The sequence below is a fragment of the Ruditapes philippinarum genome, unplaced genomic scaffold (genome assembly GCF_026571515.1).
Source record: "Ruditapes philippinarum isolate M1 unplaced genomic scaffold, ASM2657151v2 ctg3787_1_1_1_1, whole genome shotgun sequence".
NCBI classification, from domain to species: Eukaryota; Metazoa; Mollusca; class Bivalvia; order Venerida; family Veneridae; genus Ruditapes; species Ruditapes philippinarum.
The window spans coordinates 7,401-79,489 of record NW_026861830.1 but is presented as its reverse complement, the minus strand read 5'-3'; the positions used below and the strand labels follow the sequence as shown (position 1 = coordinate 79,489).

Genomic DNA, 72,089 nt, shown 5'->3' with positions numbered 1-72,089 from the left:
TTCTTTGACCAAGAAAAGACGTCAGAAAATTAACAAATGACACAACTAAATAATTATGTAGCTGCAGTTTGCATCGAGCAATAATAAGCTGTATGGCTAGAACCCTGTTAAGTGTACTGTCCAGTTAGCTCAATATGTACAGCAATGGACTGTGAATCTGCCGACCCAGGTTCAATTTCCAGACGGTGCACATCATTTTCATTGTGATTGATCATGACATCCTTTCTATGGTTATTCACACTGTACCTCTGCTCTGACATGTACAGAGAGTTATCAGTTCCTTGTGCAATCAAAGGAAATTAGTAATGGTGAACTGCTTGACGGCCTACCCAGGAATAATGTGGTGGCTGATATGTGCTCTGGTGAATCTAAAGTGTATTTCTGCCATGGTCTGGAGGTTAAACTAACAGCACCATCACTCTATTAAGGTATCTGTCTGTTTGTAAACCCAGACAGTAATTTTACACAATTGACATGCTTTGTGCTAAACATAATGTAACATTTTGTTTCAATAACCTTTGAAAAAATATAGACTTTCCTCATTATAAACACCTTTTGCTAAGAGAGATAGAAATGTTACAATATAACAAAAGACAGCCCCAAAATCTTGAGAAAAGTTGATACATGTATGTAACAAAAAATCAACACCCAAAGTTAATAAGGGTTGAGCGTAATGGTTACATGTCATGCAATAACACTCGGATTACACTGTTCAAGTGATGTCCTTTTGTCATTTATTCTTCAATCCCATAACAACATAATGGCATGCATTTTCTACCTTTACAAATGTATTTACAAATTGGGGGTACCACCCCATGAAGATCAAAGTATTAGAGAATGCACAAAGTTAAATACCTGTCAGTTTGTATTACTAAAAGAGGATATAATTCAATGAAAAAGGTTGGGTCTAGACTTAAAGAAGACAGACAACTTTTTTTTATATAGGAATGACTCACAAAATGATAGATTAAATAATGTATTGAAAATAAATGATGACATAGTTATATTATTCTTATATTTTTTGTAATTTTATATTCAAATTAAATAGAAGTAAATCTGATTTGACAGAGTAAAATGCAACATGACCATAACTTATTCTAAAAAAATATGCCAGCTTCTTTGAAGATACATGTCTTACATTATCAGAGGCTGAAGAGAAAATGTTACTTGGGACACATTAGTATTGTATAAAAGATGCAAGAAGAAGGTTTGAACATTTGATAATACTAACAAAAGGCTAAATATATGGCCAAATGCTGGATGACTGTATGCCGGGAGGCACAGTATTACAGGAAATACTCCCTAATATAGGTGTGTATAAAACTGTCTTGTATAATATAAATGAGTGTTCAATGAATGCCCTCATCTTGAATGGATGTCACAGCTTTCAGCCAAGTTCATTATATCTAGCAACAGGCCAATATTTACCTGTAGTCTAATTAATGATTAAAGTACAATCATAAACCTCAGAATATAACCCTCGCCTAGCGGCTCGGGTTATATTTACAAACAGCCGTTTATATAGGGCCATATAACCTGTCAACAATTTTTATAACTTATAATATAAATGAGTGTTCAATGAATGCCCTCATCTTGAATGGATGTCACAGCTTTCAGCCAAGTTCATTATATCTAGCAACAGGCCAATATTTACCTGTAGTCTAATTAATGATTCAGATATTTTTGCACTGAATATTTCATGTAGGTACATTGTGTATATTAGCATAAAGAAAGAATCAAAAGAACAACAAACTTGCTAATCAATGCATTATAATAAAACTGACAGCATAGCCATGTAATCTGTTATTCATTTAGAATAGATTAATTAGGTTTAATTTCACTTTAATCATCTAACCTAACAAGGTCATGTGAACAACTGAGATGCTATCAATTACTTTGATATCTATATAAATTGTGGTGATAAATTGATTAAGTAAATATTCAATTATGATAATATATCACCTAATTTTCATATTGTAAAATGATAGCATGAATCTGAAGTGTTTTGTATGTAAATATAACTTAGCCCTAATTTTCCCACTTAATTTATAATGATCAAGCTTGTCCTATTTGAGTAAAAATTTATTTGCTTTGTACTTTTTCACCATTTTTTCATTCAAGATTGTGTAAAAAAACAACACAATAAAATATCACTCTCGAGTGTGAGCTTTTTTCTTTCAATTGCCTAAAAAACAAATGAGCCATGTCATGACAAACCAAAATAGTGCGTTTGCGGCCAGCATGGATCCAGACCAGCCTACGCATCCGCACAGTCTGATCAGGATCCATGCTGTTCGCTATCAGTTTCTTTACTTGTAATAGGGTCTGTAAGCAAACAGCATGGATCCTGATCAGACTGCGCGGATGTGCAGGCTGGTCTGGATCCATGCTGTTCGCAAACCCATTAAGTTGGTTTTGTAATGGCACGGCTCAAATATGATCAGACCAATTGGGCCAATTTATTAATGTATAAAATTTATATCAACAAATAAAACATTGATTTGATTTTTATATTTTATGATCTGAGAATAGAATATTCTCAAACACCAAAAAAGTCATTTCCGTCCCTCCCATGGTGATCGAATCTGATAAAAAAAGAAAATGGTCTGCTTCATAAATTGCTTGGTCAGTTACTGTCCACTCTTTGATGAGATCTCTCTAATTTACTGCCCGCTGTAGTTTATTTTTAATTCAAAACTGTCAAAGAAAATCTTTACATTTCACATAAAAATGACAACATTTAGTGAGAAGATGCAAATAAACATGAATTTGATGAGAAGAATGAAAATTTATATCAACTTACAAATTACTATGCATACTATAGTTGTAAGATCAGTTACTACAACAAGACAAAAAAAGCCACCCAGTGACAGAGTAAGATTCGCTCGGCTTGCCCGCCATAATACTGTCAACGATCCTAAACGCTCTCAAGGGAGATTTATAGACATAATTTGTAATTAAGAATACAAAATGTCATCTAATTTATATAAAATTGTGTACAAAATGACTCAAAATTTGAGTCAATTTACAAAATGTATAACTTTTGATCTCATACATTAACATGTCCACAAATTTGAGAAGGATCTCTCTAGTATATATCTGTTATCAAAATAAAAATCTTTAATTAAAAGAATAAAATTTAAGGCGAGTCAAATATTTGTTTCTGCTTTCATTTCAAGATAAATGCATATGAGCAATTGGATCTTTTAGTCTGTCTGTTGTACTCTCTTATTCATATTGATAAAAACAGCATGACTTAATATTTATATTCTCTATCAAAGTGATTTTTATATGGAATAAAATAGTTAATGTTCTGCAGAAAGTTTTATGGTCACAGTTGTACATGAACATTTATTTCTTGGCCTAATATACCAAACAGCTGTTACATCTTCAAGTCATTGTATGGTTATCTTAAAATGGTTGTCAATGAATATTCCTCTCAGTTAATACATAATTAACCATACAGCTTGATAAAAAAGGGCTACAGCATATGTTACTATATAGTCAATGTAATTAAAGATTAACTCATATGTTCATATAAGGTGTTTTGGGAAATTAAGACATTGAGCCTATGACACTAAAAATCTGTAGTAACTACATTATGTTCATTTACTGAAGTTATCATATTTTATTTTGTCAAAGCTACAACAATACTTATGAATTCATTCTATTTTATTTATACAAAATTTATGTTAGTTTGATTGTGTAGGAAGCTATAAGCTTATAGACACACTCTCGAACCTGTTCCTGGGATCAACCAATACTAAGCAATAAGTGTAGTTTCTTGCTCATAGAAACAACAGCTTGCCCCTGACAAGGTTTGAACCCGAACAGCTAGAGATCCATAATATTTACATGCTAATTCCAAATTATTGTATTAAGATTGCTGCATGGTGCTTTTTTTTTTAATTGTTCTTAACAAATATTTGTTTACATTCTTTAAAATGCATGATTACCTACATTTGAGTTAAAATGATTCCTTTGCAAGAAACACTGGTTGTCTGTTCAAGCTAATGAAATACCTCAATGATGAGTGACTGTATGTAATCTAAAACCTTCATTAAGTTTGAATCAACCTAATAAAATATGTCTGTTAATGACCAAACAAGCAAGATAAGAACTTTGAAACAATTCAGTAGCTTCAGTTTAAACAATTCAATATCTACAGATATATCTATGTCAGACAGATAAAGGGACATCTGTGTATTGTAGGGTAAAAATATAACAATATGAAGCACCCCGCACCTGTCATATACCTGTGTATTGCTAGATTTAAGACAATTAAAATCAATTAGGCTTGAGTGACTTGATGATAGATAACTACTTAATGTTTGACATCACACAATTAACCTGTACATTATGTATCTATATCAGTCAAAATAATGTAAAACCCATGTTACAAGTTACTCACTCAAAAACTATCCACTAAGTTGAACCTTTGGGGTTAAAAAACAAGTAAAATTGTGATATGGAAAAAAAATCATAGATTTGTTAATACAGAAATGGAAAAAATATGTATAGGAAATCTGGTTTAGATGTCACAATTTATAATTGAGTTTATCTCCTGAAAATAGATTTTTTTCTAAAATTTGACAATTTTGAATCCCTCTTAATGCCCCAGTAAAGGTAGCTATACTTCAAAAAAATCAGCAATTTAACAATGTGATTTGCATTTCTCTGAAAATGCCTTTAGTATAAAACTTAGATATGCCATATCTAGATTGTTTTGCTCATAACACCATTCTCTTATGTTTGCTGTTTAAATCCTAATGTTTTTGGATATTTTGGATATATAAATAATTATGAAAAAGTTGATCAGTTAAAATAGTATAGGAATTGACAGACCCATTGTCGGATACCCACGGCCGAACCATTAACATTTATCAGCATGTTATGTGACATGTTAATCAATTGTGGGTATCCGACGATGTGACAGACCAAGCTGTAATGCTGTTTGGAAATTTGGTACCAATATTCCAACAGCTAAAATATCTTACCTTGAATGCAAGAAGTTCATCAAATGTGAATCCCTCATTATGGATTATTTTCATCTGTTTGACCAAGGTGCTCTTCCCACTTTCTGCTGCACCTGTAAATATACCATACAATATGTCACTTGAACAAGACTTTGGGATGCAAATAGAAATGGTGTTAACAGGTTTGACTTTAGGCTACTGGGTTGCTTAATTTTGTTACTTTGATAAACTGTCTGCAGGTTCAATTCCATCAAAACAAAATAAGCAGTTTAAGGTCTGAACAATTAAATAAAAAAAGCATCAGCAAAAACAAATCCTGTTATTTTTCCAACATATAGCATTAAAAATGCAATATTCAATTCTAGCTTTTAATTTGATTTGATTCATTACCAAACTTAAGGTATAAATTTTGATAAACCTGCCTACAAACATATTAGTGTACACAAATTTGGGGATTGCCCTTTTAAAACATACATGACTGTAAACCTAATTGCTTTCATGGAGACTTTGATTACACCTACATAATTTGTATAACATAATGTGAACAAATCTACCACAGGGAAACCCAAATCATAATCTAGGTTTTATCATGTAAGGTTGGTATATTAGTTTGAGATAGGACTCTATATGGGGCCTGTCATCATTTTATATACTTTCTATGTACTTCACAACATGTTTTCAAAGATGAAGAATGATCTGTGGTTCCCTCCAACAGCTTCTGTAATCTTGTTATATCAAAGTAACAGTAATCTCTATTGTAACACTTTATTATCTACCCCATCCTCATTATAAATCCACATCTTAATCCTGCTCTTCAACCATATCAGCACCAGTTCTATCTTTATGACAACAGCATAGAGCTACTGGTTACAGTCTGAGCATTTATATATAGTCTAACCATGAGCATTTATATATAGTCTAACCATATAACTTGTTACTGTTAGCTCAGCTCAAATTCAGTAGGTCTCTGCAGAAACTTACAAGTCTCTGAAACTCTCGGTCTACTTAAATAGTTAGTCATTCTTTTAATTAAGAATTGCATGTTTAAAATCTCTAAAATCCATTTTTATTCAAGATAACATAACTATGATTAATCACTTTGGATAATCTTAATACTATAATATGCAGCAATAAGTTTACTCCAGAATTATTATTTTGGGGTTTTCTCCCAGCTAATCCAGGGGTACAAACAAACTTTTACAGCTACAGCTTCAGAAAATAAGCGCAACTGGTTGACTATGCTGTTGTGACCGGTAGTGCACCATTGAGTTATAACGGTAAAAGTTTGCTTGTACCAGGGGTAGGGTGGGGTATAAACTTGGAAAAACAGTTAAAGCTGATACAAATAATGTGTGATTGTGCTTTCCTTACAAAGGTTGTGGTATATATTGCTTAGTTTGGATTGATTTTATAACACAGCACTAGATACAAGACAAGTTGCAAAATAAATGCAGTGAAAACATATTATGCATGCTCATGGCTTTTTATTCAGCATAAATGATGCATGCTTAAAGGTAAATTTGTATATAAAATAAATAAATAGCCCTAGATGGCTACTCAAATATTTCATGATCTGATACATTTTATCTGCAAGGAATCTTTACAACATATTAAATATTCCAAAACATATATGAGCCGCATCATGACAAAACCAACATAGTGCGTTTGCTACCAGCATGGATCCAGACCAGCCTGCGCATCCCCGCAGTCTGATCAGGATCCATGCTGTTCGCTATCAGTTTCTCTACTTGTAATAAAGTTGGTAAGCGAACAGCATGGATCCTGATCAGACTGCGCAGATGCATCTGGATCCATGCTGGTCGCAAACACACTATGTTGGTTTTGTCGTGATGCGGCTCATATCTTCATGTTTTCCTGATTAAGTATTTTGATATTGCTATGGCTTTTATCAATTTATCAAATTTGTTGATCTATCCATACATATATTTTGAATTTTCTTTGCTGTCAAATTATTACATTTAAAAATGTAGCATTTCCCCTAGCTATCAAATATTTTCACAATGTCTCTGATGACAAGTCTAAGTGTGAACACCTGGACAGTTTTTTTTTGAGTATATTTAAGTCCTAGAATTGAAACGCTACATGTTACATACCTTTGGCACTGCAAAAAAAGATGGATTTTTCTACCAATACTTTTTTCATTGATTGGCTCACCGTATGTGACAAACAATAATCATTCTAATCATATTCTTCATGTAACAGAACAGAATAATGTTTCATCACTATTAATAAAATTCTTCTTTGTTTACAATTTACACTTCAGCGTATGTTTAAACAAGTTATCTATCTTTAACTTTTTTTCATATAAAGTTTTATCTAGCGTACCTAGGGCACAAGTAAATAACGCACATTTGATCATAGTACATTATCCATGAATTGTGTACTTTCGCTGCGGGACTACTGTTTAAACAGTGTGCTTTCAAGATAAATAGGCCTCGTTTTAGTCAACTGCATAAAGTAAAGCAGGAAATGAAAACATTAAAATTGAGATCATCAACTTTTCTTCCCTTTCAAATGTCAAAAAATTGATTATTTCACTTTACCTGCAATTCTAAATTGAGTTTTAATTGCCCTTTTGAAATAAATAAACTGATATTAATTTATATTTCATAAGAAGCCCTGCCAAGTTGAGTAACTACAGTATATCCTAGGATTTCTTATAACTTTATCTTACTTTTATTAAAGTTCTTGCATTATAACTTAAACAGGGAGGATAGATTACATCTATTGTATCCTTCCCCCACCCCTACAGTAGGCATAAAACTTGCAATTTAATAAACAGTGCAGCTGTAATTTTTGAACACTGAAAAAAAACATTGACAAAATTTTTCCCAGAGGTAAAAAAACTAATTTCTCAGATTGTAAAATAACCACATACTGGCAAAATGCATGTATTATATTTCAGTATTTTTGATTTTTTTAATCAGATAAAACAGAAATTAAAACTGACATATGACATGACCAATGGAGAAAAACAATTCTTTTAACAAGTTTCGATTTTGCTTTATAATATATTGACATTTATTAACTTTCTTATTTTATTAAGTGCCAGTTCTGTATTCTTATGCTGTTAAGGTATTGGAACAATTTAATTGTATCAATAGTAAAAATTGGACCCTAACACTATTACTTGAACCTTTAACAAGTTGTTATAATTATATCATTCTTATAATCAAATATCATAATTACATGATTTATAGTCTTCTTTGACCTTTGCCAAAATAAAACCTTAAAAAGACTTTCATCTAGCTTTCAATCTGGACAAACCATTTATCATTTTTGATGAAAATTTAAAAAATATGTACTGATATAAATTAATAGTGAACAGTGGAGACCATGTTCTTGTCTGCACAGCTTGCAATTAGGTTACCGGTAATTCAGTCTAAGGATTCATATACTAATACTGTTACTTCAAAATTACTTTTAGTCTGTTTATCACTCAGATCTTCCGAGGATACTGGTCATTTGAAATTTGTAATATACAAAATTTTATAAATGAAAAACAATAAATTTATAATATTTTGTCAAATGAAGTCTGGAAATTATGCAAATCAATTATATTTTTCCCCTTAAGACGGAAACAGACAGAATATTTTTGTTTTCCCGTTAAGAATATTGCCAAATGTTTACTCTCTAAAATCTGACACATTTTACTATTACAGATTATGTAAATCCCCTTTAATTGTTTACTTTATTAGTTTGCATTGCTGCAGTCTTGTTTGCACAGCATGTTTAAACTTGTAATGCATTTCCTTCCCTGCTTATTTTTAACATTTGTGTTAATCATTTATCTTTGAAAGTTCTATTAACAGATCAAGACTAAATTTTTCCTTTCTTATCTCCATAATTCTATTTACTTTAACACAGCTATGGTCACCCATTACTTATTGACTTATAGGCTTAAGTGGTCTTAAACATATTCTTTTCAATTATCCAAAAATGATATCATGGGAATTTTTAATTGATCTGGCATGTTATTGTAATCAGATTAAGTTAATGTTATTTACTATAATATCAGTCAAACCATGTAAATCTGACAGTCAAAATAATCCTATACCTTCTAGACCAAATAAATCCTGGAAATGTATCAGTGCTGATATATATAAATAATTATGCTCTTATAAGGTAAAAGTAATCGTGATCTTTCAAAATAGAATAATTTTTGATAATATTGTAGTACAACAATTATACTGAAAGTCATAAAAATGACTCATTTTGCCTCTTAGTAATGCAGTTAAGTAAATGTAAAATGGACAAAACTATACAAAAACATGATGCTTTGAATTTAGACTGTACATTGTTGAATGAGAAGGAAACACAATATTATTCAAAAAAACCCTGCTGTTAGCAACTGAATTTTCCATGCCTGCAACCAGAGAGACTGATGTCATAGTTAATCATCAGTGTTACTCTTCAGAGATGTACATGCAATCAAATAAAATGTTACGCTTTGGAATTAAAATCACAGCAGTGTTCAGTAGACACTTCATTTTCCTCTTACTCTTTTAATTGTAAAAATTAAGACACCAGGAGTGAATATAGAGTTACAGAGAAGATCAATTTAAGTGGCAGCGTGATTGTTGGACAAGTAATTTAAAGATTGCTGACCATGTGGGTTCAAATCAGACAGGAGCATGGCATTGCTTCATTGAGCATATTATTGCTTTTAATTTAGTACTAGTTGGTTCTGGGATTCACAGAATCAAGAGTCTATAAGCTAAAACATGTAGCTTCCTATATACACAACTGAACCCGCGTCATGACAAAACCAACATAATGGGTTTGCGACCAGCATGGATCTGATCAGGATCCATGCTGTTCGCTAACCAACTCTATTACAAGTAAAGAAACTGATAGCGAACAGCATGGATCCTGATCAGACTGCGCGGATGCGCAGGCTGGTCTGGATCCATGCTGGTCGCAAACCCATTATGTTGGTTTTGTCATGACGCGGCTGATATTGACTTGAGACCAATTTAAGCCAGTCATGGTAATGTGAGGTACCAATAAAGGACAATTTACACCTCTCTGATATGTCTACAGAGATCAAGCTGTACAAAGTTTATGAACATGATGACAGTATAATAAACCACCTGGTCATTTGTCCAGCTTGACCCGTGGTCACTTTGATCTTAAGTCACCAGAATGACCCTGAACACAATACAAGGAAATGTAACACTAATTATATAAACACTTCATACACTAATTTGCATGACCGTCTTTTTAATGAATTTGACTTTTCATCTCTCATTCTTATTCAGCCTGTATAAAAGTAATTTGGACACAGAAAAGGGAAAAACCACAATCCTAATGGCTCAACAAATGATTTGAAGTGGTCATAAAACAGTTTCAATTTCAATCCTCCTTTAAGATGTTTATATTACGGACACATTTCATGCATAAAATGTGTAATGAAGTGAAAAAATACATTTGTGATTTCCCTTTGAACTTATACACCATAAAATTGTAATAGATAATCACCCACCAGCCCAGATGAAATAATCAGATTCTAATTTAACACATTTTTTCAATTTTCTTCTTTCATTCCTAAATTAGATTGACAGAACTGTAATAGCGAGTCACGTATTTTTAAATCCAACTGTCCTGCTTTATAATAAAAAAAATCCTTTATAATAGAGTGAGTTTGAGAGATTTCAATATTCAGAGCTGCAAACTATTACAATAGTGCCCCAGTCAATTGTAATATATCCCCCTAGCCAAGCAAATTGTGCACCATATAGAAGATTATAATTGCTCGTTGCAGACATATATGTTATATCAGTTTGTAAAATCAGTAAGTCTTGCAGTACAAATATTGAGACTATGTAACCCCCTTGCCCCCACTCCAGGTACTGCCATGATTTAGTTTTGGCAACAAAATGGCAGGAGATGTATGTCCAACTCCTTGTGCATCTGACTGTCCCTACGTGCTAAGCCTTTTCTGGAGGTTTTAATGCTTTCCTAAAGTCAGAGTCTGATAATTCAACAGGGGTGCAAATTGGTCATGACTAGTCATGAAAAATTATTAGATATGATTTAATTCTCAGGTCTGGCTCTGATCATATTCATGGCAGTGGTAAGTCATTATTGATAGCACAAGGCTTAAGGTAAAAAAATCTATCTGTTTATAAAGTGCAAATCTATAAATCTGTTTATTTAGTTACATATTTTAATCAGACAGTCAAAAAAGTGTATTAAATCATGAAAACACTCATTTAAAACAGTTTTGCTCCATTGATGTTTATATATTTGAAATAATTATGTCTATCTCCCCATATTAATGTATTCTTCGTATCACATAGTCTGCGTTTTTCAGTTAAATTCAATGTACCGTACTTCATAATATATGGATAAGTTCACATCATTTTTCTTTATTTATTACCCATATTGTAAGTAAATTGTAAAACATTTTCATACTGATAATAGGTAACTTTCATACTCTATAATATATCCTGTTTTAAGTTTTTTGAAAGGATTGTGCACTTAATGTATGTTTCAGTTTTCTCAGAATTCAAAATATTAGTAAATTTTTATATTTATAATCATGCTTACTTCAAGTTTTAAACATACTTTATAATAGGTGTGAATTATAATTATTATTAAGGACTGTAGCAAGTATATTGAATACTTACTCACATATTGAAAACTAACTCACTTTTAGGCATAATCAAACGAAGCCAGTACAACATTTTCATTCTTTACATTTTTCTGTTTATCTCTATTTTAGGATTTTCATGTAACTAAATGTGTCTTGTAATTAATTTATATTCACATTTCATAAACAAATTGTAAAATTGTATAACCTAAGGGGGTTTATATGTAATTATAGATGTACATGATACATGTGTATCCAGTTGTCAATAACTTATTGGTATACTGACAGTTCGGACAACAAAACTGACATGCAAGATCAAAAGTTCTCACCTACACAGACAACTTATGTAATCATCATGATGATAAATGCAATATTACCTGCATAATTAATTCACTACCTCAATGAATCACTAAACTTTCATTAATAAATGATCAAGATTTGTTGTTTCTTTTCATACCTCAAATATATTTATAAACATATTCAAGCTTTATATTTCTTAAACACAAGTAATATTTCTTGAATGCAAAGTTTTCTATTTTTGTAAAAAAAAATTAAAAAGGAAATAAAAATTTCTATTTTTTGTAACAAAAAAAAAGAAAATATTGGTGTACTTAGTACATGGATCTTAAGCTGAGGCCAACCTCTTAACATTTTCAAGGATCCACCAAATCAATGATTAAATTGTTTGACATTGCTTTTAGATTCCCACAGAAGATTCTTTATTCATATTGATTAAAATCTAAGAGTCAAATATATCCATTTTCATAACCAGACAAGTAAAGAAATTAATTGAGAGAAAAACAAAATATAAAATACAAGCAGAAGACAACATATTTGTTGGGGATTTATATCTAATAGAAGAAGTCAGAAGATCATGATGCTAATCTTTTAATCTATGAGATCAGGTGATAATCCCTTTATAAAATATTTATACAATTAATTGTCACATCCAACAAGTCTGTAGTATATAGTCAAACATGTAAGGTCATGCAGACTTATAAGAAAAACTTATATTTGATTTAAGACAACATAGCAGTAGTGCAAAATTAAAACTTTATCCTTGCGCCCTCTAAATATCTAAAATCTACTTGTCCATCTTTCAGTCTGTACAAAATCATTCATCATTTTTGGGGAAATTTTCAAAACAAGTACTGACTTATATCAGTAATTAAACAGTGCAGACTGTGATCAGATGGCACTGCTTTAAGTCAGCTATCTTGGTCTGCACTGGTTGTATGGGTAGAGCAGATTAAATCAAAGAAGATTTTTTTTAAAATAATTTTGCAAATGTGTAGCCAATAAAGGGTTTATATTTAACATTACTTTATCTATTTTCAATTTTTAATTTTCACTCTGGTCATCAGATATAGTAGTTTGCATTAAACAAAGTTTTATTATAAATGTCCTCTTAGATGATTGATAAAGGTAGCAAATTGAATCACCTGTTACTGGTCATGTCCCAGAAATCATTTTAAATATGGCACTAATAAGAATTAAGGGTGGGCCGATTAGTTGGATGATGTTGTAATATGTACATGTATCAAGTCTTTATATCAGTTAGGAACTCACATCACTTGCGGCTATGATAAAGCAGGTACTGTCATAATATTACATTTTCTGAAACCAATCACAAATATCATAATTTGACTAATGTATATAATTTAATTAAAATTCCCATGTATTTTGTCATTTTTATAACAAATGTAAAACCAAAATCAATCAGATTATTAATGATAACATAAATTGAGATTGTGTATTTAAAGACAGGATCAGAAACATTTTCATTTTGTATTTTAGCAGAGTATGCAAAATATTTATCTATTCAAAACACTAATTAACACATTACTTACAACAGACTAGAATAATTGTCATTTTACTGATTAGTCAATAAATAACTAGTTAAAATATTTTTGTTAATACTTTCAATTTTCCTATTCAAATTCAATAAGAAATATAAATAGCATATAGGTAATAAAACATTTTTCACATGCCAGCAAAGTTCATCACATGTTTATAATAATAGACTTAAGTGAATTTAATATATTGAAATAATTCCCTCTAAGTATTCATTTAAATTGTGTAAATTGTAATTTCTGTATGTTTATTCATCTGCTTATATTTCATACAAAACATTGAAATGTTGAAATAGTTTATTTTTAGAAAAATGTTTTCTGACATCATAATACTGACATATACTCAAATAATAGTTTTAATTAAATTTACTCTATTTAGAACAGAACAGAACATATCTTTTATTCACCCAGGTACAAGAAGATATAATATCGTACAACATGGGGTTTTAAAAAAAAACACCACGATAATTTATTACTAATAACTGTTAAAGCTTGATTATTGCATAAATATCTATCTATAATTTAAGGCTTTGTTTTAAGGCTTGAAAAATCTTACTTTTTTCGCCATTTATACTTATCTAATGTATACTCATTTTTACAAAACTGACATTCAAAATAAAGGTCATATTTTAATTAAAGTATTCACCTTAATAGATACAATGTATATTTATTTATTGACAACATATACAATCTTGAGTTGATCATAATTATTAAAATATACAATCTTGAGTTGATCATAATTAGTTCTTCACATGTAGCAATCAGAAGTAAGTTGAAAGTCTTTGATGAGGAAAATAGGATGAGCTGTCTCAGTTCAAAGAAATGTATTTCTAAAGATTTAAAACACATCCATGTTACTAATGTACTGGCCGTCTCAAGTTCAGTTTCGGTTGTTGATCCCCACCATTATCATTGATCTAAACATTTAGTTTTTAAAAAGAAATGTACAATCCCATAAATGTCTTATAATTATTTTCATAGCATTTCATACATTATAACTTCCTGAAAATAAGTTTAAGGAAGGTTTCAGGTTCCAACTGATATCAAAAAATAATGTCCAACAAAGAAAGCACCTGTGGTCTTCCTCCATGGGTCAGTATTTAAAAACCTCAGAAATTGCACTGTGAATCGGATGACCCAGGTTCAATTCCCGGACAGCGCAGGTCACTTTTGTTCTGATTGATGAAATATTTTCTACGGTCATTCGCACTGTACCTCTGTACTCGCATGTACAGAAGTTTCAGTTCCTTGTGGAAATGAAGGCATTAAACTGCTTGACATCCTGCCCAGGAACAATGCGGTGGCTGAACTGTGCTCTGGTTAATTCAATGTGGCTTACTGCAGTGATCTGGAGTGAAAACTACCAACACCACCACCATGTGAGTTTAACAATGCTGACATAAAACTTAGCTAAAAACAACTGAATGATACAGGTGATGATGATTTTCTTTTGCATGTAACCAATGTAACTGTTTCTATGTGCCAGCTAAACCCTGATTTTTTAAATACTGGTACTGATAGCCCTTAAATTATAAGACAATTCCATTGAATTTAGCAGGATACTGCAGTTTTAAAATGTAATATAATACATTTCAGTTTTTGAAAAAAAAGGACAATCCCTCATATCATATATTTTCATCACATTCCATACATTTTAATGGTCATACCATGTGCCTGTGGCTGAGGTGATCATAGAAAATACACCTTTAGTGTTGTAAGATGATTATCATAGCTCATTTCTATTTTGATAATTATGCTTCATGTCACTATGAAGCTTGTCAATAAATAGGACCTAACACATGCATTAACAAACCTTGTTGTTAAATCTGGACCCTCTAGGTATGGAGATTTGATACACATTTGTCCTGTTTATCTTCTCAATGAATACATCTTTTGTATATTTCAATTATATTCTATGTAACATTATACATATGTACTGAGTGATGATGAATCAAAGCAAATAAATCCAGACTTAATTGAGATTTCTTTTCTTTCTTTTGTTTAACAAAAAAAGTAACATTATTTCATAAGTGGATGCTGTATATAATTACTGCTTTACAGATAAAATTAAAACTTTTCTCACAATATTAATTAATGTCATGTTAACATTAAAATGTATTATAATTATAACTCTTCATCAAACTTCATCACAATTAGTGAGTGACATCTCTAAATTATGTGCCAATAGATCAACGTTTAATGTCTGGAAAAAAACTTTTTATACACATATTACTATTATTTGTTCAATGTTGAGGCTTACCTAAAAGCAGAATTTTTATAGTGTTCCCTTCCTCTTTAGCCCATGTCTGGATCCGTCTATCTATTTCAGCACTCCGGGCTCGAGCCTTCAGTTCCTCTTGATCTAAACTCAGACAAGTGCCCATAACTTATTAATTTCCTACATGTTCCCAATTAAAATCCAACACACAAATTGACAGACAAATTTCTCCTATCTTTACAAGACTGAAAAAAAGCAAATCGTTGTCACTAGGTCGATTTGACAAGTAAATCTTTTACATCCGATTATTGATTTTCTCTTGTAAAACTAAAATAGGATATTTATATCTTATGCCAAGGCACTTTATAAATCAAATCACTACAAATTACCTATTCACTCATTACACAAATTATAGTATATAAAATATATGTATGTATATATTTCATTTAACTATAAATGCAAATGCATTTTCACATTTATTGTTTACTCACAATTATGTAAATTAAGACAACTTCCGTAAACATTTACGTTTCACTTTTACACGTAAGTTACCATAATTGTGTACTGAGGTCAACTCACCTGAGACGGCCTGTCCCAAAGTAACCAATCGGAGCGTGAGAAAATTTCACGGTGGGCGGAGTATAATGGTGAATTGACATGTGACCTTTTTGTGACAGTCAACCGTGCAAGGGAGACAACCTGTACTCTTAGTCCGAGAAGATGTGAAAAATGAAAGTAATGGACTCCAAGCATTAAAGAGTGATAATTATGCCACTTGAAAAGGATGAGAGCCTCCACCAGTGATTTAACATTGTGGAATAAATCAGACATGGAACTACTGTAATGAAATGTAATGATGCTGAGATGCTGACTTTGCAGAACTATACTATGCACATGGTGAACGGGTATTTTAAATATTGCTGACCTTACAATCTGATAGTGATATTGTATTATTTATTGTATTTAGAATCAAGACCGGTTTTTTATTAACTCGGTTTCTGAAAAATGATCACTTAGTCTTTTGCTGATTTTCTAACTGATAAACTCAAATTAATCAGTTAATTAGATACCTGCTAAATTATCTCCCTTGGGTGTGTTGATAGATGGCGCAATGTGTGTATTGTCTATCCAATCAATTCGAGCGACCTTCGGGTCATACACATTGGCGGCATTTACAAGATCTTTTGGTGGGAATACACAACGCGCCAGGATTACAGCCACAAAGAAGTGTAGAAAAAATTTCTGGACAAGGTCTTTCCACTCAAGTGCTGAAGAAATGTTGGGGTCCAATCAACTGAAGAAACTTAGATCTAAAGGTAAGTCATGAAAAATATAATGATTTTGTTGATTTTATTGTTAAATCAGAAAAAAATTTTGGTCATGTCAATGGCTTTTAACTTTTATGGATTTGAAAGTTCTTGAATTATCAAGGCAGATTCACTAAGTCTTTTGTAAGTGTAACATACTAAGTAATAATTTATTTTGCTATATAGATCTAGATCAAGTTCTTTTTATTCAGATGAATAGATAGATCTAGTTGTTTTGTGGATATTGTCTGCATTCTGGCCAATCTGGGTCAATGTTTGAAAAAGCAATTTCATTATCCACAGGCGGCCATGATTCGCTATGTTGAATGAATTTGGCAGGTCTATACATTTAATAATAAGTTCGATGTTTAGAAAGAAATATCTAATTGTTTTCTTTCTGACTGAACATCTCCCTTAATTGGGAAGAGGCCTTAACCTCTTGATATGGGGGGAAATAACTAGAGTGGTTGGACCAATGCTCGGCGCATACCAATGCTCGGCGTAAAAATATTTTTTTTAGAATATCTGAAAATGTCTCTAGTTATCTCCGATTTAGGTCACTGGTGCTTTTATTTACATCTTTCACCATTTTATCCTAGTCTGGCTGGTGTGGGTTCACTGCTGGTAAAGTCACGTGACAATGCTAATAGCAGACGAACAACCGTATGTAATCCCCAACATATAAATTATTAAAATCTTTTAACACTATAGTTTTGGGGCTGTAAAATTTAAACTAAAAGTTGGGTACTTGTAAATGTATGAACCTAATTTAATTATTACAATTTATTCAATATGTTTTCTTCATACGATAAAAAAGAGATTTTATTCGAAAAACAATCCTGCATCATGTTGTATTGTACGCCGAGCTATGGTACAATTTCACGCAAACCACTCTTGTTTATCCGGACTATCTGTAGCTCCAGCCATGCACATCATTATGTGATTAGCGAATTTTACACAATGGCTATTTAAAACAATATCATCGGTCTTGAAAATGGACATATAACATTGAGGTTTGTTGATTTGAATTTGCCATATCAAATATTAGTGATTATTCTAGCGCGGAATGACAGGGCGCTCCGCCCTGCCCCTTTTTAGGTCCGCCCTTTTGCCTCTAAACACCGCCCGTATACTGAAATGCGCCCCGCTGCCCTCTTTTACCTGTACCCAATCAATATGTATAAGATAGATCTACATAAAAAACCTGTCAATCACTTATCTATAAGATAAGATTATGATGTTGACACGTTCCAATATACAAACCTGGTGCCCCACGGCGATAACAATTGACTGACCGATGTGAAGTGGGCCGTGTGAAGCGGCCCCGTGTGAAGTGGTTTCGATCAAATTAGCTATGTTTGCAACAGTTTGAAATGATTTGTAAGGAACATTACCGACTGATTGATAATCCGTGGTCATTAACTGATTAAAATGGCAATGATTTACGGACACAATCGAATTGTAATGCATTCGCTTATTTGTTTGTATGTCGGTAAAAATTCGTATAATGTACAACTTACAAGTACAGGTAATTACAATTAATTATTTACACATATTAATCTCTATAATTGCGTAAAGAATCTTTAAAGTCATAAGGATGGGTGTTATGGTTTCATTAATTAGTTGTTCATTTGAGAAACAAAATGCCGTCTGCGAAAAGGAAATTTGCAGAAATTGAAAAAGAGCGTGCGAAAATTCGCAAAACAAACCACAGTATTTCCTCTTTTTTGGAGCTAAAGAAAGGTACGATAAAAGTTATTTACATTTGCTAAGAATCGATTTTAAATGTGTTTCTCCCTTGCAATTCAACATTTATATAAAAGGAGGTGAATGAAATAATTTGTGTACGAAGCCACTACACTAGCAGTACGGCCCTGGACTGAAGTACGGTCCTGTACTGCCGTACTGCAAGCCGTTCGTTACATAGACTGTTTAGACTAATCGTACGGTAATTTTACAGAAAATAAACAAAGACAATTATGAGTAAGCGAATATTTGTCTCTAGCTGTAAGACATTTTAATGAATTGAATGAATTATTAATCTACAGATTAACCGTTTTTCTGCGGTTGAAAGTCGGGAGATTTTTTTATGAAATAGTACAGTAACAACTACAGTTAGAATCTATTAGTCACCTGTAAAATCATATGTGAAAAATAATTATAAATTGCAAGATAATGACAATTTGTAATCAATTTCAATCAATTCGAAATTAGATTTACTTTATAAAGATAAAATCGTTGGTTTTTCTTTGAACATCTCTGTACAGAGTACAGTACATGATAATTTTTTTTAGCTAAATGTGACTGTTATTGTGAAATATAAAAGATGACTGAAGTAATTTCAATAACTTGAAATTGTTTTATAACCCAAATTTAATTAGAAAATTAACCAGTCTTTCAATATTATTACAGAGTGACCTAAAGTAACGAACCAATTATCACTGCTCAAAGCACAGATTCAAATAATGAAACAAATTCCAAGTTATGAAAGTTTTTAACATGAAACCTTAAAATTTACATAAAATGTGACACTGTAAATGTAGCCCTGCAATAAAGTCATTGATACAAATATATACAGACAGTACAATTCTTTCATTCAAATATAATTTCCATGAGCTTTAAATCTATAAAAATAGGACAGAGGACAGTCATGAGAAAATCACTTTTTTGCCAGGGTGGCATACAGAACTATTCACCTTCTTGAGGTACATGCAGCTATTATTTCAGTCACAAACAGTTCTTAGTTTATCTGTCTTGGTTTTAAGCTGTGCCACTTTTTAACAGTTCTCTAGGTATTTATCATTTCTGTGAATCATAAGAAGCTGATGCACACTATTGACACTATCACCATAAATATAGAAAATAAACAACACACTAAACCAAGTAACCAGAAAGTGTTGAGATAAAGGGAGGTAATAAATCTACTGATAAGATATGAGTTATCTGACCATGATTATCATAACGGTCATAAACTATCTGTATTGACACATTTTCCACCCTGCCTCTTTTTGATGCCTCCCTGCCCCTTTTTCAAGTCTAGAATAATCACTAAATATAGTATTTTTACGCCGAGCGATGGTCCGCCCACTCTACTACAGATGCTAACTTGGGAAGTTATAAAGTTATGAAGATTTATATTCAGTTTTTTGGGAAAACTGCATGACTTTAAAGAACATCCCAAATAAAAACACTAAAGAGGGATTGGATTTTTTTTTTCGAATCAGATGTAACTGCTATTATTGACAGAATTTCAAGTTCCAGTGCAATGACTGAAACATCTTTGAACTTTAAATTTCACATTTCAGTGCTCAATGAAGAAAATATCCAGATTCCACTGAAGCCTGGAAGTAAATATACAGTAAGTACATTTACTCCATTGGTATGACATTGTACATGTTATTGTTTTGTTGAGTCTTATTTGGTATACAGTTACAGGCCTCTTTTTTTCTATTACATGATATAACCACAAAGCATCAACTTCACATGTATATTTTAAAAGATTATGGTTGTTACTTTATTATGTACAAAAAAACACATGAACTATTTATTTAATGTTTGCATTCTTTCAACCATTATTGAGATAAATCAATTTTAAAATACTTCTTCCTAAAAAATGTATACCTAAATGTTACACATTTTTCTCATATTTTTATTCAGGTCTCTATTGAGGGTAATATAGGATGTGGCAAAACCACTCTACTAGAGTATTTCAAGTCTTCCAAAGTTGTTGAGGTATAGTAACACTGCCATTGATATCGTCAGAAGTTATGCAGTCTATATAAAGACCAGTCTGCACGGCTCTGTGGTTTGGCCTGATACTGTCTCCAGCTAGTTTTCAGAATTTTTAGTATGAAAACCATTTAAGTTAGGAAAAGAAATATGTACATTCAATGATTAAATGCATGAATGGCCTAAGGTTGCATAAAATCAGGAGCTACAAGGTGCTGTTGGCAATGGACACATGGTTCTGAAACACAAGTCTATTTTAACATCAATATGTTATCTTCTGTTTCAACATGGATCTATGATTGTTTATCAGTAAATAGATTCAAAGACCATGATGAAGTGCTGTATTTAAAAAAAGATGTTTTAAAGGTTCTTATAACTTCCTTAGATTTTTAAATCTGACAGCTTAATTAATCTATTATTCTTTCATTAGAGTGATAATTAAATTGTACGGCATGTTTCAGGCAATAAAAGAGCCAGTAAGTCAATGGACAAATGTACAGGGACATAATGCATTGGTAAGAGTAAATTTGTGTTTATTTTTTGTTTGTTGATTAATAGTGAAGATACCTGTGCACAGGATAGTATTTTGATTTGCAGAGAACAGCCATGATTAGATGATTGAATTAAATGTTTATTTACATGGGTGCAAGTTTTCCGGCATGTGCCGGAAGTTCCGGTTTTTCACGTGCCGGAGGGATCATTTTTGCAAATCACGTAAATCCGTTGAGATATTTGGAGGGGTATGGTGCGGGTCTACTCTTTCAAACTGAGAAGTACCACCGATTAGAAGTTCATAATCGAGAACGCTATGTAACAAACGGATGCTCACGGTTGTTCTCGAAGCCTCAATAGTAAACTTTCGCGGAAACTGCCGATAGTTTCCGAAGATATACGAGATGTTTACGAAAACATGTATTATTAATCCCGGCATGCAATTTTATCCGTGAATTTATTACAACGATTTAGATTGGCGCGCTAATTATAATCATCCAATGAAAAAGCGGCTTCGTTACCGATTCGGCTACAGAGTAATATGTAAACAGAAAGTAATTGTACAATTTGTTAGTCAAAATGAAGTTTCTACACGAAGGATTTAATACAAAAGATATCGAGAAGACCTCAAAAAATAAATGGAGATGGGAATGGTTGTCTGTATGTGATCGAAACGGGATAACTACGGAAACTGGCTGGAAAAGCCAGACGTGACGTTCCCGGCGTAGCTCAAGTATGGATCCAGCGGGGAAAAAAGAATTAAATGTACGCAGACGATCCAAACCATATGAAAAACAAACTTACTGTGAAACATAACCAGGCTTGTTTTAATTATCTTTTTTTGAAAACAATTTATTGTTTGTATGGAATCAGGGTCAGCTCAGCCCTAATTAAAACGTAAACTCGGTACAAATCAACTCAATTTTCAATTTATTATACCCCCGCACAACAAAGTTGTAAGGGGGGTATACTGGAATCAGCTTGTCCGTCCGGCCGTCCGTCCGGCCGTCCGTCCGGCCGTCGGTTTTTTCTTGTCCGCCCAATAACTTAAGATTCCTTTGACCCTTAGTCTTCATATTTGGCATGGAGGTTAGTCATGATAAGTAGATGACCCCTATTGATTTGAGGTCACTAGGTCAAAGGTCAAGGTCACAGGGGCCTTGACTTCAAAAAGCTTGTCCGCCAATAACTTAAGATTCCTTTGACCCTTAGTCTTCATATTTGGCATGAAGGTTAGTCATGATTAGTAGATGACCCCTATTGATTTTGAGGTCACTAGGTCAAAGGTCAAGGTCACAGGGGCCTTGACTTCAAAAAAGCTTGTCCGCCCAATAACTTAAGATTCCTTTGACCTACAGTCGTCATATTTGGCATGGAGGTTAGTCATGATAAGTAGATGACCCCTATTGATTTTGAGGTCACTAGGTCAAAGGTCAAGGTCACAGGGGCCTTGACTTCAAAAAAGCTTGTCCGCCCAATAACTTAAGATTCCTTTGACCCTTAGTCTTCATATTTGGCATGGAGGTTAGTCATGATTAGTAGATGACCCCTATTGATTTTGAGGTCACTAGGTCAAAGGTCAAGGTCACAGGGGCCTTGACTTCAAAAAGCTTGTCCGCCCAATAACTTAAGATTCCTTTGACCTACAGTCGTCATATTTGGCATGGAGGTTAGTCATGATAAGTAGATGACCCCTATTGATTTTGAGGTCACTAGGTCAAAGGTCAAGGTCACAGGGGCCTTGACTTCAAAAAGCTTGTCCGCCCAATAACTTAAGATTCCTTTGACCTACAGTCGTCATATTTGGCATGGAGGTTAGTCATGATAAGTAGATGACCCCTATTGATTTTGAGGTCACTAGGTCAAAGGTCAAGGTCACAGGGGCCTTGACTTAAAAAAGCTTGTCTGCCCAATAACTTAAGATTCCTTTGACCCTTAGTCTTCATATTTGGCATGGAGGTTAGTCATGATTAGTAGATGACCCCCATTGATTTTGAGGTCACTAGGTCAAAGGTCAAGGTCACAGGGGCCTTGACTTAAAAAAGCTTGTCCGCCCAATAACTTAAGATTCCTTTGACCCTTAGTCTTTATATTTGGCATGGAGGTTAGTCATGATTAGTAGATGACCCCTATTGATTTTGAGGTCACCAGGTCAAAGGTCAAGGTCACAGGGGCCTTGACTTCAAAAAGCTTGTCCGCCCAATAACTTAAGATTCCTTTGACCTACAGTCGCCATATTTGGCATGGAGGTTAGTCATGATCAGTAGATGACCTCTATTGATTTTGAGGTCACCAGGTCAAAGGTCAAGGTCACAGGGACTTTGACTTCAAAAACGTTATCTGCCCAATAACTTTAGATTCCTTTGACCCACAGTCTTCATATTTGACATGGATGTTGATCATGATTAGTAGATGACCCCTTTTGATTTTGAGGTCACTGGATCAAAGGTCAAGGTCATAGGGACTTTGACTTCAAAAAGTTTGTCCACCCATTAACTTAAGATTCCTTTGACCCACAGTCTTCATATTTGGTATGGATGTTGATCATGACTATAAGGTGACCCCTATTGATTTTGAGGTCACTGGGTCAAAGGTCAAGGTCACAGGGACCTTGACAAAAAAAAAGCTTTTCTTCTCAATTGCTAAAGAATGTCCTGTCCGCAATGTATTGATTTTGACATTTTCACATTTGAAGCATGTAGAATACATAACTTAGCAATGCACTGGCTTAGTCACCTCAGATTTGGCAGGGAGGTTGTCCTTGAGCTCTAAATGGCCACTGTTGATTCTGACAAAGTGGTATGCGGGGGTATTCACGCCATGATAGTGGCAGTTCTAGTTTATATATTGGTTTGTTTTATCACTCTTTACAGTTGGAACCACAATATTAAATAGTGGAAACAATATATGAATGCACATTTCTTTTTGTGTTGAAATGTTTTAGTTTATATAATTAAGAAAAAGAGAGAGAAAAGAAGAAAATACTTATGTGAGCAAGATTTAAGTGAAAATACTTTACTACAGTATGTATGTTATCTGGCATGTAATCATTCAAGGGAATTGCATTTTAGGCCTTCAAATGTGCTATAATGCAGGAGCTTCCGGGGGCCTCCGGCCCCCTGGACCCCTGGCCGGGCGTTGCCTTGTACCCACCGGGGGCCCTTGCGGCCCCCTGGCCCCCAAACATATAGTTCAGGTTTTTAAAAAATTTTAACTTGCACCCATGTATTTATTATCTGATTATTACTGTTTATTGAATTATTTCCAAGCTGTACACATTGCACTTTGTCATAACAAGATACAACGGTCTAGTTCAAGCATCTTCAAGATGACTATAACAATTGAAAAACCTTCTTGATAAGGATCTGATTTAATAAATTATTCTGTTAAGATTTATATTTGAAATTTACCACTTACTTTTAAGCATTGTAACATTTCAATAATCTTGCAGAACAATGATAATTTTAACAGGAAATAAAATTAAAGCTGTAGAGTATGGTCATTTAATAGATGTATTTTTTTTCTGTTGCAGCAACTGTTATATGAAGATCCATCCAGATGGAGTTTTTCATTTAACATATATGCTCAGCTTACCAGGGTCCAGATGCATACAAAACCACATGTAAGTAGATTATTATTTATACAGAATACCATATGCTGTGATTCTTAATTGTTAGTCCCCTACCAGATTCCTTGCAGTGGATTAGAGGTGTACTCTTCTCAGAGGACAGTTTCCTTATTTATCACAGTTAATGAGTTTGTGTATTGCATTGCCTTGAATGAAACCTGGCAATACCAGTAACCTTGAGTTGCTTATGCAGTTCAGACCGGATGCTTAGGGTTGTAGGTATTACATCCTTAAGGCATGGTTATGGAAAATGTATGGAATAGATTTTTTACAGATGTTTAGTATTCTTTCACTTTGAGAACCTTTCTATAAGCAAAAAGATATATGTATTTGCAACATAAGGATTTTCTCTTTACCTTATAAATAATTTCTATTGTATTTAAACATTTATAGGCATTACATTGTTCTCACTTTACTTTCATTCACAGAATAAGCAGGTCAAAATGCTAGAAAGGTCCTTATTTAGTACAAGACACTGTTTTGTTGAAAATGATTACAGAAAGTAAGTATTAAAATATTTCTTTGAATAAGAGTATAAAATTATTTTAAAGAATGATAAACACCAGCTAAAATGTTTGACTATTTGTTTTGTTGTGTATTGTATTTCTTGTTACAATACAACATTTTTCACACTTTGATTTTTAGCTCGACTTTTCTATGAAAAGGGGAGCTATCCTACTCGCCCCGGCGTCGGCGTCGGCGTTAGCGTTGGCGTCACACCTTGGTTAAGTTTTTCGTACCACCCCACTTTATTTCAGAAGTATTACAAGTATGGCTTTGAAACTTACCATACTTGTTCACCATCATAACCTCCATCTACAGACAAGAGTACATAACTCTGTCAAGGTTTTTGACAGAATTATGGCCCTTTTTTGACTTAGAAAGTGTATTGAGCTTGGTTAAGTTTTTTGTACCACCTCACTTTATTTCAAAACCATTGGAGGTATTGCTTTGAAACTGACCATACTTGTTTACCATCACGACCTTCATCAACAGACAAGAGACATAACTCTGTCAAGGTTTTTGACAGAATTAATGCCCCTTTTTTGACTTAGAAAATACATTGAATATGGGTCAAATCCACTTATTGCCTTAACCCTTTGAGATATTGCTTTGAAACTTTTAATGCTATTTCACATCATTACCCCCATCTGTATGCAAGAGAAGGTAACTCTGTCAAGGATTTGTTTTAAAAATTAAGGCCTTTTATCGACTTAGAATCTTGGTTAAGTTTTTAGTACCAGTCCACTTTTTGACTGAACTGTTTGAGATATTAATTTGAAAGTTGGAATACTTGTTTACCATCATGGTCCCAAAACATGGGCAGGAGAAGGTAATTCTGTTAAGGATTTTATTTGAATTATGGCCCTTTTTCACTTAGAAACTCAGTTAAGATTTTCATTCTTGTCCACTTGTTGACTTAACCATTTGAGATATTACTTTGGAAGTTGGAGTTCTTATGTGCCATCATGAGACCTATCTGTAAGCAAGAGAAGATAACTCTGTGAAAATGTTTCTTGATTTGTACTTAGAAATTCCTAGTTAAAGTCTTGTGTGCCCTTAACTGTCAAAGTTTTGTTTTATAGGCAAGCACTAAAAAAGTCGAGCGCGCTGTCCTTCTGACAGCTCTTGTTTAAGTTCTTAGAAGACTGAAGTTTAAAGATTTTGTAAAGTTCTTCTTATTTGATATTCAAGGTTTAAAAAAGACATGCTTCATCTACTGGCTATGATAACTGACCTTTCCCACCAGTTAAAGGTTAGGTGGAACATGCATGCTGTCTGACCAGACAGAAATGTTAGCTGCTAATAATTAAGTTATTTAAGCATTTTGTTATGAAAATCAGAATTGTCCCTCATATTGAGAACTGTCGGACTGCTCTAGAAACAAAGCATTATAAAAATGTAGCATATTATTGGTAAATCATCTTTATATGTGGATATAAAATGTATAATGTATGTAAAATTTCAGTGAGACAATAAATGGTTTGGAGTATGAAATATTGAACAAATGGTTCGAGTATCTGACTGAAATGCCTGGCACTGGAGTAGATCTTATTGGTAAGTTTCTTACAATTATCTCCCTTAACCAAGGTTATGTTATTATTTAAAGTTTGTGTAAAGCTGTAAAAACCATAATAGTTGCACTCTTCTAAATTTGAATTTGATATGATCTTTAATAACAAGATATTTCAGTGATTTTTCTCACTTTATTGGGAAGAGGCCTTAGCCACTTGATTTTGGGGAAAATATTGCTAAAATTGCTGATTTGGGAAGTAAAAAAGCAGGTTTAAGTTCAGATTTTTGGGAAAACTGCATGCTGAAAGAAAATTTCAATTGGGAAGAAGCCTTTTATTGGAGTCTGTTATATAAGCAGGAAAATCACTGTATTTAATTTTGTAGTAAATTCCTGTGCATTAAGAGTTCGGGGCCCTTAGTATTTTACTGGGGCAAGGGACTCTCAGATAGGGGAATTTCACATCATTTCAATTAAGACAAAGTTTGTCAACAACAATATAAGTGTTACATATTTTATTTTGCAAGCATTTCAGTAAGATATTAAAGAGGTTTTCCTGCTTGAAGAGGGTTTCTTTCAGGAAATTTTAAAGTAAAAATTATAACATTCTTTATTTTTGTACATTTTTTTATACAGTTTACTTGAGGGCTGACCCCAAGGTTTGTTATGAACGTATTAAGAAAAGATCTCGAAAAGAGGAAGCTGGAGTACCTTATGTAAGTACATGTATATAAATTTCTCTATGTTTTAAATATCTTTTGAAATGTTGTCAAATTTGATAAGTAGATAATGGTTTATTGTGAATGTATTAATAAATAGTTGCTTACAGTGTAGACTAAAGTTTTTCAATTCCTCTATATTTCTTTTCTCAGAAATTGATAGAGGATTTACATAATCTACATGAGGAATGGCTAGTTAGACAAAGCTGTGGTAAACTACCAGCCCCTGTATTAGTAAGTTACTTTCATACTTTCATTCTTTTAATATACTGTAGAGTGTTGTGTTGTCTCACTGACTGTAAAAGGGTAATGATGTTGGCAGTTATTCATAGAGTAAATAGGTTCTGATTCCAGCATACTGGAAGGCTTTTAATATACCTTTCTGCTGATTGAAAAGACTTGCTCCGGACCTAATGCAAATTATATCACTCCATTGGTCAGAGTGGCAACAGTATGATCCATGAAAAAAATAATCTATTTTGACTTATGATGAAACCTGATTTACCTTATTTTACAGGTTTTAGATGCAAATAATGAGTACCAGCAAATGACTCGTATTTATGAAGAGAAAAGACAGGAAATTTTGTGTGGCGTAAGTGCATGATAAAAACCTGACTTAGTGTGTGAAATAGACCTCATATCAGACTTAAAATCTGTGAAATGTAGAATATTTCTCACTGAATGTTGTGGCTTAGTTTGTCTTTGGAGCGAGTTGTGTGTTATGTCAGTATACATAGATATGTGAAAGTAATTTTCAAGATTGACTTTAAGATTGCTAGCCGAAAGTGATGTGTTAAGGAAAACTATTGAAAAGGAATTCATACTGAGAAGGAAACACTCGTATACAAATATAGTCTCAGGACATAGTGATTTTTTTCCTTTGGACATTTCTTTGTGTGTTATAGCACATTTTAAAATGACCATTCATAAATCAAAATCAATCCTAAACATGCAACATTTCTTTAGAGAAAGCTGTGAGTTATTGCTAGACAATTAAGAGCTATACCAAACAGATGTGATACAAAACTAGAGGAAGAATACTTTTTTGTGAATTCAGAAAAAAAGGGTACAATTATGTGTTCGATCCAAGTTATATTTATAAATTTCAATACTGATCTCTCAGGACTTATGTGGAGTGTTCATTTTATTGCTTGCATTTTATTCAGATTTTACATTTTACATATATATATACTGCTTTTTAATAGGAAGTTGAAATCGTTTTGAGCTTTGAATTTTATACAGAAGCATTTTAATATTGCCAGAACAATATTACCACTGCCAAGTAGTTGTATTTATAACATGTATATAACAATTATTGAAGGGGCCTTCAAAGCTGAGTGGTGCCAGTCACTCACTTGGAGTTGTCACTAATTGGTTGAATTTGTGAGAAACAACGATTCTTTCTTGTGAGGTAGCTGTCCAGCTATACCTTACAGAAAGTCAACATATGATTTCTATTTGGTTTGCTTGTGACTATTTTAGTATTGGGGAACTAGGTGTCTCTGCTTTTAAGTAGAAAATTTACCTTGATATATATTTTTTCATTTTTCTATTACAAATACAATTACATATTGTTCTATTACAAATACATTTAATATAGAGTCATTGTTGTACATGTGCTTATCTGTTTTATCTGTAATGATAATTTAAAACTTGATATTCTTACATGGCCAAGAATTACAGGACTTTATTATAACAGATGGTTGTTTATTTTTTACTTCAATATAATGATTATGTAGAAGAAATGAAATGAGTAATGCACCTGTCAGTTGTAACCAAAGTCCTTCCACCCTTTGTGTGAATAGCATGGTTTGCCTTGGATTTAACACTGGCGAGGCAAAGCTGTGTGGAGACAGATTGTAAAATACCAACTCAAAGCCTGGCCACCGGCCATATGATTTGGACATATCACTGGCTATTTTGGCACCAAAACAAAGCTACTCAGCCTACTGCATTGACCAGGTAGTGCTGGAACAGAAGAAACACACATTTTCCATGCCCTTCCCAGGAGGCAGGTAGGCCTTGGTTACAAAATTGTCTGATGCATTATAGAAAACTAAACTATTTTTCCATCCTCAAACCAATCATTTAATTTAAAATACCATTAAACATAATAAATATATCAGTATCTGTTTAACACAGATGTCGTGTTTTGAATGCTATGAAAGGGTTAAAATTGTATGCTACTATATATATTTCTTGCCATTTGCCATCAAAGGTGAGGTGAAAAAAATGCTCTATACTAAAAGGAAACAAGAAACTGAGTTGAGTTGCATATTTGTAATCTACATTTTTGATGTAGGTCAATGATATAATTATGTGTATGTCTCATACTTAAGAATAATTATGAACTTTGAAAATTTAAGTGGTTTTTTTTTTGTTTTTGTTTTCTCTTCATTCATCTCATCTGTATGTATATTTTATTCCACATTGTTCTATTTCCATGTGTTTTTGTACCATAATATGCATAAAATTGCTCTCCTTTTTTTGCATGTTTTCCTTAATCATTTGTTAATTCCAAATTAAATGTGAAAAAAATGTATATATAAGTAATTTTTCTTTAAAATATACAGAAAAGCAAGCATCATCTATTTTTCATCAATCATTTCATGCAAAGTATTTTTTTTATTGGATTCCAATTTACATCACTTTGATTTTATTATTTTCTCCAAGTATTTTGATGTCAAATTGGGCTTTTGTTTTCTATTTTATGTTTTGATGATGAATGTTATTATCATCATCACTTTTATGAAAAATTATCGGTAAATACAATAATTAGAATATTGATTTAACAGATTATCAAGCATTTTAGCTCAAAAATAGTAAAAAATAAAGATATGGGAAGTTTCTTATGTTTTCAATGTATTTTACATTGTTAATGTTTATTGTTTAGGAGACTCTTTTTTTATGTGGTTTGGATGTTTTTACTGAAATGGTTTACAAAATGGTAAACAATTTTAATTTTGTATGTTAATGCTCAAGTTTGGGACCATTATTTCTGGCAGCTAGCTACAAGATAAATCCTCTAAGATGTTTTATATCAATCATATACTTTTATCAGACAATATTTCTCCACATATTTCATGTATTATTCCAAACAAATGTGTTATACATGTGCTAGGTAAAATTGAATTTCTGAATGGAATAGGGCACTGATATTTTCAGTGCTGAATGCGTCTTACATTTGTGTGAAAGTGGCATGTATGTTGATAGTGTAAACTAGTCCCTGTTGTTATAAATTCATCATGATTTCTTTACAACACTTTGTCTCTTAACCATTTTATTGCTTGTATCATTCTTATCTGTCATTTCTTTCTTTTTTCTTTTCATTTAACTTGTGTATGTCTTTATTCTGTTTTTCCACCCATCTTTTAGTTAAACATAACTTCATAATTATGTAACAAAGTGTTGAAGGTTCAACTACCAAATTTTAAGATAAGATGAAATTCATTCTTAAAATATAGATATCTGAGATTACTTTGCACCTGAAAGAATTTTTTTCCCCTATATTATTTTATGTCCCTATTTTTAGCTCGTCCATTTTGAAGAAAAGGTTGAGCTTAAATGATCGCTGTGCTGTTGTCATCATACTTTAAATATTTATGAAAACAGTTTTAATCAGATGAGCCTTAACACCACATACCGTCACCTTAGTGCAGTAACGAGTTAAGTCCTAAATTTGATAGGAGTTAACCAGTGGTAACTGGGTGATTTTCTTTAGACCGGGTGGTCAAGGATAACCTACGAAAGTGCAAGCACTTATTTCCAGTAGGTTCTTTACCTCAGCAGACTCTAGAGACAGTTATGAGATACAAGGGAGCCCGGGAACCAGTCCCTAGCTCTTATTGAATAGATCCCTTGGTTCTTTTACATGCCCAGTGTATAGCACTGATACATGCGAGGATTACCTGGGTTTCGTACCAGTAAACCTCTAGGTAGGTGGGAAACACTGAAAGTGTCTCTGAAAAATCCCAAGGGTGTTACCCAGGATCAAACCCGGAACCTCAGGAGCGACAGTTAGTGGTCTAACCAACTGATCCACCTATTAGTGGTTGTACTAAGGTGATGATACAGTGAGTGCTCTTGTTGTTTACAATGTCTGTATTTATTGTTTGTATAGATGGAAAAGATGTCTTGTACTTTTTAGAATTTGTTAAGAATGACTGTATTTTTTTGTTAAGAATGACTGTATTTGTACATGTAGTATGTGTAGATGGAGTTTTTGTACTTTTGTTTAGATATTTATAACTTGTATCCAAAACCTTTATTAAGGGTTAGAGGAATAATAAATTATTATAAGAAAGCAAGAAATATGTTGTGTTATATTTAATAAGTTTTATTCATTACTTTCCCAAAATCTAGATTTACTTTCAATGGATAAAGAAATTATAAATGTAGAAAGAACTCAAAACAGACCAAATACAGTTATCATAGCTGACAAAAGCTGAATGACGCTCGCTCTACTGCAGTGTTCGAAATAGCAGTAGTCTGATCGCCCCTGACTACTAAATTTCTCCTCGGGCTACCAACTTGTCACAGTTACAAGCCCGATACAGGCTACTGTATTTTCAGAGGCAATATAAACAACTGTTTTAAACAAATGAATCATGCTAGTGAAATGTCTTTTGGGCTAGTGAATATTCCAATCTGGTAGTCCGACCAGCCTAGTCGATTCAAATCCTAATTTCTTACACTGCTACTGTATGTTACGTTTTTGGAAATATGAACTGAAAAGTTGCTGAAATGAATTTACAAGTTAACTAAGCCTCATTAACTATGCACCTTCTGTAGTTCTATTTTGAGGACTAGTTGAGGAAATCACTATGATAATTACCTTCTGATTGTATCTTACTAGGATTTTTGAGGAGCGTTGCTTTACTTGGTCACTTTATTATTTCATCATACACATCAAATGTGTTTTATTTTAAAGTTGATGTTTTACTCAGATATGTCAGAAATAAAAACAACAAGAAATTGTTAAATACTTAAACCTTAACATAAACATACTTATTGGGTGAATCAATTTGTTGAGCAGCCATGTTCTTTACTAATTTCTGGTTGATTTTTCTAGTCATTTAAGGTATTAGGACCCTAATGGGCACTATCAGGAACTAAAGAATTGACATCATAGGTCAGATGTATACCTTAAAGTACACCTGTATGCAAAATTTAAACAAAGTTTACCGTACGGAAATCAAGTTATGGCCACTTTTCTGAACTCAAGCTAGGATGTTATGAGGGCCCTTTTTTAGAAATGAGGAACCTTTAAATAATCTGCTATAACATTCTAATGAAAAATGTTTTCCCATGAATTTTTGGTAAGAAACAAATAGTACCATTCAGCTAACAATCCACATAAGCAAAATTATGGTTATTACTTAAAATTTATGAAATCTGTATAAAAATGTTACCCTACCCCACCCATTTTTACCACATGTCTGACCATTTTTCCACTTGGGGAGCCTAATTCAAAAAATTCTTAAAATTTACCCAAATGAGTGCCTGTTTTCAAAGTTTCCCTAAATTTTTAAAAAAGTATATTGGTTGATCTTGTAAAATATGAAATACTTTTACCGTCTAGTTTTGATTATATTACACTTTGAAAATATCAGGTACCATATTTATTACTAGATTTAGCATAATTTAGCCAATAAATACCTATATAAATTCAAAATTAAACACTTTTTTCTTTCCATATGTGACATGAGAGATACATAAATAATGTTAAAAGAAAAAAAGAAAGAAAAAAAAAGTTGACCCTTCTGGGGATTGAACCCATGGCCCTCATTTTCAATGTAGTTAACAGTAATTCTAGCCTATTTGAATACTCTTCAAAGCGGAGGTAATGCATTAGGGTGCTAATACCTTAAATATTACCTTGCTAAGTCTGAAGTCATACCAAGGATTTATTCCTCTAAACATAGTTGTCAGACTGGAACCACTTAAAAACTGACCTGGCTCTTTTTGTGTTGCCTTGTAAAAGTTGACATAAAGGGGTTACTTTTGGCATTGGCGTCCCCTTAAGCTTGTCCTTAGCATAAGTCAGTCATTATAAGTCGGATTGACTTCAAACTTGGTATACATGCTTCTTATAATGACCCGAAGTGCAGTGTACAAGAACCGGTACTCTGCACTTTTTAATTTTTGAGTTATTTCCCTTTGTTACAAAAAGTTTGAAATCAATTCTAAATATCACCTTAGTATTTTTATAAAAAGATACAACAATTTGATTGTATTTTAGTTGTACCCAACAATGTATTTTTCCGGATCTGATCAAGTATGGTTCGGCGCTAACTTATTATTTGGTTACAACAAAATACGAGCAAATGTCATCTCTTTTTCATAAAGAAACAAAGTTAATGTTGAAAATCTAAGGATTTGATTAGTATGACACAGTTTATAAAGTCGCTGTTTAGCATTTTTTAACCGTGACATCCCTTGTTAATATACATAATGCTGATAATAATAACTCGCCCAAACCTTCAGTTCTAGTAGACCGTCTCCGTGGTCGAGGGGTTAGAGTCGATGACTTCTAATCCAGTTACCTCTCCGGCGTGGGTTCGATCCCCGGGAGATGCTTTGGTAGTTTAGCGCGGAGGAAGGTAGTTTAGTACTGGTGTAACTCTCCAGGAACAATGGTTAGGAAACTACCCGCCTATATGACTGAAATACTGTTGGAAAAAGGCGTAAAATGAAACAAACAAACAATCAGTTCTGGTAAGCTTAACCCTTTCCCCCATGAGCATATTGTGAACTAGACCTATCACTGAAGGTGATTAATACCCCCACCAGCAACTTTTTGAAAAAAAAGTAGTCTGAAGAAAACTTTCAACACAAACTATCAACTGTGAACAAAGAAATATTTCAATTAATTGTAATCCCAACTGGGTCTCCAAATAAGCTTGCTTTTCACAAAGTTTGATTACAATATCTCATTCCTAACTCTAGTTATTGTCCGGTAACCATTTTTCTATTTTTAGGAATAGTGACCTTGACCTTGACCCCAGGGGGTCCAAATGCAATACCAACCCAGGTCTTCATATAAGCTTGCTATACACCAAGTTTGATAACAATATCTCATTCCTAACTCTAGTTATTGTCCGGAAACCATTTTTCTATTTTTAGTAACGGTGACCTTGACCCCAGGGGGCCAAAAACAATACCAACCCAGGTCTTCATAAAAGCTTGCTATACACCAAGTTTGATTAAGTTTGATTACAATATCTCATTCCTATCTCAAGTTATTGTCCGGAAACGATTTTTCTATTTTTAGTAACGGTGACCTTGACCTTGACCCCAGGGGGTCCAAATGCAATACCAACCCAGGTCTTTATATAAGCTTGCTATACACCAAGTTTGATAACAATATCTCATTCCTAACTCTAGTTATTGTCCGGAAACAATTTTTCTATTTTTAGTAACAGTGACCTTGACCCCAGGGGGTCCAAATACAATACCAACCCAGGTCTTCATATAAGCTTGCTATATACCAAGTTTGATTACAATATCTCATTCCTTACTCAAGTTATTGTCCGGAAACCATTTTTCTATTTTTAGTAACCATGACCTTGATCTTGATCCCAGGGGGCCTAAATGCAATACCAACCCAGGTCTTCATATAAGCTTGCTATACGCAAAGTTTGATAATAATATCTCATTCCTAACTCTAGTTATTGTCCGGAAACCATTTTTCTATTTTTAGTAACGGTGACCTTGACCTTGACCCCAGGGGGTCCAAATGCAATACCAACCGGAGTTTCCACATAAGGTTGCTATATACCAAGTTTGATTACAATACCTCATTCCAAACTCTAGTTATCGTCTGGAAACCATGATGTGGACCGACCGACGGACCGACCGACCGACCAACCGACCGACAAGCTGACTCCTATATACCCCCCCTAAACTTCGTTTGTGGGGGTATAAAAATGGCCATTTTCACTGAAAAGCCTCCTCTTACAAGTTCAAACTGCTATGAAACTATGAAAAATGCTTCAATACTAATCAAACTTGGCACAAATGTTGACTGGACCATTGCCTTTGTAACGACATGCTCAGTCTTAAATTTCCTATTACCATGGCAACGAGGGGACATCTCAAAATTGCCAAAAATCACTTTTTTGCCTCGATTTTTTCCATCAAAATTAACTTCAAAATGCTGCAACTTCTCAAGGGATTGAGATAGAGTCAAAGGCTTTTCAGCGTTGGTTACACGTTACCTTATGATCAACCTGGGGTCATTTTAAGCCTCTCACAAGTCCAAAATTTTCTTGGTGATGAGGGGGACTCCGCCCCCCTTCAAACCCCCCCAAACAGAAGGGGGTACATCCCCCTTCTGGCAACCCCCTGATGTATTATTTGGATGGGGGACGGCGCCGAAAAAATGGTCACTTTTTTAAACAACATTTCTCAAACGAAAAACAGTGTTTGTGGTCTAAATAGGACATTTTTTCACTGTTTGAGGCCTCAAAAAGGGGGGGGGGGGCAAAAAGCCGTCGAAACACGCTTATATAAGGGAAAAGGTTAAACTGGTTAAGTGAAAAACACATTTTCAATTTTTTTCTTCTGTTTATTGCTTGTATAAAATTACATGAAAACATTCCATCACAATCTACTTGTTTACTCTTTTTAAAGATCAATCAATTTGTTTCTCAATGAATGTTATTCTGAATTGCATCTGTAGCAAGTGATATTTAGAATCTACCCTTCTTTGGGCAATGTACAACATTATCAAAACTTAAATGAAATAATTGAGAAAATTCAATATTCTTCTTTCCTGTTATAAATATTTAACAATTTTAATCTCTGAATCATCCCATATACTTAATGACAAACAAAGTTGAATTCAGGAAGTTTTACTACTTTACTAAAATTGTCAACATGTAGCTTAAAAAAAATATAATGAAAACATGAAATAAAATCAGGAGTTACTTACATGTTCATGTATTATACAGGGAAAAGTCCACAAAACTTTAATAGGGCATGATTCAATACCTCTAAAAAAATAATCCCAACAATAACAGAATTATTACATAGAGGATATCGAATGAGTGTAAGTTCAATACTGAATTTATTAAGGAGTTGAATAAAATTATATTATGCGAGCATTTGGCAAGCATAATATTGTTTTATTCCACAAGTTCAATATATTCAGTAATTAACCCATTACTTCATGAGCATTTTGTGAAAAATGGCTGTTTTCATTGAAAAGTCTCCCGTTACAAGTTCAAATTGCTATAATACTATAAAAACTGCTTCAACACTAATCAAACTTGGCACAAATGTTGACTGGACCATTGCACTTGCAACAACATGCTCAGGCTTAAATTTTCTGTTACCATAACAACGAGGGGACATCTCAAAATTGCCAAAAATCACTATTTTGCGTTGATTTTTTCCATCAAAATTGATTTCAAAGTGCTGCACTTTCTCAATGGATTGAGATAGAGTCAAATGCTTTTCAGCGTTGGTTACACGTTACCTTATGATCAATCTGGGGTCATTTACAGCCTCTCACAAGTCCAAAATTTTTCTTGGCGATGAGGGGGACTCCGCCCCCCTTCAGACCCCCCAAACAGAAGGGGGCACATCCCCCTTCTGGCAACCCCCTGATGTATCTTTTGGTTGGGGGGCCGCGCCGAAAAAGAGGTCACTTTGTTTAACAACATTTCTCAAACAAAAACAAGTGTTTGGGGCCTAAATAAGGCATTCTTTCATCATTTGAGACAACAAAAGGGGGGGGGGGGGGGAAAAAGGCGTTAAAAGGCGTGTATATGAAGTAATGGGTTAATCTACACAAATATAATATTCTATTTATCACAGAGCAAAAATAAAGTCTGTTTAAAGTGAAAAAGAATCATTTTTCATTGACTAGCCTTTAGTGTAATGCTAACATTTACTGCATCTTTACACTATGTTTGTATAACACAAAATATATGCAGGGCTGTGCAATACCATTTTTTACAGAATTAAAAAAAGTGGCACGGATATGTGATAAATAAGTATCTTGATTAACACAATGGACTTGCTATATCAAAAGATATAAAGTATAACTGTATATTGTAGTCAGCAGAACTTAAAATACGAGTAACAAATCAAGGTAGTCATAGTTAATTTACCCTTGTATTATATATATATCTTTTCACATTAAAACCTTATATTCAACTATTAAATAATGACATTATGTCAGAAAAGTCATTTGGTTCAAACCCATTTACAGTTTGGATTTGCTTTCTATACAAGTAAGAGGGGTTATCCAAAAATTCGTGGACTTTTTAAATATCTTTTGAACGTCAACGTGTATTGTAATGAAATTTTATCAGCATACATTGTAAAATATTATCAACTCGTTTTGAAACGAACAGTTAACTGCATCAATAAATAATGATTTTATATTGCTTTTAAGTAAGCACATACACGGCACCCGGCGCACAGTAGAAAAGCGCAGTTATTCATCGTATATTTTTTGCTAAAAAACTACTAATTAACGTAGAAAACCCGCTAAACAACGCACATTTCTTCTATGATGTCAATTTTTTTTAAATTATGGACGTCATTTCTGTTAATTTTTGTTGAAATCGCCAGAAACGCCAGACGACGATATTGTTTACAACGGGAAAATGACGGACACGCAGTAATTAGAAAATAGCGTGATCATAAAATTTTGCTGTAATTTGGGAATGACACTTACAGAAACATTTGAAAAAAATAAAATAAAAAACATCAGGCGAACAGAGAAATAAAATTTCACTATCATTAGTTTTTAAGTGGCATAACAAATTTAGTGATGGACATTAATTTGTGAAGCAGTAATGGTTATTGACTGTGTAACGTTAAAGCATAAGTTGTACGTTAATTAAATACTATGACGTCAATAACTTTTTAGAGTGCGCCGCTGTCGCTGACATGTGTTTATGTAAAATTGAATATTGTTGTAATATAAGAAGCTACTAACATGATTTTTTCTTTTTTTATTTGTTATATATTCTTCTAAGCAATGAAAGAATTTCAAATCAATATCTCAAATATATTTTACGCACCAAAGAATGTCAACAAATGTTTGGATAACCCTTTCGTATGTCTTACAGGTACATAATGATAATAGATATAAAACGGACAAACAATAAAAAACAGTCAAATAAATAACAATAAATAAATTAATAAGATAAATAAAACATTGTATTTTAAAGATGCTCATTTATACAGTATGTCTTTTAATACAAATGTCAAGACAATGAGGGCTTTCCAAAAAACAAGAGTAAGTAAAATTTTATTCAAATAAACATTTTTACCCTACATTATGACAAGCTAACCTTGACCTTACAGGTGCTAATTACAGATATAATCTCCCTTGTTTGTTTGGTTTAACTGCATACCAACACAATTTAGGTCATATGATGCTGAAACAGGAAAGAAGATTTTGCTAACCTAGGATGTAACAAACTTAAAGCAACACCAAGGGTCAAAACCACTTCACCTGCTGGAACTAAGAGATTCATAGACTCCAGTAATTTGAACCCATTAAGTTGTCTCTTACACTCATGTAGCAAAAAACGATGGGTGCAATTCTGATGCCTCAACCCTTCAAGGCAACCCCTCAGTTGATAATCTACCTACAGTTGAGTTCACACTAAACTTCCCACCCTTGTGCACTTCTAGTGCACTAGAGCTGAACTAGAAGTGCACACCGTGTGCACTTCTAGTGCACTAGACCATATGTAGTTATATATTTATATACTATAATTACAGCGATTCTGTATATAGTTTATACACATATAATAAGGTACATGTATATTGAAAGTATATTATGCGCCTGTGCGCTACATCATTAAACAAGTTTTTAACATATCAGGCCAATTGCACCTTCACTTAAATCTAATGTAAAATTAATGAAAAAAAGTTTGTTAACCCATTCTTTCTATTTTGACTAGAGTGATGACCTTAATATTAGTCAAAAGGAACTAATATTAGGTCAGCAGAAAATTTTACAGTTTTATCAAGCCCTTTGAAATGCTTATTGACTAATATCTTACATTTATGCATTTATATTATTATCTAATACAAAAAATATCCGTAAATAAGGCACTCTATAGCTGACCAGGGAAAGCAATAGTACAATAATCTGAGAAATATGCATAAAGATATTAAAGCTATTAGCCTTTAAAAAAGCTGTAATGTATAAATATATAAAATAGTAATGCTATTGCTGGGAGTTTAAATATATAAAGTAATAATACTATTGTCCTGTAAAAAATAGTCCCCTCTACTGGAAAGTGCCTTTCCACAGTAAAAGGAACAAAAATTTAAATAATGACTAGAACTTAGCTGAAAATCATTAATTTCTTGTAAATGATACATGCAGGTGTGACACATTCCAGTTTCTCTTTAGAATATAAATGGTTTCTCTTCAGTGATATAAAGGTGAAAAATTATCTTAATCTTAATCTTAATCAAATGTACTTTCGCAGATGACTTTGAGGAAACAGTAATCTATGTTGTAATCCAAGATGACCACTTTCTGCCAAGTATAAAGCAGATGAACTGGAACAATGCCATGATAAAATTCTGACTGAGGAATAAATCAAATTACTTAATATGACATAAATGAAGTTTGTACAAAGTTTATATAAAATGCCTCAATTGGCGTTAGAAATATATTCAAGAAAATGTAGATGTTTAAAAGATTTTCAATTTGAATAAGGTCAATAACTTGTGAAATCAAAAGCTATTGCTTTGAGTCTGATCTTGTAACAAGTTTAAATTGAATATCTACAGGACTTCAAAAATGTATATAGTCTATTAATTGCCATAGCAACCACACTTCACATTGGAACAAACTAAAATCATGTACATATCCGCCATCTATCCATTTATCAAGTTATTCCAAGAACTTTTTTAATTATAACAGGATCATGTTTAAGCAGACTGGTGTTCCTACAAATGGTTTATCTTTATCAATACCACATTTTACCCAACAGTAAATGCTGTATGAATAAAATAATACCATTACAATACCTATTGTTTCCTTGACCAAACGAATGAATCAGACACACAGACAGACTGAAAGACGGCAAACCTATAATACTATAATACCTCCAATGAACCATAGGGGGCTAATGAGGACTAGATCACTATTAATGGACAAAGATGCACACCAATATTCATAAGTATTGCAATCATTTTGATTTGATAGATTAGCCATGCTACTGGTGGTCAGATTCTGCCTTGATATGTTGTTTGCTCATAACAATTGGCATACAGTAAAAGTTACATAAAGCTGCCTTCACTGTCCTGCTATAGGGAGTCATCTCCCTTGTTACAGGATTGAACATCACTGTTGAATATTGGTTACTTTGACAACCAACTATCAAAATCTGTCCTTCATGAGGAATCACGCCATAGTGATCAAAATGTGGCATATTCCCAACAACTGAAACTGAGGAACCTACTTTGAATTCTACAATATCACCATGGCGATAGAATATGTAAACTGCTTCATCAACAACAGCAACTCTACTTGCAGTTGAAGCCATAAGAGGCATATCTTCAATAATGAAACACATTCTTCTTTTGATATCAAAGCATTGAACTTTAGTTGTTAATGTCCGATCTCCCAACTTCCCTCCAAACACGTAGATTCTGTTTCCTATTGCTGCAGTTGGCATAAATGACACTGGTATATTGAGAGCACCAGCTAATTTCCATTCATTCAAAACTGGGTCATAGCACTCAATGCTGCAAAGCGTTTGTGAAATTTTTGTGCTTCCACCAACAGCATAAATTTTTCCATCAACTTCAACCAGTGAATGACCCCAACGACCTTCAAGCATAGGGCTACAGTGCTGCCATCTGTTATCACTTGACACAAATTGTAGAACAAGATTCTGTCCATGATAACCCCCTGAGATATAAACATTGTCCCTACACTTGCAAACAGCGAAGCATGCACCAGGTTCAGTAGGTAGTTCGGCTAATATATATTCTGCATCACGTCGAAAACTAAAACATTTGATTTCTGTTGCCTGAGGATTTGGATGACGACTACGGGTACCAACTACACACATCATCTCTTCTTGTCTATGTTGGCAATTACGAGACATCTCTGACAAATAATTCACACTCAACATGTCATTATCTTTGGTAGTTAGATACTCATAAATGCCTTCAAGTAATGACTGACAGTCAGCGTTATTTTTAATCAAGTCATTTGTGTTCAATTCTTTGACATATTTTACACAAATTAAAGGAAATCTAACATTTCTGAGCAGTTTTCCTAATTCCTGTCTTCTTGATTCAGGATCAATGTTGACCCATTTTAAAACAGCATCACAGACTGCCTCCTCTGAGGGTGTGTTCAAGTCATCATCATTGATTATTGTTATGAGATCATCAGCGGAGATTTGTCCATATTCCTCTGAGTTTAATACCGTAGGGAAGAACTCAAGGATATATGTCCAGCTCTTTTTGATAAGTTTTGAGCAGTTCAGACTAGAAGCCACATTCCAGATACCAAGACAGTTTTCTGGCCCTAGAAATGTAAAGTGAATATGTATAGATTAAAATATGTACAGTTCAAACTCTACAGAGCTGCCCTCTGTATGTAGAGCAATCACTGCTTTACAACAACAATATCATTTTTTTCTCAAAGTAAGATTTCATAATAAATTGGGTAACACCTCACAGCAGCAAGGAAAATCTTTGTCTCTCAAAGGGCGTTGTGCTACAGAAGTTGTATTAAATATAGTATAGACAAAATTCATTTTCTTAAAACATTATATTTCAGTACAGAACACAAATCTAAAGTCTAAGAAGTTTAAAGAGTAATATTAAGTAAGTGATAATTATATAATAAAGTGTACAAGGTCCATAAGATTTTCCTGTACTTTTACATCATCCTTCAAGTAAGTGTAAACAAAATATTTAGTACAAACTGTATGTCAATATTCATGATGTGTGCATTTTTTAAATGTATAAAAAATTTATTTTTAAATGGAACACAATACTCAAAAATTACAAAACAGTTATTAAATTCATTATATGGCATTTACAATCTACAATTTACCTATGCACTTTTTGAGGTAGGATTCACACTGTTCTTGAAGACATTTGACCTGTAACATAACTGCTGCATGGAGTAAATGCTGTACATTGTCTTTGGTTATCACATTACCGCCAGTGTACATAAATTTCAAAACTGCCTCAAAAATGTCTGCCTCAATATTTTGTAAGTTGACAGTTCCATTCAGTGTTTCTCGCATCCCTGATCTAAACATTGCACTAAAATATGCTGAAAGTGAGGACAGTATCAACTTATGGCAATTGTATGTTTTTGTTCCAACATTGATCACAACGTCAGTGAAAGATTCGTCCTGCCAAACCTCCTCTATACCTTGAGATAAGATCTCAAGATAGCTTGACTTTAACTTCATATCTAAAGCCATCTTCACCCAACCACCTGAAATAAGCAAAGTTTTCAGTTAATTATTGCTTTCAATGAATTTAACTATTTTTCATTTGAAACTTTTTTTGGGGTTGGTGTGAATGACAAGTCACTTCCATATACAATGTAGAAAAGCAAAAATCATTTGGAAACAGCAGATTCTAAATTACATAGAAATCCTTCATATTATGCATGCCACATATGTATTTCAGTTTCAAATACTCCCTAAGTATACTCCCTAAATAATAATAAGTTAATTAGAGTGAACATCAAACTTCACTTGTGTTTTGACATAACATATTTTTCCACCTCTGCATCATGTGTCCAGAAAGCAATGAATTTGCAGCGTTGTACTTGTAGTAACAGAAATGTGGTACAGAAAAAAATCAGACTTCACTTATGATTTGATAAACAAGATGTTAAATTTTTCATAAAAGTCAAGCTACAAAATAAGCCCACTCTGACTCATTTTTATTTTGCTTGCTTAACTGGTTTTTATGCAGATTTTATACATTTTAATTGATATATCTCAGCAGTCAGTCTATATAATTAATGTCCTAAAAACACAATTTCTTTTTCAACTAGTTAAGAATGGGTTTAATACATGATTTTAAAATGTACTGTATGTCACCAAACAACACTTTTGTATTGTGCATCAATCAAATCTTGATTTGACAGCCGATAAGTACATAAATATTTATAGCAAAAGAAATTAATACAAAACCTGCAGACATTATCAAATGACAAAAAAAACTAGCAATTATGCAAAAATGCTTTCTCATTCAGAAATAGCAATTATTGAAAATAAATTAATGCCAAATAAAAATTTCTCATTCTTTGTTTTGCAGCTCCTAATTTCTGTTCTGTGATTTAAAGATATGGCCACAATGACCTTTGACCTTTCTCAAAATATACTTTGTATTGACCAAGGCCATTCTCAAGCTAACAAGCCGCTTTGAAGTGGACTGTGGTGATGTTAATGGATTATGTAACAGTCTTGTTAATTTTATTACTGATTATATATTACTTTTAATTTTATATTACTGATTATAAGTATAATTTGACCTCTTTTTTTATTCTGAGAAATAAATCAATGTGAAAATTAAAAAAAAATCAAATTTAATTTCAAAAATATTTGTAACCCTGGTTTTTGGCACATTTAAAATGAATACACTTACAGGTTTTTTTTTATTAATCTGGTCATGTTTTCTTCCCAGGTCCAATACTCATGCCTGTGTAAGTTGTATCTACTACTAAACCCAAAATATTTCTGAATCAGCAATTCACGAATTCAAAAACCTGGCTAAACGCTGTTTTCCAGTACTGTCTGTACATAGCTCTGGGGTATTCACCTCATGGAGTGTAATAGCGAACTCGATGCAGTGTTCGCGTTTACTGAGTAAACATATCAATTTACTTGCTAAAATTGCCTGGGAGGAAAGAAAAAAAGGGCTGTTAAGTCCCTGGGATGAAACACTTTTTCCCCGATAATTGGTTAATTCTCTCTTAAGTTTTTTTGCTTTAATTGAAAAAAAATTTTCTATTCACTTTTAATAAATTGTATTATTTATAAGAACTTGACTTTCACCTTAATTTGATTTGTTCCGCTCTCATTAGCAATGCAGATTTATATCCCAAACGTAGACTAGGAACAAGTGCTCGGCCTCGTTTTGGGCCAATCAATGGTATCCGCGAACATCAACAGTCACAAATTTGATTGTATTATGAAGTTATGCAAACATCGGCATTTTTGTAATTGAGGACTTGTCCCATTTGAATTGGGACGTAACAGATCTATAAGCACCAAGTCCCAGGTACTCGGTAAAGTTAGGGAAAATCGCTAACACTGCGATGTTTTCGGCCTTTTTTTAAAATTAAATTGAAATAAAACAGTTATTTCTTTAGAAGAAAATAATTTAATGTCATTGTATGAATAATTCCATACAAAAAGTTAGGTAAATATACAAGTTTACGCCGAAAATAACCTTAATGAAGATTCCACGTCTGTTTAAATTTTATTGATTTTCATTATAAACAACTTACTTTTTGAAAAATTTTGCAATAATTATTAAAGGAATATTGATAATTTTCAAAAACATCGATTTTTTTCACATTAAACGGTAAAATAATGAAAGAAAAATAGAAATATCATGTAAATGTGTAACTGTGTTATGTTCTTCATTTGGAGTAATTCCCCTGGGGAATTTTCAATTTATCAATTTTCTGGTATGTTACGTCGTATTTAGCTATGGACCATAGCTAAATACGACGTAACATACCAGAAAACGGTGTTTAGCTAGGTTTTCGAAAAGGTCAATGAGAGAAAAATGACCATTAGTTTCAAATAAGTATCTTATTTATTCAAAGGTTGAAGATTCATTTACAAATAAAAAAAATAATATTTGTCTAACAGCTGTTTCCTGTGTTTCTTTGTTCATAATGTTTTACAGGGCCAGGGGTATTTTTCTGAACATAGAGCAAACACCACAATATAGAAATGATAGTTAATGTTCATCTACTCCAGTTTGGTCCTTAGCTCCACAAAAATAAGAGATAAATAGGTAAGTTAGTATTTCAAATTCTGATCAAATTGAGTAAGTCGTGCACGAGCAAGGTACGAAATACCCTGGGTACGAATTGTCTTGCAACTGTCGTAAAATGATGCATTTAAGCAGGCTAATAAAAATCTTAAATAATTATAATATTTATACCTTTTATTGTCTGATTTACCAATCAATTGATTTAGTCTCTTTTTTTGTTGAAACAGCAGTTCGTTGCGACGAAAAAAATATCTATGAATCTAAATATAGAACATGCTCCTGTACTTGATTTATTTTTAAGATTATATAAATTGTGATAATCAAACAGAATTGAATGCATACAAAGTTAACTAAAAGGAAATTGCATGCTAGTCTTATGGACGATAGAAAAGAAAGTCTTAATTAAAACAAACAAACAAACTTATACAGCAAGGAAAAACTAGCATAAAATATAAATTTTAAAAGACAATAAAACAAAGCAAGCTAAAAAGGATGGAAAAATAAACAAACAAGCAGCGCCACTCAGACGAGTACTTATAGATGTTCAGAGTAATTTCCCTTGTTTTATAAACCTCATTTGTACTGTAGCTACTGTTGCGATTACAATATACATGTACGTAACGTAAGTAATTTTGTTCAGTTGATGAAATCAGACTTACATACTGTAGCGTCTATGTTTTATATCTCAATAAGTATTTAGAACCAGTAATTGAAGGAGGGCGGTCGTAGATATTATCATTGTCATTACATTGTTTACATATCAGCTGATCAGTGTCACATGATTTCTCACTTTCACTTCCTACTCCTAGTTCCGTCTTCCTAACTATGATCTTTTATAATTTTTGACTTGATGCGACAGTAAACAGGTCTAGCAAAATATAATGGTCAATTGTACAGTTACTAGAATTGTACTGGGCAGGAACCAGTTTCCGGACAGAATTCTAGTTTTTTTAACAGTTTAATTGTCTATTTTTTAATAATAAACATGCATTAATAAAACCACAGGCGCTAGTCACATAATCAAATATTTTACATAACCGGTCTATATATGTATATAAAGATATCTTATTATAGTATATAGCCCATATAAAACTTTAAAAAGTTTGTTTCAAGCACCTGTGAATAAAACTAACAGGAAAAGAGTCAACTCGGCCCTATACCAACTCGGCACGGGTCAACTCGGCATGGGTCAACTCGGCACGGGTCAACTCGGCCCACTTTACAAAAATATATAGGCCTATAACGTATTTACTTTGCTTTACATGTTGTTAAGGTAAATGAATTATAAGAAATATCTTATTATTATTATATAATTATACATTGTACCTCTGCTGAAATAAAGTATATTTAGAAGAAAAAAAAGTTATTTATTTTTCTTGCAGATTCGATAAAATTGATATAGACACAGGCAGGATTATTTAACCTGGGAAGAAAAAATATGAACAGATTGATAAAATAACTTCATATTTTTTCTTCCCAGGTCCGATACTTGTGCCTGTGAATATAGATATAATAAAAATGTGTTTCCTTAGATTCATTTTGTTTGTAAAGTAATTTTTTGAAAAAAAAAAATGAAACAAAAACGTGTTTACTTAATAGCATAAGCTTCTAATTAATTGCAGGTGGTCACTAATCAAATTTGAATATATGAGTAAATCATAATTATCACCTAATTAATCGGTATCTTTAACATACACATTGATTAATAATAATAGCCCGTGACAATAGGAGTCCTTTGATGTCCTTTACCCATTTTTAAAAGTGGGCTGAGTTGACCCGTGCCGAGTTGGAATAGGGCTGAGCTGACTCGGGGGCCGAGTATGTTTTAGGACCGAGCTGACCCGGATTCAAACTAACATACCAAAAACCTGAGCTCTAACTACGTCCAATAACACAATTAATTCTGCCTGGTGACGTAAGCAATCACGGATTTACATTACAAGGATCGGACACTTTCGTTTACCTTTAAGTCTCGTCGCGCGCATGCGCGGAATCGCACATCGGATAAAGGTGGACAGAACGAGAGATGGTGGAACGCGCGGAGTGCGAAATATGACAGATTTTCTCATGAGTATGTGGTGTTATTGCAGCTTTGTGAAAAATTCTACACATATGAATGTATTGATACAGTATTATTTTGTGCCGCTAAAGTATTAATATATGAAAATATGCCGAAAGAACGATGCAACGCTAAGTTAAAAAAGTACCTAATTAAAAAAATATTCGCCTATTGTTTAGGCATACTCTCTACACTTTGACGCCCTTTTACTTCAAGCACAAATTAATACCGCGATTCAGATTAAGATAATTCTTTTGTACATAGTAAAAATAATGGGTGCAATGCAAAAAATGTTTCTTGATTGCTTAAAAACTTTTAAAGAAATCCATGTTTGAAATTTATCTTTATTTCTGTGAATTATTTCCAAATGATTTGTACATTTTTAGCTCACCTGTCACAAAGTGACAGGGTGAGCTTTTGAGATCGCTTTTCGTCCGGCGTCTGTCCATCCGTCCGTCGTCCGTCCGTCCGTAAACTTTTACTTTAAATGACATCTCCTCATAAACCACTAAGCCAATTTCATCCAAACTTCACAGGAATGTTCCTTTGGTGGTCACCTTTAAAAATTGTTCAAAGAATTTTATTCCATGCAGAACTCTGGTTGCCATGGCAACCGAAAGAAAAAACTTTAAATATCTTCTTTTAAAAAACCATAAGAGCTAGAGCTTAGATATTTGGCATGAAACATCTTCTAGTGAGTGTCTACAAAGTTTGTTCAAATAAAAGCCCTGGGGTCAAAATTGGCCCCGCCCCTGGGGGTCATTGATTTTCCCTATATGCATATAGTAAAAACTAAAAAAATCTTCTTTTAAAGAACCCAAAGAGCTAGAGCTAAGATATTTGGCATGAAACATCTTCTAGTGAGTGTCTACCAAGTTTGTTCAAATAAAAGCCCTGGGTCAAAATTGGCCCCGCCCCGGGGGGTCATTGATTTTCCCTATATGCATATAGTAAAAACTTAAAAAATCTTCTTTTAAAGAACCCAAAGAGCTACAGCTAAGATATTTAGCACGAAACATGTTCTAATGAGTGTCTACCAAGTTTGTTCAAATAAAAGCCCTGGGGTCAAAATTGGCCCCGCCCCGGGGGGTCATTGATTTTCCCTATATGCATATAGTAAAAACTTAAAAAATCTTCTTTTAAAGAACTCAAAGAGCTAGAGCTTAGATATTTGGCATGAAACATCTTCTAGTGAGTGTCTACCAAGTTTGTTCAAATAAAAGCCCTGGGGTCAAAATTGGCCCCGCCCCGGGGGGTCATTGATTTTCCCTATATGCATATAGTAAAAACTTAAAAAATCTTCTTTTAAAGAACCCAAAGAGCTACAGCTAAGATATTTAGCATGAAACATGTTCTAATGGGTGTCTACCAAGTTTGTTCAAATAAAAGCCCTGGGGTCAAAATTGGCCCCGCCCCGGGGGGTCATTGATTTTCCCTATATGCATATAGTAAAAACTTAAAAAATCTTCTTTTAAAGAACTCAAAGAGCTATGGCTAAGATATTGAGCATCAAACATGTTCTAATAGGTTTCTACCAAGTTTGTTCAAATAAAAGCCCTGGGGTCAAAATTAGCACTGCCCCGGGGGTCATTGATTTTCCTTATATGTGTATAGCAAAAACTTAAAAAATCTTCTTTTAAAGAACCCAAAGAGCTAGAGCTAAGATATTTAGTATGAAACATGTTCTAATGGGTGTCTAACAAGTTTGTTCAAATAAAAGCCCTGGGGTCAAAATTGGCCCCGCCCCGGGGGGTCATTGATTTTCCCTATATGCATATAGTAAAAACTTAAAAAATCTTCTTTTAAAGAACTCAAAGAGCTATGGCTAAGATATTGAGCATCAAACATGTTCTAATAGGTGTCTACCAAGTTTGTTCAAATAAAAGCCCTGGGGTCAAAATTGGCACTGCCCCGGGGGTCATTGATTTTCCTTATATGTGTATAGCAAAAACTTAAAAAATCTTCTTTGAAAAAACCCAAATAGCTAGAGTTAAGATATTAAGCATGAAACATCTTTTAGTGAGTGTCTACAAAGTTTGTTCAAATAAAAGACCTGGGGTCAAAATTGGCCCCGCCCCGGGGGTCATTGATTTTCTTTATATGTGTTTAGCAAAAACTTTAAATCTTCTTTGAAAAAACCCAAATAGCTAGAGTTTAGATATTAAGCATGAAACATCTTCTAGTAAGTGTCTACAAAGTTTGTTCAAATAAAAGCCCTGGGGTCAAAACTGGCCCGGCCCCAGGGGTGTCATTGTTTTTAACTATATGTGTATAGTAAAAACTTTAAAAAAATCTTCTTTTAAAAAGCCCAATGAGCTAGAGCTTAGATGTTTAGCATGAAACATCTTCTTATGGGTGTCTACCAAGTTTGTGCAAATAAAAGCCCTTGGGTTAAATTGGCCCTGCAACGTTGGGGGGTGTGGGGGTTGGGGGCCTATATACAGGTGAGCGACCTCAGGGCCATCATGGCCCTCTTGTTTATTTTATTACCTGTATATTAGTATAAATATAGTAAGTAATTCTACTAATTAGTGTATTAAATATATTTTCAGATCATTCTAGATAAGCGTTCATATATAGATGAATTCATTAGATTGGCAAGGAAGAAATTTTTATTGGCATACAGAACAGCTGTTTTATAAAAAAAAAGTGTTTATTTTGAAACAGATTTTTTTCATAGTTATCCTTTACAATTCACGTCAAATGATTTATTTGTCATATGTTTATCTTTATTATTTTTCAAAGAAAGGGCTATACAAATTTAGTTGTATATTTTATATTTCATTTATAATTGTTAATAAAGAAAATAGATTTACATTGTATTTATATATATCCTCTTAAGAATCATTTTCTTATCACACATACCATGGACTGTAGTTAAAGACCGTGCACATACAAAATATACATTCAAAATTCTATTTGTTTTAGTAGACTGAGTGTTGCAATTATCACATGTAACCTGGTAATGAAAGTTTGAAAATAAAGTTTTCAATTATCACTTGTTACCTGGTAATTAACCCCCTTCAAAAGTAATTAATCTTCAAAGAAATTTAAACGATGTGTAAAAAATATTCAAAAGTTACTTTTATTTCGCATGATTCTGACTCAAACTGTAAAGATTTTTATTGTTTTTCTAGCGTTACATTAAAAAATATCAGAAATATCTTTCTACATGCATTCAAATGAAAAGAATAATTAAAATATACGAGTGACATTAAAAAGCCCGGAATCGAGACAGCCACACGAGAGTACTTTTATAACTGTTACGATGATTGTCTACTTCACTGCACCGACTTTTGATAACAGATTTACAAAAAATAGTAATTATAAATGATGAAGGAAATTTAAATATTCTATGAATATGGCAATATTAAAATCTCGGCAATATTTTGTACTAAAAAATGAATAAATGTTGAGCGAATTGTAAAGCCCGCAATACATTACCCGTAAAAGTTAACAATTGGGCGTTAATAAATTTGACTACATAACCCAATAAATCTTAAATATTGCATCTTTCATCATCTGTGAATAACTTACATCGGCTTCTTTTTTATTTTGAAATTGAATTTATTATGTTACCATAATAATAAATTTCAAATAACTGCTTTACTGCGGATTTCGTCAAATTAATTTTTTAATCGTCGTTACGGACAGATAAACTGTACATTTTAAAAATAAATTAGATATTTGAATTAAACAAGTATTTTCCTTCAAAATAAACTTTAAATTTCCAAAATCGGATAATAAATGGAAAAGCTATATGGTATTTTGTAAAGTAGGTATCCGTTGCGAACGGGCATTTACGCTTAGCGCCGGTAAATAATTGATCAATGTACCTTTATCGGGTGCACGACAAGATATTTAAGCATTTATATAGGGTTAACTGGGAGTGTCCGATCCCTGTAATATAAATCCGTGAAGCAATGTACAAACTGAAGGGTTAAATTAGGTCATCAAAAGTGTAAATTGTTCACTCTTGCAGAACCAGATTCCGGACATATATTAAGCTGCTATTCATATCTGTTTTTAACTGATAATTATTCTAATATAACAAAAAATTTCTTCTCACATATTAGCTTTCTTATATAATTAAGCTGATTTACTGAAAAATGTTTATGATAGGAAAAATAACGATCACATGATGGGTCTCGGAATGACTGAAAAGTGAAACGGATATTTTTGTGTGTACGGCAGCAACGAAGTGCCAAAGTGGAGTAAACCTAGCTAAACACCGTTTTCCGATATGTTACAGATTTAGCTATTGGGAATTACACCCAATGAACTTCAAATGAAGTACATTGTGCATTAATTGCTACCCCAAATTATATCCCAAAATAAACAAAATATTGTACATGCGCAGAACAAGTTACATGCCCCAAAGGGATATAAGGCTGTTTTTAAAACACAGGTAAGATATCCTCACGAAATTTTAATGATGTATCAAATTGGAAGGAAGTTTATTTCTCAAACAATCAAACCAAGCATCTTCATGACATATAATACCGATTGTCATCGATAAAGCCAAAATTAAGCCGTTATAATACTTGTCCAGAAACTGGTATTGTCCGGAAACTGGTTCCTGCCAAGTATATTAATCAAAGTACATCTAACATGCCTCATGATTCAGTCACTATACTCACTGAACCCCAAAAAAGAAAATAGCCAGTGTAAAACTGCCAATAAACATTGGTCAGATACTGTATACATGCATACTGTATGTATGCGGCTGTATATATCAATGTATATGTATCTCTCTCCAATAACAGGGACGATAATAGAGCAGTTTCATTTTTATGCTCCCATTATAGGGGGGAGGGGCATATAGATTTGCCTTTGTCTGTCCAAGTGTAAGTGTGTATTCTTATGAACATTGTGCTACACATAGCTCTAAAAAGTATTTGACCTAGTGACCTAGAGTAATGAAATTTTTAATACTGGAATGTTGGTCAGCATGTTGAGTTATGCACCTGGGGTGTCTTGTGGACTAATTCAGTATTCTTGGAGTTATTGCCCTTGACTTTATAAAAATATTCAATTTTCAACTTGTGTCTCACCTTGCCAAAAAAGTGTTTAACCTTGAGTCATGAAATGTTGTTAAGCATGTAAAGTTGTGCACCTGGGACTTTGCTTGTGGATTTAATCATTATTTGTAGAGTTTGTGTGGATTTAATCATTATTTGTAGAGTTATTGCCCTTGACTTAGTTAAAATCTGCATTTTTCAATCTGTGCCAAGAATAGTCCAACACGTATTTGACCTAAAGTCATGAAACCCTGGCAGTTAGGGGAGGTTATTCATGCTTCATGTATGTTAAAAGCATCTGTTGTCTAACTATCTTTTTTCATTTGAATCTAAATGTTTGACAATTAATGAGAATCACATTGAATACTTAAGTTTTTCAATTAAACCATTTTCTTTCAGCCCTTCAGTTAAGACTCAAAATTTTTATTTTACAGAAATAAAACAACAGAATGATTCTGCAATATGCTGTGTTGGTATGTTTAATATGCTGTACATGGGGATACCATAATGATAGGCCAATAATAGGTATACAGTTATTATCAACGAAAATACAATCATAATTATGATTCAACATTGTTAGGAAGTATACCCTGCTATTGTGATTGTTAGGAAATATATCATGTTATTGTGTTATTCATTAAGAAACTTGTTTGAGGATTATGAATATTCATTTGTTTGGTTTATACAGAATTTATTTTAGTTCAATTATGTGGAACCAACCAGTACTGAGCAATAAGTGTAAAGTTTCTTGCTCATGGAAACAATGACTTGCCCCTGACGGGATTTGAACCCATGTGGCTAGTGATCATTAGATTACTAGTTTGACGTGTTAACCACCCGGCCATGCCGCCACTTATTCATTTGTTTGTTAACTCTTTATCAAGCAGTCATTATTTTGTTTTTAGCTCACCTGAACACTTTGTGCATAGAGGTGAGCTTTTTTAGTATCTGTGTGTCTGTGGTTTGTAGCCTATTGTTCATGGCTATTTGCAATATATTTAAACAACATCATTCACCTCCTGAACCAATAAGCAGATTTTGATCAAACTTCAGGAATGATCGTTAGGTGACCCTTTACAACAGATATGCAAGTGATTTCAGTCTGATACATAAATAAGTCACAGGAGCTAAAAATAAAGTTTAAGTATGCAGTTTTCAAAAATGTTCTTATCCCAAAGGGTAATGTCTTTTGCTTAACTGCATTAAAAGTTGTTCACAATGTTTTTGCTGTTCATGATTATAAAATTTTAATCCAGTTTTAAATGATAAATTCTACTTTATGCTATCAGAAGAAAATGATGGAAAAATTAGCAGAAAACACAAATTTTTTATTATTTTCAAGGTGTTTTAGCCCAAGAGACTGATTCGGAGTCGAAACATTATGGAGATACCTTTATTCCAGCAGCTTATTTCAAATATGTGGAAATGGGAGGAGCCAGAGCTGTTCCTATATTGTAAGTAACTAAACAATATACGAGCCGCGCCATGACAAAACCAACATAATGGGTTTGCGACCAGCATGGATCCAGACCAGCCTGCGCATCCGCGCAGTCTGATCAGGATCCATGCTGTTGGCTTCCAAACCCTATAACAAGTAGAGAAACTGATAGCGAACAGCATGGATCCTGATCAGACTGCACGGCTGCACAGACTGGTCTTGATCCATGCTGGTCGCAAACCCATTATGTTGGTTTTGTCATGGCGCGGCTCGTATATTGTTTAGAATAAATTAAAACACTGGCAAATTGATGATGATATATGAAAAAAGGTTATTTGCATTTATTTTAAGTTTTCTATAGTGGATATTATAGTTCATTTATTTTTCACCTGAATGTCTTATTACAAAAAAAGGACTGTTTCTTATTCTATAATGCTAAAAGTATTTTTATATTTTCAGTGTGAAGAAAGGACAGGCTTATTATGATCACATATTCAGTTCAATCAATGGGTGAGGCTTAGAAATACTATAAAAAATATTAATTCTGTTAAAACACGAAAGGCATTATAAATAACCAAATTAAAAAAAAAAGTAATCAAATCTTATAATAATTCAATAATGGCAAAACTTAATTAAAAAATCAGTAGCATATTATTAAACTCAAAGACTGGTTATTAATCATAGCCAAAAATAGGCATTTTAGATCTTATTTCTTAAAAAAAAAAACACCCATCTGCATGATATCCATCTTCATGAGATCTTAAAATGCCTTTTGAAATAGTTTTGCAATATGATGTGACTCATGAAATTACATGATAAAATCCATTTTTGCAACAATTATATAAATTTCTAGCCAATTATATATTTGCTTATATACATGTAATTGTAGAGTTTTGTTTCCTGGTGGAGGTGTCAACATATTGACTTCAGAATATGCTAAAGCAGCACAGATTCTCTATAGATCAGCTATCAAGGTAAGATGTCATTATATGTAAATAAGTCTTGTGTGTAAGACCAAACTGTCTTTTATTAAAATCAAACCATAATAAAGGTATGATGCTTATCAGATTTAAGGCCCATTGTGCTGCAGAAATGCTTTCATTGTTAAATTATTTCTCTAAAACTGTTTATTAGTCCCCTACCGGTTTACCAGAGGGGACTTTAGGTTTACCCTCCATCTGTCTGTCCGTCCGTCTGTCAGTCAGTCAGTCTGTCCGCACTACCGAAAAGGGATAGGGGGCCATCTAACTGTAAACAGAACAAAAGAGAACAATAGAGTTCATTCCGTAACAATAGAGTAAGGGGCCATTGGCCCTCTATTAAACAATAGAAAATAACAAAAGAAATGGCCCTTTATTCCATTTCAGTCGGACGTCCGTCCGTCCGTTTGTCCGTCTGTCTGTCCGTCCGTCCATCCACAAAACTGGATCCTGCGATAACGCAAAAATTACTGAAAATATTTTTATGAAACTTGATATATGGATAGATGGCAGTATGGAGATTATGCACGTCTTTTTCTTTTCTTCCTATGTTGAAAATTCTGGTTGCTATGGCAACAAATAGACTGAAAATATGGCAAATTTTACACATAACTTGAATCCCGCGATAACACAAAAAGTACAGAAAATATTTTTATGAAACTTGATATATGGATAGATTGCAGTATGGACATTATGCACGTCTTTTTCTTTTTTTCCTATGCTGAAAATTCTGGTTGCTATGGCAACAAATAGACTGAAAATATGGCAAATTTTACACATAACCTGGATCCAGTGATAACGCAAAAAGTACTGAAAATACTTTATGAAACTTGACATATGGGTAGATGGCAGTCTGGAAATTATGCACATCCTTTTCTTATCTTCCTTTGTTGAAAATTCTGGTTGCTATGGCAACAAATAGACTGAATTTCAAGATTTCTGATGCTAGTTTTTAAGTTTTTTCACTATAAGTTCTTTATTTCTTAAGGTATTTTCTTCAAACTTTAAATATAAGTTGCTAGTCATCAACCACATCATATGTGACAAGGTTTACAACTCTAGCACAAAATTTATCAGAATTACCTCCCTTGCACTTAAAATTTTCATGAAAAAAATATTGTTTTTTTTAATAACTTCTTTTTTCCTGAATGTATCTACTTCAAACTTCATATATATGTTTCTTATTATCACTCACCATTTGTGAGAAAGGTCAATCCTCTAGCAAGACTTTTTCCAGAATTATGCCCTTTTGAACTTTTTTTCGAGAAATTGGTAATTTTTACTCCAAATTCTTCAATCATTATAGGATTTTCTTCAAACTCCTTCATTGTCCTTCAGTCCGTCTGTCTGTCTGTACATAAAAAACTGTTTCCTGTGATCACTTTTAAAGAACTTTTTCACCAAATTTACTTAAAATAGAAACATAAGTGAATGGCCAATGGCCCTTCAGAATGTTGCTGAGGTTCTAACCGGTAGGGGACTTATGGATTGCTTGCAATACTATGATAATTGCTTGTTTTTTATACATCTTGTTACAGTTTGACAACCTGAATTATCTTTTGCATCTTTAGCTCTGTTGGCACTAAGTATAATTATACTGAATTTGTATTTTGTATGGAAGTCAAAATACGTCTGTGTTTACATTTTGCTAACTTAACAATGATTGTAATGAGGACTCAACAGAGAGCCAGATTTTCCCATCTGTGATGCTCTGCATGTTCAGTGCAACTTCTTAAGCTGTTAAAATTTAACATGCTCTAAATCCATTTTTTAAACATTATTTAACACGTCTTTGATATGTAAATGTCAAAACAACTAGAATTCACGTAGTTCAATATTTGACGGTATAAAGTTTATCAGACATATACCTACTGGCTTGTCTCTATACAGGTGACCATCAACTTCCATTTTGCCACTTGAATTCAGGTTAATTTATAAAGATAGAAATCCTAAACAATAAAAGAATCCTACATCAGATGCTGCTACAGACTGTAAGGTCTGGCTTAAAGGCAGTAGTGACTATGGGTTCTCCTAATTTCTACTATATACCTGTATAATTACTTTTCTACTATATATAATTACATGAGAGCCAGATTTTCCCATCTGTGATTAAGGCTCTGCAGCCAGATATTCCCATTTCTGATAGATTATTATTTGTAGTAATTATACATGTTGTTTGTAAAAAAGGATGTTATAGAGACATATTTTTATTAAGCATTTTTATATATACATACGGTATATATACTGTATCGCATGTGAATTTAAAACTTCATTCATTAAGGTTGAATGACATTATCATAAGCACGCTTAAAATCTTTTTATTGATGCGTTGGAATGTTAAAAATTTTACAGCACATAACACGTAACTTGTATTATGCCCTCAGTGTTCTTGTTTGAACCTCTTGTATATATAAGTTCCAACTTCCTGTTTGTATTTTGTTTGTAATAAACCAGTTTTATGCAAGATAATAAAAAAAGGTTGTTTCCACAAAGTAAGATACTGTATGTAATAACACAGTTTTTTTTAACAGGCCAATCAAAATGGTGACTATTTTCCTTTATGGGGAACATGTCTGGGATTCCAGCTGTTAACAGCATTGGCTACAGGGAAGGATTTAATGACTGAGTTTGATGCTGAAAACTTGATGCTGCCTCTCAACTTTTCTGATGGTGAGTTTTTCTTGAAGTGAGTTTGACTCTAAGGAAGTGTAGTTTTTACATGACTTTGTGTGTGTGGAAGTTCTTCTGAGTCACTGTTGTAGCTTAGCATTGGATAGCAGCATAAATGTTTGTGTAATTAAGAGACAGTGTTTCACACCCGAGAATCACATTGGTTTATCAGGTCATACTATATGTTGAGCAGGTCATACTATGGGATCCAAAAACAAAAAGATAATAATTGCAATGTTTGTCCAAACTACAAGTTACAGTGGAAGGTTGGGTTAGTGTTGGTAGTATACCCTCTCAGTTTGGATATTTAAGCCAATATTAATTCACCAGAGCACAGTTCAGCCAACTCATGGTTCCTGGGAAGGCTGTCAGGCAGTTTACCAGTACTAGTTGCCTATAGTTACTTTCCGTGGAAGTTATAACTTTTGTACAAGACAGGCACAGGTACAGTGCGAATGACCATAGAAAAGATTTCATGATCAGCCACAATTGAAATCGAACTCAAATCCCGATTCACAGTCAAATGCTTTACATAAAGAGCTAACCAGACTGTTTTTATTTATAGTGTGACTCTAGCTTATTTTTTATATGGATTAGGGCTGCTTTGTAGACATATAGATTAGTATATTGGATTTTCTCTGTAATTTCTAGGTTACAAAGACAGCAGACTATATGGAAACCTTCCAGACGATGTTTTTCATTACCTTTCAAAAGAAAATGTGACTACAAACTACCATCACTATGGTATCACACCCACTGATTTTCAGTTTTCAGTAGATTTAACAAAATATTTTAGAATTTTGTCTACAAATGTTGATAGAAATGGCAAGGAGTTTGTTTCAACAATTGAAGGTGTGTATAAATATTGTTATTATCTAGTCAGCTTTTAATTTTTTGTCAAGATTATGATCTTTATTACCTCCCTTTTTAAACTAAGTTTTATTACCTCCCTTGAACTGATTTTTATTACGGTACATGTACTTTCTTTCTTTTTTATGCCCCCACAGAGTGGGAGCATATAGCGTTGCACTTGTCCGTACGTCTGTCCGTACGTCCCGAAATCTTGTGAACGCAACTCCTCTTAAACCGGTTGGTAGATTTTGCTTAAACTTCCAGGGATGAACAACCTTAATGTGTAGATGGTAGTAAAGGAAGGAATTTTTGCTGCGACCAAATTTAACAGAATTATGGCCCTTTGTTGATTTTTTCACTATATACTATGTAGAAATTTTGTAAATGCAACTCCTCTTAAACCGGATGGCAGATTTTGCTTAAACTTCCAGGGATGAACAACCTTAATGTGTAGATGGTAGTAAAGGGAGGAATTTTTGCTGCAGCCAAATTTAACAGAATTATGGCCTTTTGTTAATTTTTTCACTATATACTATGTAGAAATTTTGTGAACGCAACTCCTCCTAAACCGGTTGGCAGATTTTGCTTAAACTTCCAGGGATGAACAACCTTAATGTGTAGATGGTAGTAAAGGAAGGAATTTTAGCTGCGACCAAATTTAAGAGAATTATGGCCCTTTGTTGATTTTTTCACTATATACTATGTAGAAATTTTGTGAACGCAACTCCTCTTAAACCGGATGGCAGATTTTGCTTAAACTTCCAGGAGTGAACAACCTTAATGTGTAGATGGCAGTAAAGGGAGGAATTTTTGCTGCGACCAAATTTAACAGAATTATGGCCCTTTGTTGATTTTTTCACTATATACTATGTAGAAATTTTGTGAACGCAACTCCTCTTAAACCGGATGGCAGATTTTGCTTAAACTTACAGGGATGAACAACTTTCAGGTGTAGATGGTAGTAAAGGAAGGAATTTTTGCTGCGACCAAATTTAACAGAATTATAGCCCTTTGTTGATTTTTTCACTATATACTATGTAGAAATTTTGTGAACGCAACTCCTCTTAAACCGGATGGCAGATTTTGCTTAAACTTACAGGGATGAACAACATTAATGTGTAGATGGTAGTAAAGAAAGGCATTTTTGCTGCAACCAAATTCAACAGAATTATGGCCCTTTGTTGATTTTTAGTTTTCAACTTGTGGCACATGAAGTCCAAAAAATATTTGACCTAGAGTCATAAGATTGACAGAACAGTGGCGTGTGGGGGCATCCGTGTCCTATGGACACATTTCTAGTTGGCTGGGTTGCACAGGTGCAAACCCGGGTTATAGTATGGTGAATGTCGGGTGGTAAGCGGACGGGGAAAATATTTTCGTAACAGTTTTCTCAGCAACTAATTATCACAGCCTCTTGATATTTGGTGTACAGCATTAACACATGGTCCCATACCGTGGGATTTGATTTCAGGTCTGTCGCTCATCCACTTCCTGTTTATCCACTTAATTAAATTAGTTAGATTTTTTTGCATTAATGGTCAATGGTAGGAAATTTTCGTAACAGTTTTCTCAGCAACTACTTATCACAGCCTCTTGATAATTGGCATACAGCATTGACACATGGTCCCATACCGTGGGATTCGATTTCAGGTCTGTCGCTCATCCACTTCCTGTTTATCCACTTAGTTAAATTACTCATCCACTTCCTGTTTATCCACTTAGTTAAATTAGTTAGATTTTTTGACATTAATGGTCAATGGTAGGAAATTTTCGTAACAGTTTTCTCAGCAACTACTTATCACAGCCTCTTGATATTTGGCATACAGCATTGACACATGGTCCCATACTGTTGGATTCGATTTCAGGTCTGTCGCTCATCCACTTCCTGTTTATCCACTTAGTTAGATTTTTCAACATCAATGGTAGGAAATTTTCGTAACAGTTTTCTCAGCAACTACTTATCACAGCCTCTTGATATTTGGCATACAGCATTGATACATGGTCCCATACTGTGGGATTCGATTTCAGGTCTGTCGCTCATCCACTTCCTGTTTATCCACTTAGTTAAATTAGTTAGATTTTTTGACATTAATGGTCAATGGTAGGAAATTTTCGTAACAGTTTTCTCAGCAACTACTTATCACAGCCTCTTGATATTTGGCATACAGCATTGACACATGGTCCAATACTGTGGGATTTGATTTCAGGTCTGTCGCTCATCCACTTCCTGTTTATCCACTTAGTTAAATTAGTTAGATTTTTCGACATTAATGGTCAATGGTAGGAAATTTTCGTAACAGTTTTCTCAGCAACTACTTATCACAGCCTCTTGATATTTGGCATACAGCATTGACACATGGTCCCATACTGTGGGATTTGATTTCAGGTCTGTCGCTCATCCACTTCCTGTTTATCCACTTAGTTAAATTAGTTAGATTTTTCGACATTAATGGTCAATGGTAGGAAATTTTCGTAACAGTTTTCTCAGCAACTACTTATCACAGCCTCTTGATATTTGGCATACAGCATTGACACATGGTCCCATACTGTGGGATTCGATTTTAGGTGTGTAGCTAATCCACTACCTGTTTACCTACTGAATTAAATTTTCGACATTAATGGGTCAATGGAAATTTTTTTTCGTAACATCACAGCCTCATGATATTTGGTGTACAAATGCAACCCGGCCTTTTCTGTCTTTGACCCATTTTTTTAACTATTTTGAAAAAGGTCATAGCTTAAAGAGTGATGTCAAGTTTTATTACAATTGTTTTCATTATATTGAAAAAAATGCCTATTTTAAAACCAATAGTATAGTCTGATTTTATTGACCTGTCAATTATGCATACATTATAGAACTCATTTAAATATTCGATCCCACTTCGGTTTGGTCCGTGTAGTTTACGAGAATTAATGTGGAGTATATTAGTCATGGATTGAAAGTCACGCCAGCTTAATGTGAATAGTACAGTCGGTTAAGAGAATGCCTGATAATTTAGAGGTCTGTGGTTCGATCCTTGCTGTTGCCATTGTTTTAGTACTCTTTCTTTATTTTTGCCGTATATTTTAATGGAACAGTTTGTAGTGTGTTTTACAGCATTGAAAAGACATTTATTGATTTAAATCCGTTTTAATTTTAAACATGAATTCTTAAAACATGTTATTTAAAAAGAATATAGATATAACAAAATTAAGTAAAACATAATAAAACAAAACGAACAACATAAAATAATCATATATAGCTCCAATATTGTTGAAAGTATTAATAAGAAAATAAAAACATAGACCTACGCGGTCTCGAACTTAAAACACGTGTGGCACTTAGAGTATAAGCTCGTGCTTTACCCTATTGCGCTATAACGCTGAGTACACTTTGTTGAGAGATACAAATTAAATTAAATTCCATCGTACAGCGTACATCTCACGGAACTTACCAAAAATCTACCGAAGATTAATATACTGTGTGCATCGACCGTGTAATCAGTATGTAATTGACAGGTTAATAAAACCAAACAATACATGTATTATCATTTGTTATGTATAAAATTAAGGGGCCTCCGTGGCCGAGTGGTTAAGGTCGCTGACTAGAGATCACAGGTCCCCCCCCGCTGTAGGTTCGATCCTCACTCGGGTCGAATTCTTTTATGTGAGGAAGCAATCCAGCTGGCTTACGGAAAGTCGGTGGTTCTATCCAGGTGCCCGCTCGTGCCCGACATAATGCCCGCAGGGGAACCTGGGGTCTTCCTCCACCAATAAAGCTGGAAAAAATCGACGAAAAATCTCGGCGGGATGCTCTAGGATGGCTCGACTTGAGTGTACGGTCGCCCATATGGCCTTCCGGCCGCGACCTTAAATAAACGCATTAAAAAAAAAAAAGTATAAAATTTTATTATATACTTATAAATGAAATATTGATAAAATAAAATGCGTATTTTCATTTTCCGAATTTTCACTGTAAAAATTTATTTTTCACTGCAGTGAAACATATTTTCCATATTTTCACTGGTGTCTGGCCGGACTACTTTCTTTTAAATTCTGCCAGTAAACAAAATTTAACGGAAAGTTTTTCAAATTTTAATGTCAAAAAAGAGAAAAATGTATATAATAAACAGAAAATTCAAGTTTTTTTCTATAAATACATGATTTATTTTCATCTTGTGACATGAAAATTACCATATTTCACTCGTGGCTACCGCCACTCATGAAATATTTATTTTCATACCACTCGATGAAAATAAATCATGTATTTATAGAAAAAACATGAATATCCTCTATATAAAATTTTGTCATTAATGTTAATTGTTCTAGCAGATATCAAGTTATATTCTTTTTTGTTGTCTGTAACTTAATTTGTGACTAAAACAAATAAAGTAGTTACAATGACTACAAGCCCAAGGGTTGCTAGTTTTGCTACATTAACTAAATTTACTAGTCATTTGGATGAAATTTTAATTGAAGTCCTGTCTATTTGTGTTTAATTCCTACAAGTGTATAAACACCTATTGAATAGTTGTCTCCGAAAACATGAATTAACAAACACATTGTGAGTTATCTCTTTTCTTTCTCTACTGCTGGTTATAGAAAATTAATGTATGAAGAAAAAAAATAAATACCTATATTTATTATATAGATTCTAATTAAAATTAAACACTTTTCTTTCCAAAAGGGGAAATGAGAGATACAAAAAAAAAATGTTAAAAGAAAAAAAGAAAGAAAGAAAAAGTTGACCCTTCTGGGGTTTGAACCCATGGCCCTAAGTTTCAATCCAGTTGACATTAATTCTAGCCTAACTCTTCAAAGCGGAGGTAATACAGTAGGATGGTCATACTTTAAAGGTACAAAAACAAAACAAAATATGAAAAGCTTCTCCTCTGGCCATTTGGTCATTATACAAGTATCTGTCCGTAGAAAAATTCACAGAGCTATAAAACATAATTAAATTTCAGTATTTTGGCTCATTTAAAAGAAAACAAGTTTTGCTATAGAGATAAAATTAAATGTACATGCATAATTGAGGTTTAGTTGGGAAATGGGAAATATACATAATTTATATTTGACTTAATCTTATTATCTCTGAAATATACAAAATAGTACTTTGCAATGTTATTATCAAAATAACTTAAATTTACATTGCACACATATTTACAGTTAGATACATGTATATTCCAATCTTATCGGAATATACAATACTGAAACATAAATTACAGATTTACTGTAACACAATCATAAAATGTTCTTTTAATAACTAACACCAAGGTTTTTCATAATAATTACTAACAACAAGGTTATCAAGCTTCATAAGAGTCTTCAATTTTTTTTAAGTGTTTATACTTATAGCTTTGATATTAAACACAATCCTTAATACATTTGTATGCGAAAAAAATGACATGAAATGTTGAAATGCTGCTTTTTCATGTATAAAGTGGCCAGCTATTGTTTTTTTAGCTCACCTGTCACAAAGTGACAGGGTGAGCTTTTGTGATCGCTTTTGGTCTGGCGTCCGTCCGGCGTCCGTCTGTCCGTAAACTTTTACTTTAACCAACATCTCCTCATAAACCACTAAGCCAATTTCATCCAAACTTCACAGGAATGTTCCTTTGGTGGTCATTTAAAAAATTGTTCAAAGAATTTAATTCCATGCAGAACTCTGGTTGCCATGGCAACCTAAAGAAAAAACTTAAAATATATTCTTTTAAAAAACCCTAAGAGCTAGAGCTTAGATATTTGGCATTAAACATCTTCTAGTGAGTGTCTATCAAGTTTGTTCAAATAAAAGCCCGGGGGTCAAATTTGGTCCCGCCCCAGGGGGTCATTTATTTTCCCTATATGCATATAGTAAAAACTTAAAAAATCTTCTTTTAAAGAACCCAAAAAGCTAGAGCTAAGATATTTAGCATGAAACATCTTCTTATGAGTGTCTACCAAGTTTGTTCAAATAAAAGCCCCGGGGTCAAAATTGGCCCCGCCCCAGGGGGTCATTGATTTTCCCTATATGCATATAGTAAAAACTTAAAAAATCTTATTTTAAAGAACTAAAAGAGCTAGAGCTAAGATATTTAGCATGAAACATGTTCTAATGGGTGGCTACCAAGTTTGTTCAAATAAAAGCCCTCGGGACAAGATTGGCCCCGCCCCGGGGGTCATTGATTTTCCTTATATGTGTATAGCAAAAACTTGTAAATTTTCTTTCAAAAAAAACCCAAATAGCTAGAGTTTAGATATTAAGCATGTAACATCTTCTAGTAAGTGTCGACAAAGTTTGTTTAAAAAAAAGCCCTGGGGTTAAAACTGGCCCCGCCCCAGGGGTGTCATTGTTTTTAACTATATGTGTATAGTAAAAACTTGAAAAATCTTCTTAAAAAAAACCCAATGAGCTAGAGCTTAGATGTAGAGCATGAAACATCTTCTTATGTGTGTCTACCAAGTTTGTTCAAATTAAAGCCCTTGGGTTAAAATTGGCCCTGCCGGGGGGGGGGGGGGGGGGGTGAGGGGAAGTGGGGCCTATATACAGGTGAGCGACCTCAGGGCCATCATGGCCCTCTTGTTTATTCTGTGAACTTTTTAATGTTATATACTATATTCTTGCAGGAATTAACTACCCAATTTATGGTACACAGTGGCATCCAGAGAAACCTAACTTTATATGGAATATACAGGATAACATTAACCATGGTCCTGATGCAATAAGAGTGGCACAATATGCTGCTAACTTTCTTGTAGGCGAAGGTAAATAAGAATACATGTACATGTTTTTATGCTCCCCGAAGGATGTGCATATAGTTGCTGCTTTGTCTGTCCACTATTCTTGTCCGGGACGTAACTGAAACAATAAGAGGTATCAACATGAAACTTTGAAGTAGAAGATCTCATAGGGTAGATGTGCAGTGCACAAGAACCTTAACTTTATCTTGACTAATTTTGGAGTTATTGCCCTTTGTTCATTTTTACACTTCGAACTTTGTCCGAGACATAACTCTGACACTACTTAAGGTATACTATTAGTAATTTAGTAAAGGATGAAGTTGGAGTGGCCTTTATGAATGATAAATGAATCATTGAATGAACAAACAAGCAAATGATATAAATGAATGAAAGAATGAACTTATATTACAAATCCCTTTGGCATTTACCTGTATATACATGTATATATGTCTACGTGGTCCAGGGTTAGAGTCGATGACTTCTAATCCAGTTACCTTTCTGGCGTGGGTTTGATCCCCGGGAGATGCTTTGGTAGTTTAGCATGGAGGAATGTAGTCTAGTACAGGTGTAACTCTCCAGGAACGATGGTTAGGAAACTACCAGCCTATATGACTGAAATACTGTTGGGAAAAGGCGTAAAATGAAACAAACAAACAAACAATATATGAACTTCATGATAAGATAATACTGACTATGTACAACTATACATGTATATTTCTCTTTGCCCCTGAAGTTCTTATTAATTCATTTATTCTAATCATACTCAAATGGTTTTGGGTATGTTATGTTCATGGTAAAAAAGGACGATATTGTTTGTATATATTTCAGCAAGGAAGAATGGACACAGATTTGATACAATACAGGAAGAAATAGATGCTCTAATAGAGAATTATTCACCTGTTTATCACAGAGACTCTACGTTTGCGGATCGCTACTATTTTAACTATACATCTCTATAAACATTTTCTTGATTCTGCTTCCACACAGCAAGTTATGCAACATTCCTGAAATCTCCTTAATATAACTGTATTTTATTTTACTGGATGTCCAAGTCCTTTTGTATATAATTCTAGATCCGCTCAATGAAACAATTTTCTTTTTTGTATATATACAGTAGACTTTCTACGTGTGGAACTTATGTTAGTCCATGTTTGTCAATGTGTCCAAGTAATATGAGTTTTTACATGGTCCATAAAGAACAATATGATAACATAGCAGATGTTGCTTGAGTTGAAGTCCTTTTATGTTGTAGTTTTTAGGCAAGTACTTACAACTTTGACTAATTAAAGTTCTTTTTTATATGTGTGTGTTAAATTATGGAGACATTGTATGTTACAAGAATTGAGAATGGTCTGTACAGTGACAGTGTTTTCATATTCTTACGGTCGTATCAGGAGAGTTTTGAACAAGACTCTCTTATTAAACATGCAGCAAAAATATTCAAGGACATTGAATATAATGTTCTTTAATAAAAAATTCAACTGCTATTGATTTATTAAGATTAAGCAATGATTTAAAGCATATGGCGACCACTTTATTGGGAATTTACAAACATCACATTTCAATTATTATTCTTTGATTGTTGTCAAGATGCAAACAAATTTTCTACTGATTAGACAGCCAAATATACATGTATAGCTTTGAATCCTTTAATTTATAAACTCATGAAATAAACTTATATAAACTACATTGAAAAGTAATTTTAGTAATTAAACTGTGATATTGTATCTCATTTCCTTACTGCAAAACTGTGATAATTGTATATACATGTATGGATTTTTAACAAAGATAGTGCATATTATTCCATAATTTATGGAATAATATGCACTATCTTTCTCTGTAGTGTACTTTACTGTTTCTTATTTTTGCATGCAAGAGAAAAATATATATATTTTTGTAATGTTTTATCATCTGCATTAGCTTGTTATCAACAAGAAGCAAACTGTATCTTTACAGGATGGTATATCAAAAAACTGGCTTTTCATTTCTTTGAAATATACTGTGTATTGTTTTATTTAAATTGTATTATATATTTTTACAAATTGAAATGTTGTTTTTTTTAGCTCACCTATGCAAAAAGTGCTCAGAGGTGAGCTTTTGTGATGGCAATGTGTCCATCGTTCTCCATGATATCTAAATAACAATTTCTTAAATCATATTGTGGATTTTGACCACATTTCGCAGGAATGATCCTAAGATGGCCTTCTACAAAAGTAAATCTTGTCTTTATATCTATATACATGTATTTGACAGATGATGATAGAGGGTTAATGCTTTTTTCATGCATTATAATATCTGCAGATGCATAAACATGCATGTAAAGCCTGAGCTTGCAGGGCAAGGTATTTAAATAGTCTTCGAGCTTCTGCAGATGTTATTGCAGGGAAACAAAGGTTTATTATTGGTATTCTTTCATCAAAGTACACGTAAATAGGTAATACAGTCTTTCATTATTTGCTTTTTATGCCACCGCAGCATCTGCGATGCGGTGGCATACCACCGCAGCATCTGCGATGCGGTGGCATATAGCGATTCACCTGTGTGTGTTTGTGTGTGTGTTATATAGATTATATAGTGAACTTAAAAAATCTTCTTGTGAAAAACCACTAGTCCAATTTCAACCAAACTTGGCAGAATTGTTCCTTGGGTGAAGAACTTCCAAAGTTGTTCAAAGAATTTCATTCTATGCAGAAATCTGGTTGCCATGGCAACCGAAAGGAATTATAAGAATAAATTAAAAAAATCTTCTTGTAAAGACCCAAAAGGCCTAGAGCTTAGATATTTTACATATGGCATTGTCTGGTAGACCTCTAACACGATTGTTCAAATTATAGCCCTGGGGTCAAAATTGGCCCCGCCCCGGGGGTCATTGATTTTCACTATGTACATATAGTAAAAACTTAAAATACCTTCTTGTAAAAACCCAAAAGGATTAGAGCTTAGATATTTTGCATAAGGCATCGTCTGGTAGACCCTTACCAAGATTGTTCAAATTATAGCCCTTGGGTCAAAATCGGCCCCGCCCCGGGGTCATTGATTTTCACTATATGTACATATAGTAAAAACTTTAAAGACCCAAAAGGCCTAGAGCTTAGATATTTTGCATAAGGCATTGTCTGGTAGACCTCTACCCAGATTGTTCAAATAATAGCCCTGGGGTCAAAATCGGCCCCGCCCCGGGGGTCATTGGTTTTTCTTATATGTATATAGTAAAAACTTATAGTAAAAACTTCAAAAAAAATTCTTCTAGCAAATGACAAATGCTAGAGGTAAGATATTTTGCATGAAACATTGTGTAGTAAACTACTAGCAAGATTGTTCAAATTATAGCCCTGGGGTCAAAATTGCCCCCGCCCTGGGGGTCATGGATTTCAATATATACATATAGTAAAAAATAAAAAAATCTTATTGTCTGAAGGTACAAGGCTTAGAGCTTTAATATTTGTTAAATAATATCATCTAAAGGTACTCTACAAAAGTTATTCAAATTTTGCCTCTTGTGTCAAAATTAGCCCTGCCCCACGGGGGCCATAGGTTTTCCTTATATGTATATAGTAAAAACTTAAAAAATCATCTTCTCTAAATTTACAAAGGCTAGAGTTAAGATATTTTGCATGAATCATTGTGTAGTGAACCTCTTGCAAATTTTTCATATTATAGCCCTGGGGTCAAAATTGGTTCCGCCCCGGGGGTCATTGATTTTCATTATGTACATATAGTGAAAAAATAAAAAAATATTTTTGTCTGAAGGTACAAGGCATAGAGCTTTGATGTTTGATATGTAATATCATTTATAGGTCCTCTACCAAAGTTGTTCAAATTTTTTCCCTGGTGTCAAAATTGGCCCTGCCCCGGGGCAGTGATTCTCATTATGTACACATAGTAAAAACAGAAAATAAAACAAATGTTTTCTGAATGGGAGAAAGCTATAGCTTAGATATTTGACTTGAAATGTTGTTTTGGTGGACCTGTATCAAAATTGTTTTGAATTAAACCCTTGGTCCAAAATTATGCCTTGCCCAAGGGGACAGTGACCTACTTTCTTGTCCTTTGATGTACAGTAACGACATTTTGACCATGTGCACAGTTTTAGTTGTAAAATTGAACTTTGATATCAGGTGACCTAGATTTTGAAGATGTGACCTACTTTCTTGTCCTTTGATGTACAGCTATGAAATTTGAACCATGCGGTGGCATAGCATTTTTCTCAAATGCAATCTTGTTGTATAAAGAAATCAAGGATTGTACTATTCTTTCCACCTGTTAGTGTGATTCTGTTTGATAATAAAACGTCGGGGCATCAAACTGTTTTCACATTTCAGCCCGAGCCACACACATTAAAAGACGTGCAACAACTGCACATGGTCAAAGGATTTTTTCCGTTAATGCATATTTTCTTTTCTGTTAATTTATAAAGACATTTACAGTTTTTATGCAAGAATATAGATTATTATATAAAAATTGTTACTGTTTAGCTTTTATTTTATTACATTGTATAGTACAGAACTGCTATAATAGATTTGTACTGAGAATTAAATTGTATATTCTAACATGCTTCACACAATACACGGATTGACAGTTTCCGAACTAGCAGATGACAGGCTATTCTTATCAGTAGAACTGCAAGTAAAGATAACCGATTCAATGCGTATCTCACTGTATAAAACATATGTAAAATGGTCGTTTCACTATTAATTTAAATACCTTCAGTGTCAAACAATGTGTTGAAATACATACTGAGATGAAGATACTCGAAGATAAGGGAAAGAACTTGTGTTTTTTCACTTGGTATACCTCGGTTATTTACGTAGTTCATATAGAGACTGTCAATGGGTGTATTCCCTGATCAAAGATATAGGGCAGTCAAGTGCATTACATGATACATGTATAAGTACATCATAAAAAACGATGTTTACACATCATATGATGTTAATAAACCAAATGCTGTCAGGAAAATTACTTCTACGCTCCATGTAGTTCAACATGTTTTTATCAATTCCCTTTTTATTAGCATGTTAGAATAGAAATAGATACTAATTTTTCATGCATTTTAGTATAATGAATACACAGTTTATCGGTCAAATGCTTTGAAATTTATCACTGAACCCTGTTGGTCTTCATGATTATATATTCCTGCACATTTGAACTTGAACCATGCATTATTCTACAACAATGCACTCAAAATTGGTATCTTTTGTCTAATTAGGAAATAGATATCAATTTTGAGTGCATTGTTGTAGAATAATGCACGGTTTGAGTTCAAATGCGTAGTAATATAATCACGAAGGCCGATAGGCCTGAGTGATTAATTACAAAGCATTTGAACGAAAAACGTGCATTATTATATAATAATGCACGAAGAATTAATATCTATTTCTATTCTAACACGTCAAGAAAAAATATAATTACATTGTATTATCATAAAATTGGACTTTATGTTTGATGGTTAAATTTGTTTTCGTATCAGAGTTTCCAATAGAAACGTTCTTTCAAAGGCTGTTCCAGTGGGTTGAAAAAAAATTGTCATTAAATCTACAATGTGTCGAAACATTAGAGAATAACGCATTTTGAAAACGTTGATAAAACTTTGTTTGTTTATTTTATTTCACTCTATAATTTTTCAAGGGAAATTCAAATTATTAAAAGTGAAATAAATGTAAAACTTAACTCGTTTGCGACACTAAAATACCGTACTTGATTTGATTGTTTTGCACGTGCTGTTTGGCGCTACATTGTGACGTCACGTAAACAACACTAAACGTCTGTACAGCGTTAACGACTGAATTAAAGATATTAGTGTTCGGATTCATTTTCTTAGTTAGACCATTTTCTTTCATTCTAGATAGTTTTCACAACAAAATTCGACAAAAAATTGTTTTATATATCAGATTTTTCAAACAAAATGGCGCCCATAATGCGAAAATACACAGGGAGATAATAAGAACGGCGAGTGCATTGTTGTACAATAATGCACGCTTCGGGCCTTCTTTGTATTAAGAGGTTAATACACGGCAGGAGAGGGCCGGAAGGTGATAATCGGCCCGCAAAATGAATAATGGACCCGAGGGCTTTAGCCCGAGGGCCATTATTCATTCAGGGCCGATTATCACCTTCCGGCCCTACTCTGACGTGTATTAATGTCTTTAATACACTTGGTAGATCTAATAGATCTTTTTTAAAACAAAAATAAAACAACAACAAAGTTCTTTCGTTGAAATTCTTGGTTCTGTACAGAGATGTTTACTGTTTGTGTGTTCAAAGCAGTAGAATCTAGAAGCAAGTTTTATTTTCATTTTTTTTCGGAATGAATTTGTCGTATTATTTCTTCAAATTTCAATAGTAACAAAAAAGTGTTTGTACTAAATACGCTTAAGCTCTCATAATAAAAATAAAGCGATTCTTGCTGACAACCTACTTTCACTTTTACAGTTAACTGTTTGATGACGTAAAATATGACGTCATTGTTTCAGTTTGTGCACGTGCACATGTTCTGCGGGCTGATAACTAGTTCTCGGCCCCGGGCCGCAAACTCATAATAGGTCACGTGACACTCATAATTAGTTGAAATCATAGGCAATTTTGTTACTATATATAGTAACAAGTGTATTAAATATAGAAAAAAATCCGATAGTGTTAGAATTGTAAATACAACGCAAAAATGCTCAAACAATTTTACACTATTTAATGCTATTCAGTCGATCATTTATAAAATTGTCCTTACCAATATTGATATTTGTCAATTAAAAATTGTCTCTTGTTACATAATATGTAATCTTGACTAAATAAAGAAATATTGTATTGTATAAAAATTGATATTTTTTACTTAGAATGCTTTT

The 72,089-nt window shown here is 33.3% G+C and overlaps 4 protein-coding genes across 7 annotated transcripts in view; 2 read left to right on the top strand and 2 right to left on the bottom strand.

Annotated features, from left to right (window-relative positions):
- LOC132716972 (guanine nucleotide-binding protein G(o) subunit alpha-like) overlaps positions 1-16,226 on the bottom strand; it is a 34,552-nt gene extending 18,326 nt beyond the window's left edge. The window contains exons 1-3 of the mRNA XM_060700317.1: positions 16,155-16,226; positions 15,706-15,908; positions 4,998-5,089 (exon numbers count right to left, since the gene is read on the bottom strand). Coding sequence (XP_060556300.1) covers positions 4,998-5,089; positions 15,706-15,829 — 216 coding nt within the window. The 5' untranslated portion in view covers positions 15,830-15,908; positions 16,155-16,226. The remainder of the gene's footprint in view (positions 1-4,997; positions 5,090-15,705; positions 15,909-16,154) is intronic.
- A 115-nt stretch (positions 16,227-16,341) lies between these two features.
- LOC132716970 (thymidine kinase 2, mitochondrial-like) lies at positions 16,342-31,771 on the top strand. Of its 2 annotated transcripts, XM_060700316.1 has the most exons (11): positions 16,342-16,568; positions 16,767-16,979; positions 20,276-20,328; positions 20,628-20,702; positions 21,161-21,214; positions 24,724-24,813; positions 25,248-25,321; positions 26,789-26,877; positions 27,470-27,549; positions 27,706-27,786; positions 28,070-31,771. In XM_060700316.1, exons 2-11 carry the CDS (start codon positions 16,775-16,777, stop codon positions 28,154-28,156), a joined length of 888 nt encoding a protein of 295 aa, XP_060556299.1. In that variant the 5' UTR covers positions 16,342-16,568; positions 16,767-16,774; the 3' UTR covers positions 28,157-31,771. The 2 variants fall into 2 exon arrangements, with proteins under 2 accessions (XP_060556299.1, XP_060556298.1); XM_060700315.1 differs by having other exon boundaries at positions 16,342-16,979.
- Positions 31,772-39,251: 7,480 nt separating this feature from the next.
- LOC132716968 (ectoderm-neural cortex protein 1-like) lies at positions 39,252-45,814 on the bottom strand. Its single transcript, XM_060700311.1, has 3 exons — positions 45,703-45,814; positions 42,614-43,006; positions 39,252-42,079 (listed from the first exon to the last, which is right to left on the bottom strand). The coding sequence occupies exons 2-3, from the start codon at positions 42,990-42,992 to the stop codon at positions 40,755-40,757; spliced, it is 1,704 nt and encodes a 567-aa protein (XP_060556294.1). The 5' UTR covers positions 42,993-43,006; positions 45,703-45,814; the 3' UTR covers positions 39,252-40,754.
- Positions 45,815-46,035: 221 nt separating this feature from the next.
- Positions 46,036-66,297, top strand: LOC132716969 (gamma-glutamyl hydrolase-like). 3 transcript variants are annotated; one of them, XM_060700312.1, is made up of 9 exons: positions 46,036-46,153; positions 53,046-53,136; positions 53,954-54,065; positions 54,509-54,559; positions 54,939-55,023; positions 57,561-57,699; positions 58,351-58,551; positions 65,140-65,277; positions 66,082-66,297. In XM_060700312.1, exons 2-9 carry the CDS (start codon positions 53,061-53,063, stop codon positions 66,210-66,212), a joined length of 933 nt encoding a protein of 310 aa, XP_060556295.1. In that variant the 5' UTR covers positions 46,036-46,153; positions 53,046-53,060; the 3' UTR covers positions 66,213-66,297. The 3 variants fall into 3 exon arrangements, with proteins under 3 accessions (XP_060556295.1, XP_060556297.1, XP_060556296.1); XM_060700314.1 differs by having other exon boundaries at positions 46,079-46,144; XM_060700313.1 differs by lacking the exon at positions 46,036-46,153 and adding an exon at positions 46,316-46,397.
- The last annotated feature ends 5,792 nt before the right edge of the window (positions 66,298-72,089 follow it).

What these genes read in the sequence shown, in the direction of transcription:
- LOC132716970 (XM_060700316.1), top strand. Translation starts at nt 16,775, where the DNA reads ATGTGTGTATTGTCTATCCAATCAATTCGAGCGACCTTCGGGTCATAC. An exon ending in AGCCTGGAAGTAAATATACA is followed by an intron (nt 20,329 to 20,627) that starts GTAAGTACATTT and finishes ATTTTTATTCAG; the next exon opens with GTCTCTATTGAGGGTAATAT. An exon ending in AGGAAGCTGGAGTACCTTAT is followed by an intron (nt 27,550 to 27,705) that starts GTAAGTACATGT and finishes TTCTTTTCTCAG; the next exon opens with AAATTGATAGAGGATTTACA.
- LOC132716968 (XM_060700311.1), bottom strand. Translation starts at nt 42,992, where the DNA reads ATGGCTTTAGATATGAAGTTAAAGTCAAGCTATCTTGAGATCTTATCT. An exon ending in CTACCTCAAAAAGTGCATAG is followed by an intron (nt 42,080 to 42,613) that starts GTAAATTGTAGA and finishes TTACATTTCTAG; the next exon opens with GGCCAGAAAACTGTCTTGGT.
- LOC132716969 (XM_060700312.1), top strand. Translation starts at nt 53,061, where the DNA reads ATGATTCTGCAATATGCTGTGTTGGTATGTTTAATATGCTGTACATGG. An exon ending in TAATGATAGGCCAATAATAG is followed by an intron (nt 53,137 to 53,953) that starts GTATACAGTTAT and finishes ATTATTTTCAAG; the next exon opens with GTGTTTTAGCCCAAGAGACT. An exon ending in GTTTGTTTCAACAATTGAAG is followed by an intron (nt 58,552 to 65,139) that starts GTGTGTATAAAT and finishes ATATTCTTGCAG; the next exon opens with GAATTAACTACCCAATTTAT.